This window comes from Armigeres subalbatus, chromosome 1, assembly GCF_024139115.2.
Source record: "Armigeres subalbatus isolate Guangzhou_Male chromosome 1, GZ_Asu_2, whole genome shotgun sequence".
NCBI lineage: Eukaryota > Metazoa > Arthropoda > Insecta > Diptera > Culicidae > Armigeres > Armigeres subalbatus.
In genome coordinates, this window is record NC_085139.1 from 316,542,150 (window position 1) to 316,614,238 (window position 72,089).

A 72,089-nucleotide genomic window follows, 5' to 3' on the forward strand; every position below is an offset into this window, starting at 1 on the left:
AGGGCGGATGACAGTTCAAGACGGGGAGTAGTCTGCTCACGTTTCTTCTTCAGGTCTTCCAGTGGCGCTACTCGTGACAATTCGTTTTGTAACCACCAACGTTATATTCCACTCAGGCATGGTAAAGCGGAAGTTGTCGATTTTGGTGCACCAGACGAGGTTTTGGTGGCCAGAATGCTCGGAACGATGGGTGCAGTCAAATCAGAGACGAAACCACAGACAAGCTGGCGGCCATTACCGCTCGCGGAAAACTGGATAAAAAAATCAAAAGAATTTTATCCCAGAATTTGAATTTTATCCCACTGTATCTTTAACAAATTTTGTTCGGAATAAACCTTTCACGGTTTCTCGCACAGCGACTGTTGTTGTGCTCAATGCGCGGTGTTTCTGATTCTGAAAAAGACTATTATTTTGAGCGAACTGTCAGTTGGTAGTCAGCTGGCGGCGGCATATCAAAACAGTGCTCACCGTCGTGTCGTGAAAACTTTGCAATATCATGGCCTCGCGGATTATCCAATCGTTGTCCGGTGATAACCTTCTCCGAAATTCGCTAACCCTTCAGTGCTTTGTCCGACATGGCCATCGTTTGCGGGGTAAACCACCGGGAGTAGCCCGGACGTTGGAACAACGTCTCGCCGGTAAGTGTTGGGTCAATTTGTTTATGGTTTCGTAATCATTTTATGTTGCTCAATGTTCTTTATCTTACCATCAGAGGAACGTGCCGTTGATCCCGAGCTGGCCAGGAGGGTTAACATAGGCTTTCCATTTTTAAAACCTGCCCGATCCGAACAATTGAAGGAACGATTAGCACATTTAAAGACACAACGGGCCAATCCGGAGCTAGAGAAGGCATCCCGCGCTAAGACGCGTGAGTATTTTTCTCTTTAAAAGCACCTCGTATAATTTCCAAATGAGAATCAAACATTCACGAATTAATTTCAGTCAGCATCGATCCGGAGCTTGTGAAACAAGATTGGCTAAAAACAAGTGGCCCGTTCCACATCCAACGATTGGCCGAACACTACGGTGTGTTTGAGCATCTTTATGGGGCGGCTTACTTCGTACCACGAGTGCAGTTGCAGATCGCTTTCAATAATGGAGACGTCGCCAGTCCCGTGTATTATGGGAATGTGTTGAAACCGAGTGAGGCGTCCACAGAACCTTCTGTTCGGTTCGATGCTAACTTCAACTACAAGGGTGCAGCCAGTGAGACGGGCGCAACGTGGTGGAGCTTGGTGTTGACCAATCCGGATGGGCATTTCAGCGAACACGACAAGGAGTATTGCCATTGGTTTATGTAAGTTTTCTTTTAAAACAATATCTTGGATTTTACTTTCATTTGAAATACATATTTAGAGCAAACATTCCAAATGGCCAGATGGAGAAAGGCGAGAGGATCATTCCATTCATGCAACCGATACCACCCAAAGGAACCGGGTTCCACAGACACGTTTTCGTGCTCTACAAGCAGCAAAAGAAGCTTGATTTTAGCGATTACAAAGTTGATGGTGAATTGGATCTGTCGGCGAGAACATTCAAAACTTTGGACTTCTACCGGAAATATCAGGACGATATTACCCCTGCAGGGCTGGCATTTTTCCAGTCCGATTGGGACAAAACTTTAGTCGACTTCTACCACAATTCACTGAGTAAGTAGCTTAGCTTTAGCTTAACTTTGACTGACTACACATATCTACTCCGTAATTGACCAGGATTGTGGACTAGGATTGTTCAAGCATTCTCAGTGTGCAAGCTTCAGTGACTCAAATGTTCAAATGATCAATAACGGGGTCGGCCACGTCCTTGAAGTCAGTTAGGAAGTGGGAAGGAATATTAGTAGGTGGTTTTTGATATTTGAAGACCGTGTTTAACTCTACGTCTCCACAAAAACCAGCGGAAGGATTATCAGTTGGTCGGTAGGTATCGTTGGATTTGGATTCAGTCTGATAAGCGATACGACCGTGCCATTCTTTTTATACAATGATTTTAACCAATTCCGACTCGACCGCATAAAGCAGAACAAATTAATTACCTGCACACCGAGCAAAAACACGATCAAACTCATATACCGTGCTGTGCCCTTATTCCATTCAGCGCCTAATTCCGTCCACGCAAGACAAAATAATAAAAGAAGTCGACCGAAATCTAACCTGGCAACAGGTTAAAGCGATAGCCGGGCATCGCTCAGGATGGAGATCTTTCAAGTCGGCCCTTTGCACCACCGGAGGTGTACAGGATCCATAAGTAAGTAAGTAAGTAAGACAAAATAATAAATAATGATTATTTTTGTATAAAAATAACGGAAACATATTTTTATACTTTTCTTCGGTTATATATGCATGAAATGAAATGAAAAGCAGTGTCATTTTTAGAAAAATAGTGAAAATTTCAACAAAGTTTGTTGATCGTCACTACAGGCGCTATTTTGACTGTTTTCATTAACCCACTTGCTAAGAACATCTGTCATAATATTCAAGCATTTTTAGGTGAAAATTTGCCCTTAATTTGAAACAAAACTGCATAACAAGATATAAGAAGAATATAATCTATGAGTTTGGAAAGGTACATCGTACGGGATCAGTACAAAAGGCCGAAAATGTTCTAGCATACCACAAAAGGCCGAACCACGAAAGGCCGAATGATACAAAAGGCCGAATCTCAAAAGGCCGAATAACACAAAAGGCCGAATCATTACAAAAGTTTCAATCTTCCAACCAAGATAACTTGGAATACTCAAAAATTAACGTTTACTTTTATTATGCTGCCCCATAAAGGAAAACTTGTCCACGTGTTTTCGTTTGTCCACTAGCAGCGATGTAATTACACTGGATTCTGTTTTTACACGATTTACATTTTTTCAGTTTTACACTCATCCTAAATGTTTAACGTATATTAATTATCATGTGATTTTTCTTTGATTTATTCTGTATTTTTTTAAATATGTTGCGAAGAGTTTGGTGGCAAATTAAAGTCACACGATCAAAAATCGTCAAATTCCCAAATCTATATAATGCAAGAGCCAGAGTTAAAATCCACCGGATTCATGGCTCACAGAACCACATAATCGAATCTCCGATTTGCATAAATGTAGGAGTTGTGCGCTTCATGATGCGCACTACTCACAATCTAATTGCGACATCAGAAGCTAAACAAAATCAACTTTTCCAAATATAACGTTTTTAATTAAAAGCTGTATAACTCACTGTAACGCGGTGTTCTCAATTGTATTTCATTTTTTCCTAATTTAAGAGAAACTGACTTTTGGCAAGAAATCACAGAATAATCCGAATAATCTATATTAAGTAATTAATATTAAGAAATTAGCCGTTCAACATTTGGCAAATTACTCTATTTGAATAAAAAAAGTCCGAATAAACTCGGCAGACCAACAAAGTGGACCGGAGCGAGCGCTTGCTTGCTCCGGTCCACTTTGTTGGTCTGCCGAGTTTATTCGGCCTTTTGTGATTCGGCCTTTTGTGCTTTCGGCCTTTTGTGGTTTCGGCCATTTGTGCATTCGGCCTTTTTTGCTTTCGGCCTTTTGTAATTCGGCCATTCGTGATTCGGCCTTTTGTGATTCGGCCTTTCGTAGTAGACCCCATCGTACATCAATGAAGCCATGAAGAATGAAAAATAGAAATTCTATCCTGCAAGCAGTCAGACCGAAAGGAACTCCGTTCATAACTCTAAGTAATGGGAACGTTTTTCAATTCATGCCCAGGAAACGCAGTTTTTTCAGTTGTTGGCGATTGGCTAATTGTCAAGTGGTTGCGTGGACCATATTAAAAAAGGGCTTTCGAAGAACAAAGAAAATTTCAATTTGAACGAAACAGCTATACGAACAATTCCAAACAGAGACATTGTTCTGGAAGATTCAGGTCAAAATGAAAGGCCTAGTATTCAGGCCAAAGTCAAAATTACGTTGAGGATAAAGTGGGAAACTCCGATAGTGAATCGTATCTGCCTTTATCTGTGGTACCTGCGCTGGTAAGCTAGCATTAATGTTCATGTTGAACTCGTATGATAACTGAAACAAACGAAAAAAACAACCAATTTAGCTAAACTAAGGAAATATCATTCATTGTATTTTAAATTTGGAAGAAAATAACATTTTAATTTTTTTTATTTGCAATTATAATGAATGAAAATAAGCATTTGTGAGAAAAATTATGTCTGATATTAACATCTAAAAGAAATCAAATGTTTTTCGAGTGATTGGAATTAGGAACACGAATGAACGGATTTAGGAACAATGCCATTTCAGATGATTGGAATTAGGACCACACAATTGCTCAAGTTTATTTCAACTATTGGAGCCCAAGTCTATGAATGCATCCCAACATATTTTATTTTTAATTGTATATAGAAAATGACACTATGTAGCGAAATTGCAGCTTCAAAATACTTGTCAAAATACGCATTGTCTTAGGTGAACGGAATAAGGGCACAGCACGGTAATTTACGTTTCGACCGCACAAAGCATAACGGTACCAGATCTTTCGACGTGTCTATGAGGCGAGCATGGACACTAGTTACTATGCATGCCCGGCGGCATATGCAGGGTTGTTACGACTACGCGGATTTCGCGATTTTCGCGGATTTCGCGGTTTTCGCGGATTTGGCGCGGATTTACATAACGATTTTAGGGTTTCGCGCGGATTTGGCGCGGATTTAGTTTTAGGTCGAAATTTCTAAGAAAAAATCTAAGGAAGTTTATTTAAAAATTAGTTTTATGCCTATCTAGATGGGCTTTGTTTTCATTGCCAAATGTTGTTGAGAACAAATTTACGTTTCAAGTTCATTAACATTATTTTTTGTATATGTCCAAGTCCTTATTTAATGGCATATGCATTACACTCTCAAGCATTATTTAAACAAATGTTATGAGGAGAGATACGCCACTTGTTGTCATTTTAATCCATTCTAAAACACGACGCACACAAACCATGTCTATTGAAGGACATGAACACCCATTTTCATCTTGTCAATTTCTTCGTAATTCCAAGATATTTGTCAGTTTCTGATTGGTTGTTTCTTTTACGATGAACCACTCAGCATATCATTTTTCAAAAGTCGTCAGGAATTCTTTCATAATATTGGAACATTTTATATTTCCTTTATAACATTCATCTAGTACGAATAAAGGTTTATACAACAATTGAAAACATAAAAATGTTCTGTGATTTAATGCAGATGCCTCATTTTAATAAGTTCTTCCGTAGAAACTCGATCAAATATTAGAAGATGATAGAACCGGGAGTTTTTCCGCAAGAAGTCACCAATCAATTTCTGCCAGAATTTCTAAGGCGATTTCCGTAGGAATTCATAACGGGATTTCTGCAAGTAAGCTCTGAAGATATTCCGCAGGTTATTTGTGGAAAATTTACTTAAACTCACGACAAAATTCCCAAATGAATTGCAAAATAATTTCCCAGGAGAACTTTTGTAAGAATACCCAGAGGATCATACACAGATGTTCTCGGAAGAATTTCCACAGACAATTTGGTGAAACTTCTGCACTTCAGCAGATCCAAGGGCAGTTGGATTTCTGAAAACATTTCCATGAAAATTCGTCGCTTGAAAGATGAATTTCTACAGGAGTTCTCGGAGTTTTTGAATGAAATTCCAGTAAGAAAGGTCAAAAAATGCGTAAATTTTTAGAAAAGCTTGTTACAAGAATTGAAAGAGAAATAACGGACTAATTTCTGTTGGAGATTACTCTGCCGTATCTCCAAAGAAATTTCTAAAAATATTCCTCTGGAATTTTTGAAGGAATTTACGCTTGATTCTGACTTAAAAATCATCGGAGCTTGAGCAACTATGTTAGATTTTGTATTATTTGTTTCTTGATATGAATTCAAATATTTGTTTCACAGAAGTTTTGTTTAAAAACGGAGCTTCATTGTCTATATTCTCAATATCTAAGCAAGTTTGTCTTGTGATCAACAACTACAACAAAGCTGCCTAATCAATTACTTTAAAAGAAACTGCAATTTGTAGTATTTGCCACGTTTATTTTTGATAAATTATGATCAAATCTGGCCTTAACATTCATTTGTAATCAACGTACCTTGAGCCGAATTTTATAAAGTTCTATCAACAAAAAAAAACCCTGATAATAACGGAACAAAACATGCCAAAGCCAACATCTAATCCAAAAAGCGGTGCTTATGCAAATAGTTTTCGTTTTGACTGTTTAGTCAAATCCCTTAGATTCAGTACCTTTAGTGGCGAATAAGGCCATTCAGGAGGGTTGTAATACTTACTGCCGGTTTATTAGCCCTATTAGCCATTTGATACAAACATATGTTGCAGTTTAAAATCTTGTTTGGAATTAGTAATAATTGTAAAAAAAATAACTTGAAGAGAAAACACTCAATAAATTGTTATACAAAAATTTACATTTAACGTGTATTCGCTTAGAATTTAGATCTGGATCGCGCGGATTTGGCGCGGAATGGATTTCATGTCGCGCGGAAATGGCGCGGATTTGATTTTAGTCGGCGCGGATTTGGCGCGGAAAATATTTCAGGATCTCCGTAACAACCCTGCATATGCAAACTGTGGATGGTCGCGTTTTGGACAACCGAACCAACACGCAGCATTCTGTACTTACTTGCGACCAATAGCACACGCACTGTACTTACTGCTCTCATGCAGCTCTACTGCAAACTACTGAAGATCGCGCTTGTTTCGACCGGAGCAAAGCTCAGTGCATGCGCTTGAACCTCCGAACACAAGATAGATATTTTATTATTTTCCCGACGACTAAAACTGTTATATATGGGACAGTCAGAGATCTGGACAAATAACGTCAACTGAGGTCAACGTGGACTGAGGTGAAAACAAGAATGCTTTTTATTTTTAGTGTCAAAGTAACATAGATTGCTATGATGTAATAGGCTTTAAGTTTGGCCTGCTAACATCTTCCCCTTAGAAAAGATTGTAATCCTTAAAAAATGCTGGAAACCTTCGTGTTCTTGATTCCCTTACAATGGAAACTGGAGTTGGTGTGTCTGGAATGTTTGAATTAATTTGGGCAGTTTCTCGTGGTCCATCCGGAGTATTCGGGGGAACATCAGAGGCTTCTAATGCATCAACATTTTCAAGTCCAGTTGATTGGTTGACTCGTACTTCGGGAGCTGTCAATAATTGTTCCATTGGATATACACTGAGTCCAGAAAGCAGCGGTTCATTTTCTAGATTCTGTTGACTGATTTCGACTTCATTTTCAAACACTCCGAATTCATTCAAAAGCGTTAATATTGGTAACTGTTCTTCCTCCGCCATAATTGTGTTGCTAACATGTCTGTGCCTTAGTTGGTTTGTATGCGATCTGATTAGTCCTCTTCTTCTCACGTCGTCAAGAAATACGTTGTACGTCACACTTCCTTTTTTTCGATTATCTTTCCAGCAGCCCAGTATCGTTTATTGCGTATATGAATTTCTGCGTATACTTCATCACCGGCAGCAAACATCCTTTCTTTGGCTCCATGAGATCTATTAAATTGGTAATTTTGCTGGTGATTAACCTGTAACGACTTGGGTTGTTGTTTTTTTAGATGGTCCAAATTCATTTTGATTTTTCTTCCAAGCATCGCTTCGGCAGGTGATTTTGAATCTTCAATATATTTGTTTGGAGTGTATCTGTACGTGAACAGAAACGTTTGAAGTGCCTCTTCAATTGCATCACATTCCATTTTTGTTAACGCCCTTTTCAATGTATCGACGAACCGCTCGGCTTGTCCGTTCGACTGAGGATGAAATGGTGGAATTTTAATATGTTCTATTCCATTCTTTTCACAAAACTTTGCGAAGGAATTTGAATCAAACTGTGTCCCGTTGTCAGTCACGATAACATCTGGTAATCCAAACCTTGCTATGGTTTCTAAAAGCTTGTTTATAGTGACAGATGATGTCATGGAGTTCGTGCAATATATTTCTGGCCACTTGGTGAGACGTCGACGATAACCAGAAAAAATTTGCCCTTGTATGGGCCGGCATAGTCCACATGGATACGAGACCATGTTTGTGTAGGAATTGGCCAAGATGAAAGTGTTGTCTTTGTGGGAGACTTGGCTACTGCTGCACAACGGGAGCATCGTCGAACGTAATCTTCAATGTCCGCATCGATGTTTGGCCAATATACGTAGCTGCGTGCTATAGCTTTCATTCGCTCCATCCCAGGATGTCCAGCATGTAGCTGCTTTAGAACTGGTGTACGAAGAACATCTGGAATGACCACTCTATCCGATAACATGACACAATCCCCTGAACTGTATAACGATTCTTGTCGTGCACGATACGATTTCACATGAGGTGCCATATTGGTTGTTGACCATCAAGTTTTGATTTGTTGAAGTACATTTAGAAGTGTTTTATCTTCCTTAGTAGCAGCTACAACCATTTCGTGTGTGATTGGAAGCGAAGAAAGTGATTCGGTTTGGATTATTCTAATGCTGGTCTTCATTCGAGTACTTGCGATAACATATTCCTCTTCAGGTTTAGCATGCTGATTTATGAGTCTTGATAAAAAGTCGGTGTATCCAAAGCTTTCCGTTGATTTGAATTCGATTTTGAAATTATGGTGATCTCGGAACGTCATTAGGTTCATCGCTGGAAATGAATCTTGATGGATTTGTACGAGTTATGGCACATACTGCTTGCTCCGTGCTGCTATGCTTCTCTACCATTGCTGTGTCGCGTTTTAGATTGATCAGTCGCTGGCATTCATCTGCTAACCCTAGGATAGGATGTGCCAATTAGTCATTAAAAATCGTACCGATTTTCTGTCAAAATCGTACCGGTTGCTGATTGGGTGAAAATGACAATCGAATACTTCGATCGGCGGTTTCACATTTTTAAAAGGGCAGCTTGTTGTTACCTTGGCCGTGTTGCTGGGTATTTAAATTGAAATTTATGACAAAATTCAAAAGTTTGTTTTTAGATTTTTTGGGCAAAATGAATTAATGCTAGTTTTCAAAATATGTATGCATGATTCTCAAGGGTTATGCTAATTTGAAATACTCGATTTAAAGCATTATTAAGCAAGTTTTTACCCATTTTACTGTAAAATTCATCTAATTCCATGTAAACACTTTTTGCTGATAGTACGTAGCATCTTTGATTACGAAATATGGAAGAAATGTCCGAGAAACCATTAATTTTATACATATATTATTCGGCGGATTTCGCATAAAAAATATTCGGAAGCACTGGACACCACCTCGTCAAAGCAATCGACTGAGGAAACAACAAGGCAGTCGCAATTCAATTGTCACATCCTATCCTAGTGCTAACCTATGTACCGTCATATCATCATCAGGCTTATTGCTTTCAATTCTGGACAGGAGAGTGGTGCGAATGTCTGCATCCCGGTGTGATTTGAGGCCGCACACGTACATAAAGCATTTGAACTGATCTGGCGTCACTTCGTAGAGCTTGAATTCTTCACATTTTTGATTAACGATTCCTGCGTAAGTGTAAAAATCATCACTGGAGTTCTTTGACAGCTGTAGACACTGGTATCTTGCGTTGAACACTGAAATCTGTCGTCCGGAAATGGTCTTCAGAATTGATACGGTTTGATCGAAATTTTGATCTTTGGGCTTCTTCGGAAGGATATAGCTAATGTACTTTTGATGTGCCACCGTACCAATGTTCCGAAGCAAAAGTCTAACTTTTGCGGCTTCATCCAGGTTTTTTGCATCTTCATGAAACAAGTCTTCATACCTTGAGAACCACGCTGCAAATGTTACGCCGTTCTCAGGATCGTACATGAACTCTGTAATTCCACTGGACAGAGACTCGATAAGTTCCTCTGGGTCGAAAACGTGGATTGTTGGCTTGATGAACTTCCATTGTCTTGACCAGCGGAAAATTGATTTTCCATCAGTTTATCGAGAATCCGTTGTTGATTCTGAAGAATATCCAGAAGCGATTTTTGAAACTCTGGATTCATCTTGAAATTAAAAATCTTTGAATTTCCGTAATCCTCGTCGCCAAAACTGTTATATATGGGACAGTCAGAGATCTGGACAAATAACGTCTTGATTGGACTGAGGTGAAAACAAGAATGCTTTTTATTTTTATTGTCAAAGTAACATAGATTGCTATGATGTAATAGGCCTTATGTTTGGCCTGCTAACAAAAACACACACTGCAATTGCTTGTTCGATGGTTACTTTGCTTTGATTTTACTGTTCGTAGTAGAATAAAATTATCTGGTATTTAATACTTGGACGAACAGCACAAATTACGAGTTGCATTGTTTAGTGGACGCTAATGACGGAAAATTGCTGCTGTGTACATTTGTATCATTCAGCTTCTAAACAAATGTCGCGTACGTCATCATTTCCAGCTTTATTTAGAATCTAGAACAGTATTCTCGGGCCATGCCGTGCAGTGTTCATATCTGATATTGTTTATAGGTGACACAAACTTCTACAAAATATAGTGATCAGGGCCAGGGACATTTCTGATCAGATGTGTTGAAGGTGATGTTACTCCAAAACCCATGACTTAAGATGTAAATGAAAGTGAAAATAAATTTGTATCTAAATTGACCGTCTTGCACCAAAGTTATGAACGAATTCTATAGGATATTGAATGACATCAGGAAGAGCTTGAGGAGCGCAGAATAATAAAGCTAGAAAACACTTATATTTATTGGACTTGAGTTATATCAGAACGAAAGACGAACAACTTATGTCGAGGAAATTCTGATAACTTTGTTGAATGGTGTGGGTGCAGTGCGGCCAGTATTGCCCGCATACAGGGCACCGCAGTACTCCCCCTTGCTGGAAAAAATCTTATTGAATTGGAAACGCACATGGTGTCCGCTCTTAGTTATTCGATCTCCTGAGGATGATGGATCTTTTACGAAGTAGGTCGGTTTCACTCTATCAATAGAGACTTTTATTGTAAACGTCTTGGAGTTTCTGGAAATGACCTCATATGGTCCGGAAAATGGAGGTTCCAGGGCAGCTTTGACTTTATCGGTTCGAAGATAAACGTGAGTGCACTTTTCGAGATCTTTAGGAATAAAAATGTGTTATTATCGTTATTAGAAGCTGCACGTGGTATTAGCATGGACATTTTTTCTCTTAGATTGGCTACGTATGTTTCGGATGGTCCATAAACGGATTTCTTCTCGATCATCGCTCCGGGAATGCATGTTCGTACCATACAGCATTTCTGATGCTGACGTACCGTCACGTATTGCAGTCCTTAGGCCCAGTAATACAAGTGGAAGAGCATCGGTCCAACCGAATTTGTATGATTCTAGAGCCGTTTTAAGGGCCGATGCCCACGTAGCGTATTTTCAACGCTTTCGACGAAAGCTTTGGCGACAGTTTCAGCGGTCATATCAGGCATTGCTACTGCTTCAGGCTATCTGCTAAATCGATCCATCTAGTTCGCGTATCTAGTTCGAAACGACTTTTTTTTATTCCTGGCCAGACGTAATGTTGTAATATTTGACCCTGCGTTGATTTTACTCCAGTGTGAGTCATGAGATGTATTTGGTCGAAAATGCTTTTCTGGTAGTAACGAGGAATACAAAGGCGAATTTTCTCTCCTTGCTGCTGACAATATAAATCTGTACCATATCGGCAGCTTTTAAACTTTCTGACGTCTGGATTATTATTACTCATCGGTTTCTTGTTTCCTGGCAACGTCCCTGAAGTCGATCGCAGCAAGCAGGGCGTTTCCTTCTATCCTGGATAAGATGACTGCGGGAATGTTTTCGACTCCAGCCACGTGAACTAAATTCGTCGAAAACTCGCTGATAAAACTTAGTAGGTAACCGTTGCTGCCGTGGAGTTGGTCTGTTAGCATCCTGTTTGAATGCAAATGTCAGAGGCTTATGAACCGTGTTACGACCTTCGATTACATCTTTGAAGTGTTTTACCCCGAGGTAAACTGCGAGTAGCTCACGATCGTATGTTGAGTATCGACGTTCGCGATCATTGAACTTAACGGAAAAATAACCCAAAGGCCTCCAAGTGTTATTCGAAAATTGTTGCAGTACAGCTCCTGCAGCAAAATCGGACGCGTCAACCATTAGCGAAAGTTGAGCGTGCTGGTCGTGACTCGTGGTAATCTAGCGCTGCAGCTTCGATCAGATCCCGCTTACATTTCTGGAAAGCAACTTCAGCATCGTTGCTCCACTCAATTGATGTTTTATCGTTTTTCTTATTTGATGGCACGAGTTTACGCAGAGGAAGATGGGTTTCGGCAGCGTGTGGTAGAAATCGTCGATAGTTGTGTTGTGTCGCACTTCTTGTTTAGGCAAACGCGGCCTCGTTACGTCGGAAAATTCACTGAGCAAGCCACCGTAATCACTACATCTGGAAAAAGCTTTCAGGCCACACACTCTTTCTGTTATAGTACCAACCTGACCGTGTGCTTTGATGTTGGTTGTCTTGTCGATCAAACATTTGCCTCGTAAGTCCACCATAAGGTCGTAATGTTTCAGAAAATCTGCGCCTAGGATTGGAGATGTTACATCAGCTAGGATGAACCGCCAAGGGAAACTCCTACGTAGACCAAACGTCGGCTTACAAATTTCAGTGCCATAATTGACAATGCAGGAACCATTTGCAGCGTACAATCTCATTCCCGAAGTTGTTTCAGGTCCACGGCTCTGTGAACATGGCAGGACCGACAGGTCTGCGCCTGTGTCGATTAGAAACTTATAGTAGGTTGCCAGATCGTGTATTATAAGACGGAATTGACTACGTTCGCCCGTCGTCGATTGCAGTGGCATTAGTTTCTTGGATTGAACTGGCCAGGTTCGCGGCAATTATTCGCAGCGGCGACGAATCGTCTGTGGTAGTAGCAAAACGGATGAGGTTCTCGGGAAGCGCTACGAGTGCCTCGCTGTCTGTTGAAACTTCTATTACGAGATTTTAAATCTTCCGTAATAGTTGATGAGGCCCAGAAAGGATTTTAGTTCACTTACATTTTTAGGAACTGAAGCTTTGCTATTTGTAGTATTTTTTTCCGGGCAAGGAAGCAACCCCTGTTCTGTAATAACATGACCTAGATAAGGCAAACTTGAGACAAAGAACTTACACTTACTCCATTTAACCTTAATGTTAGCATTAGCAAGTCTATTTAGAACCTCGTGTAGTTTTTGACAACAATCATCAAAATCAATGGCTGCAATGAAGACGTCATCTAAATAAACAGATACATATTTAAACCCAATCAGCACCTGTTCCATAACCTGCTGGATGATGCTCCTTGAGGTAGTATATTGTATTCAAACAAACCCTTAATTGTATTGATTACGACAAATTTTCTAGACTTTTCTGACAAAGAAAGTTGAGTGTAAGCTCCCTCTAAGTCCAGAGAACAGAACACTTTGCATCCAGCTTCATAGTCTATTATTGGTGACGAACAATCTTTGCAAAAGAGTTTAGTAAAATGTTGCTGAATATTTGAAATAACAGATTCTTTCCGCCTATTGTCACAAACATTTTTAATGATTAACGAATTTTAAAAGGCATTTCTCCACTGAGGAAACAATTCATCTAGCCAATCTCGTCCCATTAAAGGCAAGAAATCATTGTTACTGTTCAACACTATTAAATCTAAATGTTTTATTGAACCATTCATAACTATACTTCAACACGAACATTTCACTGGCATCGTGTCTTATATATGATAGATAATCGAAATCGAGCGAGAAATATGAAAAATTTGGGAAAATTCAGTCGGTAAATGATGAAAACAGATGTGAACATACAGAGAAAACGACAAATGTTGGGAATGGCATATTTCAAATTAACTATAACTTTATTTAAAAGTCGATGTATAGGTAGCTTATAAGCTCAGGACACTCAATAATAATAATACTAATAAAAGAGCAGCACACGGATACATTATAAGATGTCATTTTATATTTGAAGACTCAATCACCGTAGGAACAAATTTGGTTGAATCATTTAAATTCACCAAGATATCATCAAATAAGCTACCGAAGTCTTAAAAAAAATTATTTTTACTCGCCACATGGAAATCATCCAATTGTATCCCTTATGGTAACAGATCGTGGAGTTAAATCCAAAATTAATTATGAAATTACGATTTTAAGCTATCTTTTCAATATTCAATCAGAAGTACTCTACGGGGTTGAAAAGCTGTTTTTATGTTCGGTACCTTAACATGCACCTTGTACTTTTAGAATTTGACTGTGAATGATTGGATTCAATAATATTACTCTTGATGATAGACCTGAGACAATAATCGAGCTTTAAAACAAATTACTAAATACTAAATTTGAATTATGTCATTCCTAACATTTGTCGTTTTTTCTATATGTTTACATCTGTTTTCATCATTTACCGACTGAATTTTCCCAAATTAATCGTATGTCTTGCTCGATTTCGATTATCTATCATATATAAGATACGATGCCGGTGAAACAAACAAATTAAAGCATCTATTTTGCCCAGCAGCATGGAATTGTTAAAAAGCAATGTTCTTAACTCTCACTTGTTCGCCATTTTGACCAAAACATGGTTTAATTTCAAAACATTGAATGTTTAAGTAGCGGATGTTTATTATTATAAATATAATCATGACAGGGGCCCTCCTTAGCCGTGTGGTAAGACGCGCGGCTACAAAGCAAGACCATGCTGAGGGTGGCTGGGTTCGATTCCGGTGCCGGTCTAGGCAATTTTCGGATTGAAATTGTCTCGACTTCACTGGGCATAAAAGTATCATCGTGGTGTTAGCCTCATGATATACGAATGCAAAATGGTAACCTTGCTTAGAAACCTCGCAGTTAATAACTGTGGAAGTGCTTAATGAACACTAAGCTGCGAGGCGGCTCTGTCCCAGTGTGGGGATGTAATGCCAAGAAGAAGAAGAAGATAATCATGAAAAACAATCTTAAAATACATTAATCGTGTTTATAATAAGAAATTTCATAGAAAAAAATTCGCTGTACGCTCAATTTTGTCACATCTAATAGGCGTATTTTGATACTATTTTCAAATAAATGAACTTTAGATTAAAATTTTCAACCATTTTATGTACGCATATATTGAAGGAAGGGATGAATATTGAAATGCATTAAAACAACCGAAGTCGAAGTCGGACGCCGCGACTTAACATTGGGCGGCTACAAGACGGTAGACTAGCCCAAGAATACGCGCAGCAGCTGGAAGTGGCACTTCCAACGGAAGAGCAGCTAGGCGCAGCGTCTCTTGAAGATGGCTGGAGAGATATTCGATCCGCCATTGGTAGCACCGCAACCGCTGCACTAGGCACGGTGCCCCGGGATCAGAGAAACGACTGGTATGACGGCGAATGTGAGCAGTTAGTGGAAGAGAAGAATGCAGCATGGGCGAGATTGCTGCAACACCGCACGAGGGCGAACGAGGCACGATATAAACAGGCGCGGAACAGACAAAACTCGATTTTCCGGAGGAAAAAGCGCCAGCAGGAAGATCGAGACCGTGAAGAAACGGAGCAACTGTACCGCGCTAATAACACACGGAAGTTCTATGAGAAGTTAAACCGTTCACGTACCTGAGAGAACGCGCGCAGGACACAATTCTACCGGCTCCGGATCTCCAGGAAATCCAGGAGGAGATTGGCCGGCTGAAGAACAACAAAGCCCCTGGGGTTGACCAACTACCAGGAGAGCTATTTAAACACGGTGGTGAGGAACTGGCTAGAGCGCTGCACTGGGTCATTACCAAGATTTGGGAGGAGGAAGTTTTGCCGCAGGAGTGGATGGAAGGTGTCGTGTGTCCCATCTACAAAAAGGGCGATAAGCTGGATTGTAGCAACTACCGCGCAATCACATTGCTGAACGCCGCCTACAAGGTACTCTCCCAAATTTTATGCCGTCGACTAGCACCAACTGCAAGGGAGTTCGTGGGGCAGTACCAGGCGGGTTTTATGGGCGAACGCTCCACCACGGACCAGGTGTTCGCCATTCGCCAAGTACTGCAGAAATGCCGCGAATACAACGTGCCCACACATCATCTATTCATCGAATTCAAAGCCGCATAAGATACAATCGATCGGGACCAGCTATGGCAGCTAATGCACGAACACGGTTTTCCGGATAAACTGACACGATTGATCAAAGCGACGATGGATCGGGTGATGTGCGTAGTTCGAGTTTCAGGGCATTCTCGAGTCCCTTCGAAACCCGCAGAGGGTTACGGCAAGGTGATGGTCTTTCGTGTTTGCTATTCAACATCGCTTTGGGATGGTAATACAAAGAGAAGGGATTAACACGAGTGGTACAATTTTCAATAAGTGCGTCCAGCTATTTGGTTTCGCCGACGACATAGATATTATGGCACGTAACTTTGAGAAGATGGAGGAGGCCTACATCAGACTGAAGAGGGAAGCTAAGCGGATCGGACTATTCATCAACACGTCGAAGACGAAGTACATGATAGGCAGAGGTTCAAGAGAAGACAATGTGAGCCACCCACCGCGAGTTTGCATCGGTGGTGACGAAATCGAGGTGGTAGAAGAATTTGTGTACTTGGGCTCACTGGTGACTGCCGAAAATGACACCAGCAGAGAAATTCGGAGACGCATAGTGGCTGGAAATCGTACATACTTTGGACTCCGCAAGACGCTCCGATCGAATAGAGTTCGCCGCCGTACCAAACTGACAATCTACAAAACGCTAATTAGACCGGTAGTCCTCTACGGACACGAGACCTGGACGATGCTCGTGGAGGACCAACGCGCACTTGGAGTTTTCGAAAGGAAAGTGCTGCGTACCATCTATGGTGGGGTGCAGATGGCGGACGGTACGTGGAGGAGGCGAATGAACCACGAATTGCATCAGCTGTTGGGAGAACCATCCGTCGTTCACACCGCGAAAATCGGACGACTGCGATGGGCCGGGCACGTAGCCAGAATGTCGGACAGTAACCCGGTGAAAATGGTTCTTGACAACGATCCGACGGGCACAAGAAGGCGAGGTGCGCAGCGGGCAAGGTGGATCGATCAGGTGGAAGATGACTTGCGGACCCTCCGTAGACTGCGTGGTTGGCGACGTGTAGCCATGGACCGAGCCGAATGGAGAAGACTCTTATATACCGCACAGGCCACTTCGGCCTTAGTCTGAATAAATAAATAAATAATAATAAAACAACCGAGCCAACCATTTAATTTCCTTTGAAATTTTCAAATGTAATCAACTAATCCATACTGTACGCTCAATTTTGAGAGTGACTGTATGACACCAATCAGCCTTTAGCACCCTGCGTCTCACTATCCTCAAAACTTTAGATGCCTACCTCAATCTGCAGTCTGTTCGATTCCGATCCTAGGTATTTCCTTCGTTTTCCCGCCAGAAACTTCACATTAATCCAAATAAATCTGGTGTATTTACTTGCAATACTTTTATCTCAATTCAATTCGCCAGCTCGTTTTTTTTTTTCAATATATTTATCACCTTTGTGATTTACTAAAATTGCGCGTTTCTTTTATTGTAATCACTACTATACAAAACTTTTGTTACCTTTGTTACACAGTGATTCCAATGGATTCCGTCACCTGTTGCCTTCGCAACTCAATTTTCCTTTTAAAATTCAGTTTCTATTCTTCCACTAGCACCTTTGTATCACAACTTTTGTTGAACACCTTTATTCACTATAAACTTTTTACTCAAGCACACGCGATACTTTTTACGTTTATCTCGTCGCCACTTATTGTCCCTTGATAATTCTTTTTTTAGGTACAAAATAATAGACCAACCTTACGATGTGGACTCAGTTTAACAACTGATCCGACTGACCATAGAACGTGGTATTTATTGCGGGTAGTATATAACGATGAATATTGATTTCATCACACTATCACATCCGATTGTGTTAGTATCTCGAAAATATGTAGATTCAGAATTTACTTGATCATTTCCTATACACCACAGTTTTATTGTGTCAGTCGATTCATTGGCTTATTTAAGGTCAATTTTCCCAAATAACTCATATTTTTTAAGCCTCTAACTATTTTTAAAATCGAAAACAAAAACCGAAAAAGTGCTGCACGTGTGAACCGGCCTGAAAAATTCATTAAACAAAATCGGACAAATTAAAAAAAACAGCACTTTTTCGATTTTTGTTTTAAATTTAAAAAACACTTAGAGGCGTCAAAAAATATGGGTTCTATGGGAAAGCTGCCCTTAAATAAGCCAAAGAATCGAAAGAGCGAATAAATTTTTTTGGACGGGAGAGGTCAATTGATAAAATGAAACTGACTATCCAGATTTTTATGCTAGCTATTATCATGATCACGGTATACAGAAAACAAGGTAGGCTCGTAACAAAAATAACACAAGGGCCTGGATGAAGTAACTGAGGCCGGAGACCTGGTCGACGCACTGAAAGATCAGTGCAATGTCGATATCCAGGAATCCGCTTTTCGGTTACGCAAAAGCAACGCGGGAATGCAGGTTGCCTCATTCCAAGTACTCCTGGCTGAGGCTAAGAAGGTAATGGATAAGGCTAAACTGAAAGTGGGTTGGTCGGTATGCTCGCTGATGATAAGCCAACCAGTTCAGACCTCCTACAGGTATCTTGGCTACGGTCATAAGTCCTATGACTGTAATGGCCCTTTTTTTTTTTTTTTTTTTTTTTTTTAACTGATTTTATTTGCTAATTATCTAATACATGCATTCATCTCTTAGACTAGGTGTTCCGTGTTTTCTTAACACTATCATCCTTATTTGCTATGTTACGCTTTTAGTTATTTAGTTATTAGTTATTAATACATTTCAATTGCCTCTAGCAGTTAGAATTTTTTCCTCTGGTTGAATTGAACCATGTAGGAATTACAATGTTTTCTACTTAAACTAAACTTAACCTATTTTATACTAAGGGTACAAGGAGTTAATCGTTGCAATAGAAGATTGCAACGATTTTTGTCTAAAATTGGAAATTATTTTGTTGGACATTTGTTGCAATGTCTCAATATTAGAAATTCTATGAAGTTCATTGGTACTATACCACGGAGGCAACTTCAGAATCATTTTCAAAATTTTATTTTGAATCCTCTGGAGTACCTTCTTTCTGGTATTGCAGCAACTAGTCCATATTGGCACAGCATACAACATGGCTGGTTTAAACATTTGTTTGTAAATCAAAAATTTGTTCTTAAGACAAAGTTTTGATTTTCCGTTTATAAGTGTCGATTTATTATATTTTGCTTCGATGCCTCTAATGTGACTTTTGAAAGTTAATTTTTGATCTAGCAGAAGTCCTGAATATTTAGCTTTGCTAGACCAATTAATTGGAACCGCATTCATAGTGACAATATGTCTGCTAGAAGGTTTCAAATAAGAAGCTCTCCGCTGAGTTTTGGAAGCATTCTGGGAAATTTTCCATTTTTGCAAGTAAGTAGAGAAAATATCCAAACTTTTTTGCAATCTACCCCAAATGACTTCGCCCTTTGGCTGAGAGGCCCGTGTCATCTGCAAACAAAGATTTTTGACACCTTGGTTGTAAATCAGGTAATCAGAAGTAAAAATGTTATACAATATAAGCCCCGGTATGCTGCCTTGGGGACCACCAGCTCTTACAGGCTATCTATCAAATTTACAATTCTGATAGTTTACTTGCAGTGAGCGATCTGATAAATAATTTTGGATCAGTTTAATAATGTACAGAGGAAAATTAAAATTCATCAATTTTACAATCAAACCTTCATGCCAAACACTGTCAAATGCTTTCTCTATATCAAGAAGAGCAACTCCAGTCGAATATCCTTCAGATTTGTTGAGCCGAATTAAGTTCGTAACTCTTAATAACTGATGAGTGGTTGAATGCCCATGGCGAAAACCAAATTGCTCATCAGCAAAAATAGAATTGTCATTAATATGAACCATCATTCTATTTAAAATAATCTTTTCAAACAGTTTGCTTATTGAAGAAAGCAAACTGATTGGGCGATAACTAGAAGCCTCAGCTGGATTTTTGTCCGGCTTCAAAATTGGAACAACTTTGGCGTTTTTCCATTTATCTGGAAAGTATGCCAATTGAAAACATTTGTTAAATAAATTAACCAAAAAGGATAAAGAGCTCTCAGGAAGTTTTTTGATAAGTATGTAGAAAATACCATCATCACCCGGGGCTTTCATATTTTTAAATTTTCTAGTAATAGATCTCACTTCATCCAAATTGGTTCCCAACGAAGGGTCAAAAACATTCTCTTCTTCTCTTGATTCGAAGCTCCGTGTAACCTGATCCTCAATTGGACTAGTGAGACCTAGACTAAAATTATGGGCACTCTCGAACTGCTGAGCAAGTTTTTGAGCCTTTTCGCCATTTGTTAATAAAATTTTATTTCCCTCTTTAAGCGCTGGAATTGGCTTTTGAGGTTTTTAAGAATTTTGTTAATTTCCAAAAGGGTTTCGAACTGGGATCCAACTTCGAGACATTATTCTCAAAGTTGGTATTTCTCAGAATAGCGAAACGTTTTTAATTTCATTTTGCAAATCTCGCCAAATAACTTTCAACGCGGGATCGCGAGTTCTTTGGTATTGCCTTCTTCTCACATTTTTAAGACGGATCAGTAGCTGAAGATCGTCGTCAATAATAATGGAGTTGAATTTAACTTCACATTTCGGAATTGTAATGCCTCTGGCTTCGACAATTAAATTTGTCAAAGATACGAGAGCATTATCAATATCACTTTTGGTATCGAGAGGAATATCAACATCAAAATTCCTATCGATATACGTTTTGAGAGAATCCCAATCAGCTCTATGATAATTAAAAGTAGAGCTGATTGGATTATAAATGGCTTCTTGTGAGATTTCAAATGTCACAGGAAGGTGATCAGAGTCAAAGTCAGCATGAGTTACCAATTGGCCACACAGCTGACTTGAATCCGTTAAAACTAAATCAATTGTAGAAGGATTTCGACTGGAAGAAAAACAAGTTGGTCCATTGGGATATTGAATAGTATAATATCCCGCAGAACAATCTTCAAATAAAATTTTACCATTGGAATTGCTTTGAGCATTATTCCATGAACGGTGTTTGGCATTGAAGTCACCAATTAGGAAGAATTTTGATTTGTTGCGAGTCAGAATTTGAAGATCAGCTTTCAACAAATTCTTTAGCTGCCCATTGCATTGAAAAGGCAAGTAGGCTGCAATGAAGGAAAATTGACCAAAATTTGTTTCAACAGAAACTCCCAAGGTTTCAAAAACTTTGGTTTCAAACGAAGAAAATAATTTATGTTTGATACGTCTATTAATGACAATGGCGACCCCACCACAGGCGCTGTCAAGACGATCATTTCTGTAGATAAAATAGTTTGGATCTCTTTTAATGGAGAGTCCTGGTTTTAAATACGTTTCAGTTATAATGGCAATATGCACATTATGAACTGTTAGGAAGTTGAATAATTCATCTTCCTTACCCTTTAGAGAGCGGGCATTCCAATTTAGAACTTTCACACAATTATTTGGATCCATTGAAACGGAGTCCGATAACAATTTTTTGTGTGTACTTTATACCAATCTGAACAGCTTCAGGAATGGTATTTGCTTTGAACATTGCATCAATCATGTGATGCAATTGTTCAGTTAAAAAATCAAAATCGGAAGCAATCATGCTACCTGAATCGGCAACATGACCATTATTTTCCGTTGGGACATGGGTATAAACCTCATTTTGAGAAGAGAAATTTGGTCTACCAGCAGCGATGTTTGCATACGTAGGTACATTGGAAAAATTGGAATTTACTGAAGTGCTTGCTACCCGTTGACGAGCGGCAAAATTTGTTTGTGAATTGTGGTGGGTATGAATTGCTCGACCGGTAACCGGTTTCGAAATTTGAGCGTTTGAAAAATTTCTACCCGTCGAATTTGGGATCCGATTGGAATTTCCCGTCATCAATTTTGCACGGGAATTCAAAACTTTTTTGCGTGAAGGGCATTCCCAGAAACTGGCTTTATGCTTGCCACCCCCGTTTGCGCACCTAAATTTATTGGAATCTTCTCTTACAGGACATGCGTCCTTGGCGTGAGAGGTTCCACCACAAATCATGCATTTAGCATCCATGTGACAATGTTTGGTTCCATGACCCCACTTTTGGCACTTACGGCACTGGGTAGGGTTTTGAATTTCCCCAGGCCTGCGGAAATGTTCCCACGTAACACGGACATGAGACATAATACAGGCCTTTTCCAAACTTTTCATATTATTTAGTTCACTTTTGTTAAAATGAACTAAATAAAATTCTTGAGAAATGCCCTCTGGGAAGTACCAGAATGGGATTTATTTTTCATCTTAATTACTTGGACTGGTGAAACTCCAAGTAATTTAGAAATTTCAATTTTAATCTCATCCAGTGATTTGTCATCACTGGGAGACCTTTCAAGACGACTTTGAACAATCGCTCAGTTTTGTCGTCGTATGTGAAGAATTTATGGCGCTTCTCAGTTAAATAGTGAAGAAGACGTTTGCGATCGTCAAAGGATCCCGGCAAAACGCGGCAGTCACCCTTCCTAGCAATCTGAAATGAAACCTTGATCCCTGAAGGTTACTCAAAATCTCATTCCGGAAGCCAGAAAACTCGGCAACAGATACCACAATTGGCGGAATCCTTTGCTTTTTCGCATGAATCGAATCACCTGGGCTAGAGGTAGATTCGATTTGCTCAATTTCATCATTAATCAAATCGAACTGATTGCTCAGTTCGATTGGAGAAGAATTATTTCCGATATTAGAGTTAGAAGGAATATCTGAATTCTCCAGCTTCCTTCTATTTTTTCCGCGCTTGGGCAGGACGGTCTTGAAACCTTGTTTCTTTGAAGGAAGTGGAGAATTCAGAGACTCCCCCTTCCTCTTGTTTTTGTTAATACTCATTGCTGAGCGTGGAGACGTGACCTTCTAAGAGGTTTTTCCCAGAACGGTGTCCCTGCAGGATTACCACCGCTTGTCGGAATTTTACTTCCGCAAACGGGTCCAACGTAAAACGAAGGCACGGGTCCTTGCAAAGATCGTAACAGGATCAGTGGGTACAAATAGCGCTAAGAAGCACCGTTGAAATTAAAATAGCTTCGGATACTACGGATACTAAAACTTCCTTCCGCAAAGAGAGAAAGAACCGCACAGCACGAAAGCACGATGCGGTCTGACTGTAAAGGCCCTGATTGCAGTAAGCTATGCCGTAGGTGTGGAGCTGGCACCTGTCAGGCCGCACCAAGGTGTCTGATCTATCCCCAGGGTACAGGCAACAGACACAGATGTTCAGGCCTGTCCGGCAGAAGAAGAAGAAGAAGAAGCTTGTCCGGCAGGTAACACAGTTAAACTTAAACCACTGCGAGGCGGCTCAACTGCTGCTACAACAGTCGGTTATCGAGTGTAAAGCTGATGTAGCCTTGCTGTCCCACCCACACCGAATCCCTGCTGGAAACGGCAGCTGGATTGCGGACAAGTCCGAGATGGTGCCCATCTGGACTTGCGGGCGATACCCCATCCAAGAGTTAAAAGATCACCTGACGATGAGGGTTCGTCATAGCAAACGTAAACGTTTTTTTTTGTTCGGGATGAACCACTGCGACCATTTCATTGAACTTTTGTAGTATACCCGTATCATTTGTTTAGTGTCTTTCTGCTCCATTTCTATTGAGAAGAAATAAAGTAGTCGTTTTTTATTCAGATATTTCTCAAACTTAATGTGAGGCCGCTTTGGATTGAGGTACCGCTATTTATACCCTGGCTTATTACAACTATCAAAGGCGCGCCTCTCAATCAGTTTTGGCTTCAACGTTATCCTGCACAGTTAACCTCGTGAGGTCATTAAAGTATCTGGGCGTGATGATCGACGATAAGCTCAATCTCACGAGCCATGGAGCCCTTTTAAATGATAAACTATTCTAATAACTCCAACGAAGATGTTCTAGGTTCTCAAAATTGTCCGGAAGTTCAGTTCAACTACGCACGGTGGAGTAGCTAGAACAAATGGCTGGCCAAAAACCCTTTCTCGTTTTTCGAACTTTTGCATAGTATTATATTTTTAGAATATTCTTCAATATTATCTCCATTATGTGTCATTGAAATTTTTACGTTGGTTCCTTATTAGTATTAATGACAACCTACCAAAAATCATGTTAATGTGATGGTTTTCAGCGTGCCGGAAGACAAAGATCAGTCACCACTGCTGACTAATCTGAACAACACATATAATGTTTGGTTTATAGTACACAAAACATCATTTATAAACTGCCCTAGGACCTCCATGAGTTGAAATGAATTATATTTAACATTCAGATATTATTTCATAAACATAAATAACATGGAGTTTTTGTCATTTTTTAACAAACTTCATTATTGAAAAAGTAGAAGTACTCCCTCGTATTCCGCTACGAGATTTAATACACATGAAAATAAAGGCTTTCATCTTTCTGTCAGAGGTTAAAGATCACCCGCACTTGCAAACGAATTTGCAAGTAACATCAAAATAGATTGTTTTCATAATTTCCGCCATTGTCTTTAACTGTATATAGGCTGAAAAATCCGCAGATAACTTTTTCTGATTTTCTAAGACGAATTAAGTACTGTCCATTTAATTCCACCAGTTAATTTTCGTTATCTTTGCAGATACGTATTTCGACCACAACTGTGTGGTCGAAATACGTATCTGCAAAGATAACGAAAATTAACTGGTGGAATTAAATGGACAGTACTTAATTCGTCTTAGACGGTTTAATACATTCCACTAAAAGAGCTTAACATATTTTTCTGAAATTTTTCTGGTTTTCGAGGCATTTGACACATAGACATGATTGATTACAATAGTAACATACTCTGTTTTTTGTTATTCACTCGTTCATTTGGTAGGCTCAAATGCTGTAGAGCGTTACGGAGCCGATTAAAAAAAACTTTTTAATACTATTTTGTAACCTAACCCTCAAATAATAATGTTAGTTTGGGGCATCTGCTGCTCATTTAAATCTTTACAAAACATAGCGCATGCTCCATTATCTTTCATCTCCTTCCCACTAACCAATCTTATGAAAAATCTAAATATTAATTGTATTGAATTTGGCGATTGCATTGCCAACAGATATGTAAATCTCGATATAACTTAAATACATCATAGTTGATATTATGTAGACAAGTTGAAGCAAAGAAATAATATGGGTTAGGGGATAAAACGGACAAGTGCCACTTCAAGCTAAATAGAAACAATTCGAATAAGCAGTCTACTTGAACTTAAGTGAAGTAACCACTTGAGGCAGCCTTGTACATAGGACCAAAATAGGAAATAGAAAAAAAAACATTTCCTCTCCAAAAATAATCGATTCTGTGTTATTGTAAGATGAAGATGATTTAAGCAAAAAGTTTATGAACGACTCATAAGGATGCAAAAACAATAGCCAGATTTTTGTTTAATCAATTTCAAATTTTCCGATGCAACTGATGTTATGCGTGAGTAATCAGTGTTGATTGTACGTTCTGGGTAGCTTTCGTTGCTAAAAATATAATAAACTTGTGGAATGGGAGCTGAAAATCTAATGTTTTGTTTTGAATCGAATAATGTTTACCTTTCTGTAATAGGCCCTTATCAAATGCTACGCGAGATTTTTCATTTTGCTCGTTTCCCACGCGAATTAAGGACAAAAGTGAGTGAAAAAATGAACTGTCATGGAGCTGTCGCTTCTGTATCAGTTTATAATTTCGTTATTGAACATATCAAGAAAGGTCATTACTCACTGGTAGGTGAATTTGTACCTGTAAAAATGTTCGAAAATCGATTGTTACTATGTTTTTGCATAATAAATGCAAAACCTACCAGAAAACGCCGAAATATAATTTTGGCCAGGATTTTGGTCCAGTTACCCCTTAGTGCTACGCCTGGTATCAAACCAACATAAATTTTAGAAAAATGGGTGTGTAAAATAATATTTCAGTAGATGACCTCACTAAAACAAATATTGTAAAAGATTTGCGTGTTCTGTTCATTAAACTATTAAACTATTAAAAATGGTTCGTTTAAATACCTACGATGCAAGATCTGCTCATAATATTTGAGCTAATACTGAGCTAATAATACTCGAAATCGGATATAACACGGCTAAAATATGAACAAAAACTTTTAGCCGGGAGTGTATAACAGTCATCATCATGCTAACACAGTACTTCTTTTCATATTTCATCTTCTCTGTAGAAATGAAACATCCCGTCTACGAGTACGACTTCCCTGCACCGTATATCCGCGACCAAGAATGGTTCCCGCTTCGAAAGCCCTTCAATCTCTACATGGATAAGTACCGCGACCCAAAGCAAATCAACAAAGAATACCTCGCCCGAAAGCTAGCGAAAACGCATCCCTTCGAGGGTCCAGAGGCACCGCTGCGTTTCCCGAACGCCCATCCGGTGCGGGACGTGCCTTCCTGGCTGCGAACGGAAATCAAAAAAGATCGACGCGGCTGGGGTAGGATCAACGATATGTGAACTAGTCGGTAAGTCGTGTTGCTCGCAATGAAATGATCTTGAGTAAAATGTCCAACTGAACTGCGTTTGATTTTCGATTATGTGATAAAACACCACCATGACAAACAATACGATCTTTTCGGGTATTATGCAACTTGAATTATAAAATGCTGTGTACCAAACCACTTTCACTAACCCTCGGGGAAGCCGCGGTGCGGAAGACAGCCGGCATAAAACGTAACGAACGATGAACCGACTGTACGTTTGTCGACCATTCGTCTTGTGTTTCAATTTCGAATTAGTCTCCATCGTCGTCGTCACGCACTAGGCGCTAATGTTGCCAAAATATGCGATCACAAATTTTGCATCCACGCTGTCCATGTGAATTAAAATTCATCACTCATTCCCCCCTTTCCTAATGCGATCAACAATCGCAGTATCAATGCTAACGAGATCGCGCATGCGCCTACTAAATACCTACCGCGCTCAGTGAAGAAACAACCGCCTTCTTGCACGTGCATGAAAAAAAAGCAAATACGCAGCGGCTGAAAGTAGAAACTAGAAAGAACCGATTAGCATAAAAATGCTATCGACGATGAGGTGCATGCATGGTCGGAAGCGGGGATCACAACAATTGCGCGCAGCTCTTGTCTAGGTCTGGGCGAAAGGTGTATCGCAGATTCACTTCCCGAGCTGTCTCTACTCTACTATGCATAAATAGTTGCTGTAGGTGCGATCGATTCATTCAGATATATGGTTTCCAGTTCCCCCCATCCAGTCGGCATGAGGCATGTGCGTGCGACTATGGAAATTAGTGTGTACATTAGCATAATTAATTTGAGGCAATTTTTTCGCGCCGACGCAGTCGTTCCGATCCGCCCCCAGTACCAGAGCGGTTGCATGAATGATGTAAAACTAGCTGTGCTCAGCGATTGGCTGAGGCGGGAGTTAGTAACAGGTAACTACATAGTTACATGCGTTTCAATGTTCGTTCATGCTCATCTTCCCATTTGAGAAGTTTGATCTGGCGGCCTGGCGCCAGCATTGGATGATTGGGAGCGAGGGAGAGATAGAGGGGAAACAACAGGTCTGCTACTGCGTCTGCGCTTACCGTGATCGTTACGGTGTAGGCATTTAAATCTTTACGAATAGGTAGCAAACTGATCAACAGTATTGGGCATGATGAAGATCAATCTTTTAGTTTTCGCGTGAGTATAATTTTTATGAGTAAGTGTTGCATGTGTTTGTAGTGGATTAAATCAAGACTACAAATTATCTGGAATAAGACCAAATTTATTCTCTTTACTAAAATATAGGGTAAAGTGACCAATAGTGGACCCCCAACCAATAGTGGACCCTCCAGCCATTTTTGCATTATTACTGCACAATGTCAACATTTTGCTATGAAATTCTATCGGGAGAACCTACCTTACAGTCCTATGATTTGATTACATGCGTTGGAAATGCTATGGAAAGTCAAATTAGATGATTTTTTACGATTCTATAAAAAATAAACACGAGAGTGTCCATTACAGGAATATTTTGGGGGGTCCATAATAGGGAAGAAGAACGTCCCGAAACGGGACATGAAAATTAAATGAGGTGTCGACTATAGGGAAGCAATTTCCTATTATGGACCCCCAGGGGGTCTACTATAGGACAAATTCAGTTAGACTTTAAAATGTTAATTTCAACGAATAACGGCGTGTATTTGGGTGTTTTATGTATGTATCGTGAAGAGGGGATGCAGAGCTTGTTGTTAGATATCAAGCAGAGTTAATATGTTGAAAATGTCTAAGCCTTATGACAGGAAGAGCTAAATTCCGCTACTAGGGGGTCCACTATTGGGCATTTTACCCTAGTTACTTTACAAACCAATAATAAGAATGATTTTTTTATGACTTTTACGCCACTTGGGCTCAATTTTGTCACATTGGCCATACACAGAAAAAAATAATGAAAACTAATCAGCTCGTAAAAAATGAAGAAGTGATAAATTAATGGCCCTGACGAAAGCGAGAAAACAAAATGGGGGCCACCCCCCCTAAATTGTGGAAAGATTGAACGGGTACTGAAATGAATTCCTTCAAACATGTGCACTTTACGATCCAATCATATACAGAAATAGGTGGTTGAAATTCAAAAGATTCCCAAAACTTAATAGGGCATTCAGGATCCATAAACCAGTATTTTGCGCTCGATAATGGCGGCCAAGTGAGTGCCTTTTTGACATTCAAGAGGTAGAAAATATTTACGTATTTCAATCACAGTAGGCTTTGATTCATTGAAAAACATTGGCACTCATCCGGTATCAACAAACAAACAAATGTCAAATATTTCTCTACGTTATTCAAGGATTTGGTACTTTTCTTGTGGATTTTTTTGCAATAATATAATTTTATTTTCTAGGGATGAAGCCACAAAAAGTCAACGAACCAATGATGATTGTAATCAATATTTTTCTAAGGGAAATGAAATTTACATCCGAGTACCTGGGTTCACTACGCTGGACGCATTCAAATAAACTTCGTTTGCCCTATCCAGATGCCTCCGGCTTCCCAGTCAAGAAATACTTTAAGGGGACTGTTAAGCATTGCGCTCAATGCTCTACCTACGTGCACATCGACACATATTGTACACCCACTTTTCCCACTGACTGCACAATAACGTTCCGGAAGCATCTGTGCCACAATACTCCTCTAGTAAAGCGACGGAAGTATCCTTGCAGCGGCGGACTTAAGGCACCTCATCTTAAGGTTGAGAATGGCAAATTTAGGCCTTTTGTAATTTGTGAAAAAAAAAAACATTTTATGGGTCCCTTAACAAATATCAGCACAACAACTTTATACAGTTTATAATGGAACGTGGCCGGTCAATTGTAACAGGTCTAAGATTCAGTAAGTGGAACATTTAGTTGTCTGCTAGAGGTTTAGGAATATTTGCAGTGATGTGGGGGCCGGAGGCAGCTGGATAGGCCAAACGAAGTTTATTTTAATGCATCCAGCGTAGTGAACCAAGCCTGACACTACCTGGCTATCGTCTCGCACAGGAGCTCGGTTGCAAATTTCCTTTCCATTAGAAAAATACTGATTAATCATCATTGATTTGTTAATTTTTGTGTGGCTTCATTCCTAGAAAATAAAAATATATTATTACAAAAAAAATCGATCAGAAAAGTACCAAATCCTTGAATAACGTAGAAGAAATATTTGACATTTGTTTGTTTGTTGATTCCGGATGAGTGCCAATGTTTTTCAATAAATCAAAGCCTACTGTGATTGAAATATGTAAATATTTTCTACCTCTTGAATGTCTAAAAGGCACTCACGGCCGCCATTATCGAGCGCAAAATACTGGATATATGAATGTTTAAAACAACTCGAAACATTTCGGGCACAAGAATTCTTCTTGTAATCCTTCTAGAAGCTCCCTGGGTACTTCTGAATTCCTCCGGAAAGTTATCCACAAATTCCTCTGAAAATCGTTTGAAAATCCTTCTCATGTAATTGCAATTCCTCCTTATCTAGAAACCCCCACTAATTGTTTTTTAGGAAATGCACGAGGAAATTCCTTGAAGATTTCGTTTCTTCTCTCCAAGATTTACTTCTAGTGTTCTTTGGGCTATTCCTCTTCAGGAAGAATCCGGCATTTCCTTCAGGCATGCATTCGAGAGATCCGTCAAGAATACATACGGAATTTCTTCCCAAAATTCTACCAGAAGTTTCTTCAAAAATATATGACGGAAATCCACCGATTTAGCTCCATAATTTCACTTGTAAATCTATGAGAAATTCCTTCGGAAATTCTTCTAGGAACTTCTCCAGGCATTCCTCTCGGAACTCTTCCTTTAATTCCTCCGGGATAACTTCCAGGAAATTTTTCGAATACCTCCGAACATTCAATAGCGAAATCATCTAGCATTCCAATCTGGAATTTTTTTTTTCAATTGCTTCAGAATATCCTTCAAGAAATCCTCTAGAAATATCTTCATGAATTTCTCCTGGAATTTGTCCAAGTATTTTCCCAGAAATTCTTACAGGTATTTTGTTCGGGAGTTTCTTCAGGTACTTCTCCAGGAATTCCTTCAGGAATTTCTCCGGGAGATTTTCCGTGCAAGTGTACTAGAACTCCTTCCGGACTTCACTCGGAATTTCCACGGATATCTGCCAAGAGTTCTTCCAGATTTTTTTCGGAACAATCCGCAGGGATTTTCTTCAGCAATACATATGGGAATACTTTCAAGCTTTCATCTGGGAATTTCTGCATTAATTCCTCCTGGTATTTTTCTGGGAGTTCCTTCAGATATTTTTTCGGAAATTCCTTTAGGAACTTCTCTAAGAATTATTTCAGGACTTCCTCCGGAAGTGCTTGTGGGAGTTCCTCCGGTAGTTCTTCCAGGAGTTTTTCCAAGAAATTCTACGGAAATACCTCCAGGAACTTCACAGGGAATTCCTGGACGATATTTGGCAGGAATTTCTCGGGAAATGGGATTTCGGAAGTTCCTTCAGAAATATTTTTTCTCTTCCTCTAGGGTATTCCACCGGATGTTCCTCTGAAGTTGCACCAGTAATTCCTTCCGGGATTCAATCAGGCTTTCTTCCAGGAATTCATTTAGCATTCCTTTAGGCATTTATCTACAAATTCCTCCAGAAGTTCCTCGGAGAATTTCTCTGGGAGTTCTTACGGAAATTCCTCCGGGAGGTTCTTTTAAGAATTCGTCCAGGAGTTCCACCTGGAATTCTTACGGAAGTTCCTTAGGGAGTTAATCATACAATTCTTACGAGAGTTCCTCCAGGATTTCCTCCGGAAATTCTTCCTGTAGTTCTTGAATAAATTCCTCCAGCAGTTCCTCCGAGAATTCCTCTGATAATTTCTCCGGAAATTCCTATAGAAAATCCCCCGGGAATTCCTCCGGAAATTACTCTGGGAGTTCCTTTTCAGAGAAACACCCGGAGAAACTGCCGGTGAAACTCCCGGAGGGATTCTCGTAGAAACTGCTGGTGGATCTGCCGGAGGAATTCCCGAAGGAACTGCCGGAGGAGCTCCCGTCAGTTCCTTCGTCTGTAAGAACTTCCGGAGGAATTTCAGGAGGAACTCCTAGAAGAATTCCTAGAGGACCTCCCGGATGAGCTACCAGAGAAACTATCGGAAGAACTTCGGGAGGAATTTCCAGCTTAATTTCTGAAGAAAGCCTAAATGATTTCCTGAAAAAGCCTAAATAATTTCCTTCTGGTGGAACTCCCGGAGGAATTTCCGGACCATCATCATCATCAGAGGACCTCCCGGAGAATTCCCTGGAAAATCTATATAAATTCCTGAAGAAGCCTAAATAAATTCCAATTCTGCCGAAATTCCCGGAAGAATTTTCAGAGGAACTGCCGATAGAACTACCGGAATAATTCTCGAAGGAAATCCTAGAGAAATTCTTGGTGGAAATGCTGGTGGAACTCCTGGAAGAATTCCAGGAGGAATTTTCGGCGAACCTCCCGGAGGATCTCTCAGTGGAAATCTTGCAGTTTCCACCGGAATTCTTTAAGGATTTCATTGCAAATTAATCTAGGAATTCCTCCGAAAATTCCATTGTTGATTTCATTTTCGGTATAATTTCTGTTTAAATTTCCGGCGGAATTCCTGGAAAAATTCTTTGAAATTTTCACAAGAAATCATTCGAAACAATTCACGGAAAATTTTATGAAATTTAGACAAGAAATTCTAAGATTTTTCGTGAAATTCTCAGGAATGTTTACTGACAATTCTGCGGAATTTCCACGAAATATTCTTATTCTTAAAAATTATGGGAAATAGCACGAAATTATTTGAATTATTGCAGGGAATTCTGCAGAGCTTATAAAGAAGTTCGTAAAGATCTTCTTGGAGTAAATAATGGTGGAATTTTCGGATCAATTCCCAGAAAAATTTATGGTGGAATTCCTGAAGACATTGCCGAAGAAGTTGCTGGAGGCATTCCTAAAGAATCCCTGATAGAATTTCGGATAGAATGCCAGGAGCAATTGTCGAAGGAATTCCTGGAGAAAGCTTGCATATTGATTTTTCTGCCTATTTTATAATAAATATTATTTCAGAGAGGATTTGTTTAGAAATTCAGATGTATGGTTCCAGTTTTCTTAAACTTATGGAAGAATACAGGATTTTTATAATAATTGTTATACCCGATTTTATATTCTTTCGGAATACTAAGTTCGTTGATATTTTTTTCACTTTATTTAAAAATATCTGATGAGCAATAAACCACGCATTTTGAAATCCATTATTGTTTCGATTTGGTTTGGATTTGGTTTCATGTGTTAATATTCATGTGTTTTTATAAAACTACTATAAAACTACGATTTAGAAGATCAAAAAAGTTGGTCCCCCTTCTCAAAATCCTGGCTACGCCCATGCTTCTACTTTTGAAGTGTTTCACATAAAATAATGAATAAAAACAACTACTCCTAACAAAGTTCTAAATTGGAATGCCCCCTCTCTAAAGGGTAAGGAAGATGAATTATTCAACTTCCTATTCAACATAATGTGCATATTGCCATTATAACTGAAACTTATGTAAAACCAGGACTCTCCATTAAAAGAGATCCAAATCATTTTATCTACAGAAATGATCGTCTTGACAGCGCCTGTGGTGGGGTCGCCATTGTCATCAATAGACGTATCAAACATAAATTATTTTCTTCGTTCGAAACCAAAGTTTTTGAAACCTTGGGAGTTTCTATTGAAACAAATTTTGGACAATTTTCCTTCATTGCAGCCTACTTGCCTTTTCAATGCAATGGGCAGCACAAGAATTTGTAGAAAGCTGATCTTCAAATTCTGACTCGCAACAAATCAAAATTCTTCGTAATTGGTGACTTCAATGCCAAACACCGTTCATGGAATAATGCTCAAAGCAATTCCAACACTGCAAAAACTCCACACATTTTTATTGGCAAAAATCCATTAATTTAACTCATGATGTTTATTAGGGCACACATAACCACTTTCAACGCGAAGTACAAATAGAATCTATAATCAAATAAAATATATGTGTGGTTTCTAATATGCAGTTATTGAATTTATGTGTGGACACAAATTGCATATATTTGGGTTCCCAAATTGCAAAAATTTATATGTGCGACAAATATATTCAATATGAAGAATTTTCTCAGTGAATGGTAAAATTTTATTTGAAGATTGTTCTGCGGGATATTATACTATTCAATATCCCAATGGACCAACTTGTTTTTCTTCCAGTCGAAATCCTTCTACAATTGATTTAGTTTTAACGGATTCAAGTCAGCTATGTGGCCAATTGGTAACTCATGCTGACTTTGACTCTGATCACCTTCCTGTGACGTTTGAAATCTCACAAGAAGCCATTTATAATCCAATCAGCTCTACTTTTAATTATCATAGAGCTGATTGGGATTTATATAGAACGTATATCTATAGGAATTTAGATGTTGATATTTCTCTCGATATTAAAAGTGATATTGATAATGCTCTCATATCTTTGACAAATTTAATTGTCGAAGCCAGAGGCATTGCAATTCCTAAATGTGAAATTAAATTCAACTCCATGATTATAGACGACGATCTTCAGCTACTGATCCGTCTTAAAAATGTGAGGCGAAGGCAATACCAAAGAACTCGCGATCCCGCTTTGAAAGTTATTTGGCGAGATTTGCAAAATGAAAATTGAATGGAAAAAAAGAAAAAAAAACGTTTCGCTATTCTGAGAAATACCAACTTTGAGAATAATGTCTCGCAACTGGATCCCAGTTCGAAACTCTTTTGGAAATTAACAAAAATTCTTAAAAAACCTCAAAAGCCAATTCCAGCGCTTAAAGAGGGAAATAAAATTTTATTAACAAATGGCGAAAAGGCTCAAAAACTTGCTCAGCAGTTCGAGAGTGCCCATAATTTTAGTCCTCTAGTCACTAGTCTCACTAGTCCAATTGAGGATCAGGTTACACGGAGCTTCGAAGACATTCTCAATCAAGAGAATGTTTTTGACCCTTCGTTGGGAACTAATTTGGATGAAGTGAGATCTATTACTAGAAAATTTAAAAATATGAAAGCCCCGGGTGATGATGGTATTTTCTACATACTTATCAAAAGCTTCCTGAGAGCTCTTTATCCTTTTTGGTTAATTTATTTAACAAATGTTTTCAATTGGAATAATTCCCAAATAAAAGGAAACGCCAAAGTTGTTCCAATTTTGAAAACAAACAAAAATCCAGCTGAGGCCTCTAGTTATCACCCAAGTTTGCTTTCTTCAATGAGTAATCTGTTTGAAAAGAGTGTAAGTAGAATGATGGTTCATATTAATGATAATTCTATTTTTGCTGATAAGCAATTTGGTTTTCGCCATGGGCATTCAACAACCCATCAGTTATCAAGAGTTACAAATTTAATTCGGCTCAACAAATCTGAAGGATATTCGACTGAAGTTGCTCTTCTTGATATAGAGAAAGCATTTGACAGTATTTGGCATGAAGGTTTAATTGTAAAATTGATGAATTTTAATTTTCCTCTGTACATTATTAAACTGATCCAAAATTATCGCTCACTGCAGGTAAACTATCAGAATACTAAATCTGATAGATTACCTGTAAGGGCTGGTGTCCCCCAAGGCAGCATACTGGGGCCCATTTTGTATAACATTTTTACTTCTGACTTACCTGATTTACCACCAGGGTGTCAAAAATCTTTGTTTGCAGATGACACAGGTCTCTCAGCCAAAGGGCGTAGCCTTCGTGTCATTTGTAGTAGATTGCAAAAAAGTTTGGATATTTTCTCCACTTACTTGCAAAAGTGAAAAATTTCCCAGAATGCTTCCAAAAGTCAGCTTATAATTTTCCCACATAAGCCGAGAGCTTCTTATTTGAAACCTTCTAGCAGACATATTGTCACTATGAATGGGGCTCCAATTAATTGGTCTAGCGAAGCTAAATATTTAGGACTTCTGCTAGATCAAAAATTAACTTTTAAAAATCACATTGAAGGCCTTCAAGCCAAATGTAACAAATATATTAAGTGTCTATATCCACTTATAAACAGAAAATCAAAACTTTGTCTTAAGAACAAACTTTCGATTTACAAACAAATTTTTAGACCTGCCATGTTGTATGCTGTGCCAATATGGGCTAGTTGCTGCAATACCAGAAAGAAGGCACTCCAGAGGATTCAAAATAAAATTTTGAAAATGATTCTGAAGTTGCCTCCGTGGTATAGTACCAATGAACTTCATAGAATTTCTAATATTGAGACATTGCAACAAATGTCCAACAAAATAATTTCCAATTTTAGACAAAAATCGTTGCAATCTTCTATTGCAACGATTAACTCCTTGTACCCTTAGTATAAAATAGGTTAAGTTTAGTTTATGTTGAAAACATTGTAATTCCTACATGGTTCAATTCAACCAGAGGAAAAAAAAATTCTAACTGCCAGAGGCAATTGAAATCTGTAAGGATAAGGATGATAGTGTTCAGAAAACACGGAACACCTAGTCTAAGAGATGAATGCATGTATTAGATAATAAGCAAATAAAATTAGTTAAAAAATAAAAAAAACTACTCCTGACTCGAAATCCGTCCACCGTGGACGGATTTCGAATCAAAGGATCAAAATCCGTACAACTATTTTTTAACTATATAGGGGAACTGTCCCGATCTCCATCTCACTGTACATATATTCATCTCATCGCGAAACAAAGAAATACGGCACCAAATTCGTCGCTTCTTTTTGTCAATATGCGTGCTCACTGCTGAAATAAATCACAAAAATAATAAACAAACAAAATTCCTTTCCATTGCTTTGTTTTTGATGGGATGGAAATAGGAGCTATGAGATGAAGTGGCGAACCGTTCCCTATTTAAATTGAAGCAGTCTGATTGACTAAACTTGAAAAACGCATCTTGAGAAACGATTCCTTCGATTTGTGTTCAGCTTATCTAATGTAATGATTCGCTATTAGCAATTGAAACACGGTTACTTTTGGCAATTATGCTCTACCCGCAAAAAAGAGCGGCATAAACTAAGCGTTTGGTGGGTGACGATTTGTTATTGATTTTTGTTGTTTTAATTTCAAAGCCTACTTTTCATTTATATGACCTAAAAGCTTACTGCCAAACATCTGAACAGGATAGGATAAATTATTTCTACATTCATTACCTTTAACCCCCTTGAATTTATTGACATCACGTGAGGTAGACGGATTTCGGTGCTGTACGGATTTCGGTCCCGCACGGTAGGGTTGCTGTCCGGCATTCTTGCAACATGCCCTGTCCAACAAATCCTTCCGGCTTTAGCTACAACAAACAAATTGACTGGATCTGTATAAAATCGTACCCCGGCTGTTACACCCGGCTTTCCACATGAAACCTTCTAGAGCAATGTTAAAAAGCAGGCACGAAAGTCCATCACCTTGTCTTAGTCCCCGGTGCGATTCAAACGAACTGGAGTGTTCGCCCGAAATCTTCACACAGTTTTGCACACCATCCACCGTAGCTTTGATCAGTCTGGTAAGCTTCCCAGGGAAGCTGTTCTAGTCCATAATTTTCCATAGCTCTACGCGGTCTATACTGTCGTATGCCGCCTTGAAATCAACAAACAGATGATACGTTGGGACCTGGTATTCACGGCAGTTTTGAAGGATTTGCCGTACAGTAAAGATCTGGTCCGTTGTCGAGCGGCCGTCAACGATGCGGGCTTGATAACTTCCCACGAACTCATTCACTAATGGTGACAGCCATCGGAAGATGACCTGGGATATCACTTTGTAAGCGGCATTAGGGATGGTGATCGCTCAAAAGTTCTCACACTCCAGCTTGTCGCCTTTCTTGCACATGGGGCATATAACCCCTTCCTTCCGGTAGCTGTCCAGTTTCCCAGATTCCGACTATCAGTTTGTGCAGGCATGTGACTAGCTTTTCCGGGCCCATCTTGATGAGCTCAGCTCTGACGCCATCCTTCTTCTTCTTCTTTTTCTTATTGGCATTACATCCCCACACTGGGACTGAGCCGCCTCACAGCTTAGTGTTCATTAAGCACTTCCACAGTTATTAACTGCGAGGTTTCTAAGCCAAGTTACCATTTTTGCATTCGTATATCATGAGGCTAACACGATGATACTTCTATGCCCAGGGAAGTCGAGACAATTTCCAATCCGAAAATTGTCTAGACCGGCACCGGGAATCGAACCCAGCTACCCTCAGCATGGTCTTGCTTTGTAGCCGCGCGTCTTATCGTTAGGCTAAGGAGGGCCCCCTTACCAGTTACCATCCTTACCAGTTGCTTTATTGGTCTTTAGCTGTTGGATGGCATCTTTAACTTCCCTCAAGGTGAGGGCTGGTTGGCTTCCATCGTCCGCTGAACTGACGTGGTCATCTCCTCCGCTGCCTTGACTTTCACTGCCTGTACTCTCAGCGCCATTTAAATGTTCCTCGTAGTGCTGCTTCAACCTTTCGATCACCACACGTTCATCCGTCAAGATGCTCCCATCCTTATCCCTGCACATTTCGGCTCGCTGCACGAAGCCTTTGCGGGATGCGTTGAGCTTCTGTGTTTCTTGAGAACGGCACAGCTGTTCCATCTCCTCGCACTGCGCTTCTTCCAGGTGGCTTTTCTTCTCCTGAAAAAGGCGGGTCTGCTGTCTCCGCTTCCGTCTATAACGTCCCACGTTCTGCCGGGTACCTTGCTACAGCGCGACGGCCCGGGGAGCAATATGGGGACTGTCCCTACTTTGGTAGGACCAGTTGATTCCTTCCTGGCTTACGCCAAACCGGCTCTGAGCACCGAGGTGTCAACCCCCGCATGGTCTCACTGCATCAGCAAAGATAACCATGGGATCAAGAAGGCGACTATTTCAGCAGGATTCGAGGGCAGCGCTAAGCAAGACCCAACAGTCATGAATAAAGCTAAACCAACAGACAAAGAAACGAAAGTGAACCCCTTCGCAATTAGAGATTGATCTCCACCCAACGCATCGAAGGCGAGAGATATAAAGCAGAAGAAAACGAGTAGCGAAGTAGTCATCGTGAAGAGCAATAACGGTGCGCCAATAGTCGGCAAGCAGCAGCACCAGGGTCGAATGGCGTGGGCAGTGTAGTTCGCCTCCGCGCGGTGCTCACTGGAAACGATAGCGTATCAACGGCAGTTGAAGGGCTAGGCGGCTAAATGGACTACGACGACGGGAGCGCTGGTTAGCGCATTGAGACTTAGACTGCCAATTAAGTAGGGAGGAGAACGGTGTTGAGCCTCTAACCGGTATCCGGTTAGTCGTCAAGCAGCTCGATGTGATCATCGGGTTCGCGAGCGGTCGAAACAATATCAGCAAGGATCTGAAACAGAAACTTCTGTTACTTCGTCAGTCGGTTCAAGCTGTAAAACGCGAACATGGCACGCTCACCAGAAGGGAGGTTGGAAGTGAGAAGGGAGAGGCACGTCTTCCGGCAGAACCTTTCTCCTTCCTTGGTGGGAAGGTTTCGACACAAGAGGTGATTGGCACCACCTCAAGTGTCGTCGAGGGTGGGACTGCGGCGCGCTTCAAACGTGCCCGGCAGCAGTCAGAGGGTCGGTCCGGTAACGCTAAGCAGCGGTACCGTCGAGCTCTATAGGGCGCCCGATCGTCGAGAGAGGGCACCCAATCGGGCGAAACCACGAGGGAAGGGCAACGGTGCGGCCCAGGCTACTAAACCCCAGGGTGATGGTAGCCACTCTGCGACGGCTGCTCAGCGGACCGAAAATCCCTGGCAGCTCGTTAGCAGAGTCAAGAAGAGGGAAGAGGGTCCTCACTCCGCAAGGAAACTTAGGGACAGAGGTGAGGCCTTGTTGGTCAAGACCGACAAAGAGAGGTACGCCGATGTCCTTAAGACCATGCGAAGCGTCAGACGCACCAAGGCAGGTGAACTGATCTTGGTGCTGAAGCGAGCGGTACCGCCTATAAGAGGTTGGCCTAGGAGGTCCTGGGTGAGGGAGTGGAAGTGAGGTCCCTGGGCACCGAAGTGACCCTCCGGTGTAAAAAGCTGGACGTGGTCACCGAGGCAGAGGACCTCATTTCATCGTTACAGGTGCAGTGCGATATAGAAGTCGAGCGGTCTTCTATTCGCCTTAGAGGTGGGCCCTTTGGCACGCGCAGGTAGCTTGGTTCAAGTTACCGGTAGCGGACGCCAAAGAGGTCCTGGCGGTGGGGAAACTGAAGGTTGGATGGTCAATATATCCAGGAAGCATATTCCAGCCACCTTCAGTCGAAAAATGTTTTAGGTGCTTCGAATCTGGTCACTAGTCATGGGAGTGCAAGGTGCCAGACCGAAGTAACCTATGTCGTTGTTGTGGAGAGGAGAGACATTTTTCCAATAGATGGCAATTCACCCGGATGGTCGATAGGCTATAGTCCGACCTCGTAGGTCGGAAGCCGGTTGTCAAAGCGGGTGACTTCAATGCTTGGGCGGTGGAGTGGGGAAGCCGCTGCACCGAGAGGCAAATATAGTATATTAACAATATAGTCCACTTCGTGATTCTCCATATAGAGTAGAGTGGGGCAAGAGTGCGCGTGGGGTAAGAGTACGTTTTCGATTTTTTTAAGTAATAAAAAAAAGATAAACTAGCAGCACTGCATCAGTTTGACAGGTATTCTGGCCAACTATTATCATGCGTAATTGTAAACGATTTGAATAAACAACAAGGGAGATATGGAGTTAGATAACTTTTTGGTCATTTTGCTAAAATTAATATGATTTCCGCAACTAGTATTTCATCACCATATATACGTTCAATCAGGTGAACGTTATACCATTTCTATATCCTATTGTATAGAGTACTTTATGGTACAGAACACCAATCCGATTGGTTTTCCAAGAAGTCAAAACTATTCATTGAATCATTTTTGGGACTGTGGGGTAAAAGTACGCAGGAACCGGTGGGGCAAGAGTACGCATATGAATTTTTAAATTATGATGTCAAACCCGTATCTCCGGTCGAAATAAGACTTCTTCCAAAGCGTAAAGATCCACAACTAAGAAAAAAGGGACAGAATTTGAAATTATCACAAGTTTTTAGGATAAGTTGATGTAATTCGGTGTTAGAAAGGACTTAGTGAACAAAGCACTGAAGCAAAATAATGAAATTGTATTAGGACTTGTTGTACACCTAAACATAGTACGAAAACACAATTTCATCTAAATGATAATTTCATTTAATCAAAACAAAAATTCATAAATTACGCAACGTTTAGCTGGGAGGGGTTGCAAGATGTGTGACGATCCATATATTTTTAGAGGATTCATACAAATAGTGTAAGATAGGGGGGGGGATGAAATAGCCAAATTTACGTTACGTGATTGGTGGACTTTCTTTAAGGAAAATGCCTTTGTATACGCCACGCGAAACCTGATATATATTTTTACCTCTGTAGTTTTTTGTATATATAAAAACAATGGTTTTTCGTATGACAGTGCACTTTTTTAGGACCCCCTCTCCCTTTAAGAGTTACGTAATCTTTAAACATTCCCTAATAAATGCTCATTAAACATCAATTAAATGTTATTAACTCTTATTTGTGTAAATATATACTTAAAACACATGATTGGATAAATGCGTACTCTTACCCCACCCGATGCGCACTTTTACCCCACCGGTGGGGTAAGAGTGCGTTTTTCACTTGTCTTGCAATAAGGGTTCTAGTAAAACGAATCTCAATAATTTCAATATTTTTTTCACTGGGTAACATAAAGGAAGAGTATATGAATCATCGACACAGATTTGATATGCAGCAGCTTGCTTCAGAAGGGCCACATGATCGATTGAAAACTAAGTGCGTACTCTTGCCCCACTATACTCTATTAGGAAAGGAACAGCACATTCACACCATCTTGCGTCAGAAAAGGTAACCAACGCATGAAATCGATAACCAAGGTGTGATAATTGCAAAAATTACACTAATTTTACAATTTTTGAATATTTGAATTACATTTTTCAAAATTCTATTTCAAAACTCAGATTTCAAAATGGGGTCATCGGATGATTTCTAGCATATTATTTCGACATATTATACTGCATACTGATACATTTAAGTACCCCTCGGAATGCCTTTTCACTACATTGCTTGCCTTTTGTGACACCGCGGTGCTACTGCATTGTCTCTTCGAATCAGCCAGAGTGGACTATATTGGTAATAGAGTATATTTGAGAGAGGACAAGCTTTGCTAGAGACTCAAGCAAAGTTGAAGGTCGTGTTAGCCAATGACGGCTCCACCAGCACTTTCCGTAGGAATGGGGTGGAGTCGTTCATTGACGTTACGTTCTGTAGCCCCGGCCTAGCAGGCGGACTGAACTGGAGGGTCGATGAGGGCTACACCCACAGCGATCACCTAGCCATCCGCTACGTGATCAGCCGTGGTGTGCAGCAACCGAGGACCCGTCAGATCCGTGGGTGGAAGGCCCGAAGCTTCGACAGCGGAGTTTTCACCGCGGCTCTGGGACTGGAGGGTACCGACAGTCTTACCGGGGACGTACTGACAACTGTCCTGTCACGTGCATGCGATGCCAGCATGCAGAGGAGGGCACCATCGAGGAACGGTAGACCTCCAACATACTGGTGGAGTGCTGCAATCGCAGACCTTCGGTTAACCTTCCTTAGGGCTAGGCGAAGGATGCAGAGAGCAACTAAGGGATGAACGCCGCTTAACGTTCAAAGCTGCGAAGTTGGCCCTTAACAAGGCCATCAGTAGTAGTAAAAGAAAGTGTTTTGACAACCTATGCCTGAACGCCAATGCTAATGGCGAAGATCAGAGCGGGGGCTGGCGCCTCCCGAACGGTCGCCGGAAAGGTTGCATCGCATTATCGAAGTTCTCTTTCCGTCCCATGCCACAAGTCCTTGGCCACCTCCAGCACCGCAGAATGGGAGTGCGGCTGGAGTGGCAGTGGTGACGAATGAAGAATTGCTTGCGGTGGCCCGAACACTTGACACGAACAAAGCTCCGGGGCCCGACGGAGTGCCACACCTCGCTCTGAAGGCAGCGATCATGGCTAACCCTGACATGTTCAGGACAGCCTTGCAGAGATGCCTCGACGAGCGCAGTTTCTCCGATAAGTGGAAGAAGCTGGTGCTGTTGCCGAAGCCCGGCAAACCACCCGGTGGCCCATCGCATCGGCGTACAGACCAATCTGCCTACTGGACACCACGGGGCAGTTGCTTGAGAGGATCATCCTCAACAGGCTGACCCCGTACACCGAAGGTACGAACGGCCTGTCAAGCAATCAGTTTGGGTTTCGTAAGGGTAGGTCCACGGTGGATGCTATCAACTTGGTTGTGAAAACTGCGGAAGTAGCGATACAACGCAAGCGGAGGGGAACTCGATTATGTGCGATTGTGACGCTGGACGTCAAGAATGCGATCAACAGCGCAAGCTGGGATGCCATTGGGCATTCCGGTGGGCTTGTACAACATTTTGGAAAGCTATTTCCAGAATCGCGTACTCTTATACGAGACCGATGAAGAGGAGGGTAGTGCTTCTATCACCGCAGGAGTCCCTCTGGGATCTATCCTGGAATTTGTTCATACAATGTGTTAAAAAAGCTGCCCGACAAAATCTAGACCATGAAATCCACTATTATGTTTCAATGCGATACCCGAAAAACAAATTTCTCTTCAATTTTTTTTTCGGGTTTTCGACAGTGTTTTAGAATATTGTGTTTTGAGGAATTTTTCTGAAGATACTGTATGTTTCCCTCCTAATTTGAAGGGTTGAATCGTTGTTTTTAGATATTGCAGTCCAAAACTAATATAAAATTCGATTTTCAATATTTCGAAACTAAATATACAACGTTTTGAACCGTTTTGTATCACAAAACATTGAATAGCCATATTATCTTCAGATTAACGTATGTCAGTATCGATTAACGGTAAGGTGCTAGTATCTTTACCAATAAGGTATTATACGGGTACAGTACCGATTTTTGGCCATATCCCCATATTCGAGCATTTATTAAAAATATTTTAGGTTTTGGCGATGTTTTAGCTCTCATAAAGATAAGCTTATCATTTAGCCAAATTTACTATTAAAACCAATCGATTTTGTTTGGAAACAATGTTTTTCAAAAGTTGGCTAAATTGGGCACTAAATAAGCAAAGGGTACGCTCACCCTACTTATAGAAATAATAAATAGATCCGCAATAAGGCAGTATCGAAAAACAACGATTCAACCTTTAAAATTAGTAAGAAAACATACAGTATCTTAAGCAAAATTTCTCAAAATACAATATTCTACAACATTGTCAAAAAATTTCCAAGCGGGAGGTGAAGCTCCTCGGGGTGTTGATCGACGATAGACTGAACTTCGGCAGTCACGTCGATTACGCCTGCAGGAGAGCTTCGACAGCTATTGCGGCATTATCCAGGATGTTGTCCAATAGCTCGGGGGTGCGCTCCAGCAGACGCAGGTTATTAGCTGGGGTTGCCGTATCTATCCTTAGGTGCTTAGCGTCGAACGTAACCTGCAGAAGCTGGAGAGTATACACAGGCTAGCGTGCCTCAGAGTGATAAGTGCCTACCGCACGGTATCACGGGATGCAGCTTGTGTGATCGCGTGTATGTTACCCATTTGGGCTAGTCATACGGGAAGATGAGGAGAGTTTCGAAATGCGCGGAACCAGAGGAGCCCGTAAAGCCATTAGAGTCACCTCGACTATCACGTGGCAACAGGACTGGGATAACTCTTCTAAGGGTAGGTAGACCCATCGGCTGATACCTAGCGTATCACGATGGGTTAATAGGAGGCATGGGGAAGTTCACTTCCATCTGACACAGTTCCTGTCAGGCTATCCTGTAGGTGGTACCTACTCAAGTTTGGGCATACGGACTCTCCCGTCTGCCCAGATTGCCCAGGGGTCGACGAAACTGCCGAACACGTACTATTCGTATGTCCTCGTTTCGTCGAAGTGAGGAGCGGAATGTTTGAGGTTTGCGGGAGGGACACTACTCCGCATAACCTTATCCAGAGGATGTGTCAAGAGGTTGAAACGTGGAACGCAGTCTCGGTCGCTACCACTCAGATTGCCTGCATCTTGCAGCGCAACTGGCGCGTCGAGCAGCAGTCGGATAGCGCCGACTAGTGGGTAGCTGATCAGGAGGGCGAGGTACTAGCGGGTAGCTAGTCACGAGGTCGCGAGGTAGAGGAACTAGCGGGTAGCTAGTGTTGAGACTTGAAGGTAGTGGGTAGCTAGTATGTGAGCGTGCGTAGTCACACGGACCCCTCCCAGAAGTAATGCCGCAAGACTTTTCCGGGGAGACTCAGGGTCTGTGAACAGGGTGGTTTTAGCGGGTCGGCGGCATCCAACCCCGTTCGACGATAGCCCACCGGTGTCTGGATGCAGATTCCCACCCTACTGTAAAAAAGGGTCGAATGGCGTCCTGCCGAGCTTAACACTCAGCGACAGAGCGACAAAAAAGAGGACAGCCAAGCAAGCCAGGGACTCGCCCGGCATTAAGCGCTATCCACAGAATACAAAAAGGTGACAGGAGAGCGGGCCCACGAAAATTGCAAGAGGAAGAAAGGGTGAAACAAGCCAATCGGTCACCGGAGGATGAAAGCCAACCCGACCAAGAAAACCAGCGGTCGGACGGTTCCTGGCAAACGGTAGTCAGGAAATCGAAGAAGAAAGCTGCAGAGACGCGCCCTGAGAGAAAGGTGAAGCACTGCTTATAAGAGCGCTGCACTGATGTGGAGTGCCGAGAAACTGGTGGTCCTCGGTAAAGAGGTTCGCAGCATAAGGAGGACGAGAACGGGCGTGATGTTCCTTGTCTTAAAGAAGGGCTTACAGGCGAGCGGTATCTCATATGGAGCGTTAGCCCAGGAGGCCCTAGGCGAGAGTGTAGAAGTGAGGGCTCTAGAGGAAGAAATGACCCTCCAATGTAAGCAGCTAGATGAGATCACGACATCGGAAGAGATCGCCTCGGCCATAAAGGACCAAGGTGGAGTAGTAGTAGCAAAGGTATCTCATATGGAGCGTTAGCCCAGGAGGCCCTAGGCGAGAGTGTAGAAGTTAGGGCTCTACACGAAGCCCTCACAGCTAGATGAGATCACGACATCGGAAGAGATCGCCTCGGCCATCAAGGACCAAGGTGGAGTAGTAGTAGCAAAAGCGTTCATTCGCCTGCGAAGAAGACCACGGGGGATGCAGATTGCACCATCGTGTGCATAGCAGGAAGCAGGAACACAACCACGCCATGGATGGACCTGCATACCTGCATAGGAGACTTCAATGCGTGGGCGATAGAGTTCCCGAGCAACACAGATGTGGTACAGTAGTTTCTGTTACCTATATGCTTTTTATTATTATGTTTCATAACTATTTTAATATTTAGATTTTTGGAATGCCGAATTTCTATTCATAGTTCTGAAATTTGAGTTAATTTTCGCCACCATCAAAAACATCGGTGTCTTCTTCTTTTTAATTGGATTCGTCTATTTAAAACAGATTTTGTGGGCGCGCAATACGTGTTGCCCAAGCTCCGGGCGGCAGTGGATTCAATATCGGTTCAAATCACCATTTCAAGAGAACAAGCAAGGGGTGGCCAAAACTAGATCACAAAGGTGGCGAAAATTGAAAATGTGTGGCACAAATTGAATCAGAATACTTGCCAATTTAACGGCATATTTATATAAATTATCAATCATTCATCGTCGTTATTAAATCAGATTTGCTAGGTAAGGACCAGTTTTACATAATAATCCCGACACCTACACAATAATTTTTTTTTGCATTTTTCGACAACATGAGAGATAAACGTACGTTTAGGGTGGCAAAATATAGTGCTTCTACCCTATCAGACATAGAAGTGGATTACGGATTTCGTTGCCCCCAGAGAGTTGCATTCTTTGCAAAAACACCTTTGCAAGTCTATCGAGGACGGTGCTATTTTATCAGGAACGTGTGCACGTCGCACATTCAACCTAATCTTATCGAAGCAAATATTCACTCTTCCAACGTCATAAGTAACATAAAAACCACTGTAGTGCGCTAAATCCTGCAGATTCTCCTACCATTAGGTCATTGTCGTAAGGTTTTGATAAGATAAGACGAGTCGAAGCCGCGATGCGTGATAGAATCAATGGCATAAAATTCGTTAGTGGTTCCTTCATATGGCTCAATTTGCATGGGGTCGGATCAATTTGTCAAAGCCGCATTCCCTAGCGTTCACATTCTTCCGTTCCTAGAGCGCTTCAACTGAATTAGTATGCAGCAGACATGTAAACTGAAGCTGCTAAGCCATGTGAGCAACTCAACTCACAATGCGAACAAACACCTTGTTGTGCATAACATTATAATAGCATCTCTTATTTCTCCTCAGGGGGGTTCGGATCAACGAGGGAATTGAAAGAAGCGAATCAAATTCGTCCAAATGTTTGGTTTTGTATGCAGATGCAGTAGTTAATAGTCATGTTACGACTCACCATTCCAAGCGCTCGCCAGACCATGCCGGATGATGCGCACCGATCGTATCCGGTCGCAACGTCCCGTCCTTGTGGCGTCGGTGGCGGTGCCGCGCTAAACTTCCGAGAGGGTCTGTTTACATATAATTTTAATTTTTTGCCTCGATTTCCACCGATGTTAATAATTAGCCGTGAAAGTGTTCTGCTAGCTGCGGGGGGTAATCGCTACCAGATTCAAGATTGTGTTTCCGTCAGGGATAGGCGTCGAGATGATTTGTTAGCTGAACTAATGAAATAAATTCAAATTGCATCGCTTATGACGGAATTGATTAGTAATCAAATTTATACTTTTGTTTACTCTGTGGTAACAGTTGGCGCCCAATTTTTGGTTTGTTTTCCGAAGGCTGTGGTGCAATTGGGGCGGCTCCTGAGCATTAATTCGAACCACTCTTGCCGACTTTCACGTGACTAGTCAAATCCATCGGCGGCACCCGCTTATGGTGCGTTCCGCGGCACTGATGGCGATGATGAGCTGCCCAATCTTGCAGCCTGCTCAGTCGATGGCACACCGTTGCTGTTGATTGATGCACATCGCACACAGCAGGCTTGGCGTTGCATTATTACGGCATCGCGTCAGTCCAGTGTGGTTATAAAGATGGTTGTGTTCGCCGGTGTGGTGTGGCTTCAAATGAAGAGAAAAAAAAGCAGTCGCACAAAAACTGTTCACAAAAGGAAAATCAGACTCAATAATTGAGCGTTTCATAGCGGTAGGGAAATCGATTTGTTCGGAGCGATTGGTGAATGTTCAAAAGCAGTCTGCGAAGCGTGCTTTTGATCAAGATATGCGTTTTAAATTTGATGGCATACATTGTTCGATCGTTTTTGTTTCAGTGCTGCTACTACACAGTACGCTGTGATTAACTGTAATTCATGATGTGATCGTTTCCGTATGTCAGTCAAAGTTTATGAAGTTTATCTCTATTCATTCGAAAGTTTTGTGGATGGCTTTACTATTTCATTACTTTTCTACAGTCAAACAGCTACCAGTACAGTTTTCACTTTTGTAAAATATTTCTTATCGCTTCTTAGATAAAGGTTGTTTGCTATTATTTAACAAAATGCTTAACGATTGTCTGATATGATTAAAATTACATTTCGAAACATTCCATTTGTTCTATTATCTTTATCTTATCAGCTTTGTATGTTGAAATTGGCTTACGCGACCAACAACAGAGGTTGGGTATGACGAAACCACGCAAAACGGTCACATCATCCTATGATTGATAAGTAACAATAAGTTGCAATCTTATCCATAATTATTTTCAAATAATGTCGACTTTTATCAGTAGCGTAATAAGAATAACTTTGAGGCAGACTTTCCGAACTTTTGATAGGAGGCTCGGAGATCCATAGTGTTATACACCAATCGACTCAGCTCGACGAATTGAGGTGATGTCTGTATATGTGTGTACAAAAATGTGAGACACACTTTTTGCTACTTGGCATTATCCAATTTGCTCGCAACAAGGATTGCGGTCTAGTTGTTTCCTATTGAAAATTGGTTCGATCGGCCATTGCGTTCTAGAGTTATTCAAAAAACATTGTTTTTGCCAAGGATCCCCTTGGAAAAAAATTCAAGATCGCATTCAAATGACCGCAAATAGACATAAATTGAAGGAAAAAGTAAAATTTATCTCCCAAAAGTGCAAATTTGACCTCTCTTATATGTATTTCTTATTTTTATAATGCGCGAGGAAGGCACCACCAACGCTAGGTGGATTAATTTGGGGTTTTTCGGTTTAACTAGAAATCGTATTACATTGTTGTGAATGTATAAAGGGAAAAAAATCTAAATACAAAACTATAAATACTGAATATATATTCCAATCAGCCGCTCATTACCACGCAATCTGTCAACGCATTGCGTTGCCTCGGTTCTCATAATTTAAACGCGCGGCGAACTATGTTTCTCCTACCGGTCTTCGTTATTGATCGCCAACAAACACCTAAGATGCCCACCTGTCGTTAATGTTACTTTTTAAGGACAGATCACCCTTTTCGCTCACGAAAATAAAACTATAATAACGATCGATTATTCGAAAGATCAGTTCGCCGACCGCCCTTATAAACCCTAATTTACAACCCATCGAAAGGGGCATGTTTTACTTTGTTTTGAAGTTGTCGTCTCACAATATTCCATCGTTAACTTTCGATCCAGTGCGTATGGATGTTGCGTGTTTTGACGGATTCACTACCTGGTGAGGCGGGGCACCGTCTCCAGCGAACGTATAGAGAGTATCGCTTCAAAAGGAGCGTTACTTCATTCAAGCTTCGGGGCCCATGTCAAACTTGTTGTAAGTTTGACTATTTATGGCCATCCTGTGGACCACCAGCATCATATTGCGTGGAATAAACGATGTGTACTTAACACGGAGGTTAAATAATAATTGTTGCCTGACAGGTTGTGTTATATATAATATGTCACAATGCATTAACAATTTTTGTTTGGTATTGGTATGAAATGAATTGGTTATTGGGATTTTTCCTACAGATTCCTTCGAAGCTGTTTAACATTGGACGACTTTTCTTTTTTTTAACATTTGATAAGTGTGTTCCTACCAAGCATGCTTGAACTTTATCTTGATTGACCGCCTTTAGTTGCTACTTCATGTCAAATTTCGGATCTCCAATCCCTTTAGTTAGTTAGGTCGTGCAGGTTGTCGATTTGAAAACGTCAAGGTTGAAATTCGCCGGGAAGACAACCGTCTTTGGAGGAAGAACATCAGTCTTGTGATGTGCTAACGCCAACCTCCTTGAGTTGACCCATTCTTCGACTCTGCTAATCGCGTACAAAGCTTTTAATTCAATTTCGTCGAGAGTGTCGCCTGTGACCTCTAGCATTACATCATTCGTAAAGCCTTCTATTTTCACACCGGCCGGGAGATTTAAGCTTAATACTCCGTCATACAACTTACCAAATTGGTCTGTATGCCGAATTCGCCTTAAGGCTCTCTCGGGGATTTCCCAGGCTTAGGCAATAGCACCAACTTCTGCCGTTTCCAACGATCTGGGAAGTTTCCTTCGTCCAGGCAACATTGGAGGCAGCTCCTGAACATGTCTGGAGCGGCAAGAATAGCATGCTTAAGGACCAGGTTAGGAATAGAATCTGGACCTGATGCCTTATTTAGCTTAAGTTTTCTTTCAATGGCGATAAGCTCATGGTTAGTAACTAGCCGTACCACGTTCACTGACTCATACTGTGTTGTGGGCACCCCCACGTATCTTTTAAAAGAAAGCAGATACTGTCATTCTGATATCTGTCATTTATTTGCTATCGAAACACGATGTTTTGCGCAGAAAACCAAACTAGATAGACACCTCTTCTTTGAACTATAAACGAATCATTTGTTTTCTACATGAAAATCAACACGAAAGTTTTGTTTGAACTTTTACAAAGTGTCATAAAGTGGTATAATTTTTAAGTGAGTTCTAATACGAATTAATATGGTAAAATTTGTCTATTTTGTGGTTCAATAAAAATTGCTATCAAAATTTCAGTTCGAACATTTTTTTCATCACTTTCCTGCAACGCTGCTAAATTCGGTTGTGGGCACCCTATTTTTATTGACAAATCGTTCAATATCACTGAGGTTATCAACAAACATATCAACAAACTTATTTTAATGCCGTTTTTATGCATTTTCTTCAAATTATTTAGACATAATTTATTGGAATAATAAGTTTTATTATTTTTGTTTGTTTTTTAGGCGTATCTAATCATTAATATGCCAGGCCTGGTAGCGGGTCACTTTTTAGTGACTTGGTCACTTTTTTCGGGCAAGTCACTAAAAAGTCCCTTTTTTCGACCTCAAGTCACTAAAGTCACTTTTTCTCGCAAAAAGTCACTATTTTCAACTATTTTGAAACTGTTGACTAAGATTTTATTTAAATAAAGCTTTATGTACCCATCGGATGATGCTTTGATCATGGCGGAAATACAATTACGGATCTTAAAAAAATGATCGTGCTGAAACTTCGCCAGCCGTTTAACTCGCTGCTTTTACTGGCATTTCACCAGTAGCTAATTGAAGGTGTTTCACGTCACAATTTATAAATTGGTATACAGTCATGGAGACCTGCCAATTCCGATTTTGTTTTAAAGCTCAAACTTTATACAGTAGGAGAAGGTGGGAAGATTTGATTCCTTGGGAGACTTGACCCCTTGGGAGACTTAATTCTCCGCTGTTTTACCGAGAACTATAGCAGTATTGTTAGAGCGTACTTTTATTATAGATCCTCTAGACAAATGATCGTTATGTGGCGAATTATTTTTTGATTGACAACCTTATTTACTCTATTATTTACTTTGGAGGGACAACCTAAAGATGTTTTTTAGTGACTAGCAAAATTTGAACAACTTCCCCTAATATTGACAAAATGCTATCATTTTTTCACAGCACAAGCCGTCAATACGCTAAATGATCTTCACTGATAATTCCACCACAATTTCAGGATAATTGGATGTTGAGTTGTTTGCACAATATGAGGAGACTTGATTCTGAGACTTGAGAAGTTTGGCAAACAAATTCAAGAAAATATAAATTTGTTCTCAAGCGGATTTTTTTTGTAGATTTGACAGATGTGATGAAGGGTTTGCTCTAGAACAAAATTTATTGAGTAGATGTTATAGAGAGAGAATCAAGTCTCCCCAATTTTGAAGATTGCATGCGCTATCGAATTCCATAGCAAAAATCTTTCATGAATACGTATAGCAAATCTGCGTCTTTTGGAAGAAAAATATTTAAATAGTTCAGAGAGCATAGTCCCAGGCTCGTTATACTGGATCTTCATAATTTGTTTACCCGAACGATCCGTACTGTTGTTTTTTTTTTGGACTGAAAATTCCAATAACTTCCGTGGCACCTATGATAAATCGTGCATCTTTCTTAAATAGGTATTCAGCTAATCCAGTGAACTTAATTTTCACTGATTCTCACGTGAAGGTAATGTTCCTTCACCCAGATTTTTGCCTAGAAATAATTTTTCAGAAAAGAAAACAGGTCTTATGAGTAATAATCATATTTCGCTCACTTCCAGTGGCGTAAAAATTTGATTTTCTCGGAAGACTACTCATAGTTTTGAGTACTGTTTTTGACTGATATTTAATAAAATTTCCGTGGGATTAAAAGGAAGGCCAATACAATTTTACTGAGTAGATAAAAGTTAGCGTGTACGATTTTCATTTCTCTTCTGAGTTCGTTCTAAGACAAAAGAATGGTGAGTGAAAGACAGAGGGGCGACAACGGATTTTTTTCATATGGAGTTTGGCAAGTATGACAGTACCCTCTTATTTGGCGCATAAATTTATACTCCAATGTCAAAATGCTCATATACTATCATAAATTGTGGTGGTATTTGTAAAAACTTGTATTGTTTATCGTTTTTACAAGAGAGAGTAGTGTCGAAAGCACATATTAAATTAAAGATCGCACCGAACAAAAATACACCAAATCCGTAAATATGTAGTGTTTTCAATTTATTCCTTACGCGAAATATGCAGATAAATAATTATGTTGGTAGAAGAAACTCTGTGCTAAGCAGAAACAGTTCGGGACTGATTTGCGATTTGGGCGTAACTTATTTTGTAAACAAACATTGCTTCATGAATTCCGGAGAATGCAAGCGTTTTCATCCTAAACTAATTCTCTTATCTGGTAGAGGAAAGCTTAATCTATCGGATCCATACCGTGGTTTCCTCATGAAATGCTTGTTTTAGCAGGAATTCGCCTTCCCATGTTTGTTTACAAAATAAGTTATGCCCAAATCGCAAAGCGGTCCCGAGTTGTTTCTTGCATTATCCAAACTTTGTGCGTTTCAGAACATTCTCACTCACTGCAGTGTTTATTTTTCATAGACTACGGCGTAGTGTAAGTGCCGTCGGCATTCGCTCGATTGGTGGCAACAAATATTTGACAGCTTAGCACCCGCCTGGTGAAAGATGATTCTCATTCGACCCAAAAACGCTTAATTTCGTCTCATAGAACTTGCAACTGAAACTGAAAGTCACTATTTGGTCACTTTTTCTGCAACTGAAAGTCACTATTTGGTCCCTTTTTTCGTCAGTTTTGGTCACTAAAGTCACTTTTTTGAGCTGCATCGGTCGCTACCAGCCCTGATATGCACTTTTTGGAACTGAGCGTTGGCCAATTTACACGCAAACAGTTGCGTTCGACGGGGAATTCAGTCTTATTGTTTGCTATTAAAAATTGGATCTTCTAAACATTGTCTTCCGAAGTTCTTAACAAATTTCATAGTTAATTTTCATAGGGACCCCTCATTGAGAAAAACACACGAAATTGAAAAAAAAATTATAGCCTGCGATGTATATAGATTAATGCAATATATGTAAATTGATGGAAGAAATTAAATCCAACTACCTAAAGTGCTATTTTGGACCTTTCTTAAGTTATTGTGTTCGTTACCTTCTTAAATGCATGCGCATGAGAAAAGCTAAGAAGATTAAATCTAGTTTTTGCCTTTCTCGTACAACAAAGTTGTACCGAAAGGCTATCATTTCACTCTGAAAACGAACTTTTTACAGGAACATCTGATAGTAAAGTTTCTTATACCATTCGACTCAGTTTGACGAGTCGAGGTGATGTCTGTGTGTGTATGTTTGTGTGTCTGTATGGTCACTTTTTCAACCTCAAAAACTCACACGATTTTCATGTACTTAGACTTAACTGATTTTATCGCAACAAGTTGCATTCCGCAGAGCCACTCTTCTAATTACATGCTATTTAATTTCATTAAGATTGATTAATGCGTTCGCAGCTGACAAGGAAAATGGTTTAGGCAGTTTTCCATTTTTTCCCATATAATCGGGACTACGAGCATTGAGCAGCTACCATGCTATAATATAAATTACGTTCGCTCGATGGGTTAGAATCCTTGCTACGGCAATATCGATAACGCTAACGCAACGAGCAAAGCTTTTCAAAGTGGAACGTGTTGAACACGAAAACTAATCGACGAACAAAGTACGCGCTTTTAAGTTTAGAGCCGACTTGATGATGTTTATTGCCATTATACTTTATCGGAGCATTCGCACCAACACAGTTGTAAGTTTCATCGCTGGCAACAGAAATTGCACTCGATAACGACATGATTAAGGTGATTATACAATCAAGCCATGTGGTGAATTTCAAATTCACCACACGGTTTTCTACTCCTATTATCAATAGTTCAAATCTAGCGTAATAATTTTCGTACAATGCTGAAATTAAAGTCGATTGTTCAGCACAAGTAAGCAAACAATCTACGGATGTTTCATCCCCATGGGCATTGTGGTTTTCTCAATTCGTGTTCTTGAAAAATCACAAGAAAAGGCACGTGGTTTCCAAGATGGCCGATTTGTGGCTTTGTTGTATAACGTTCGTGGCCATGGTGGTGTTTGCGTTTATTTTGTGTCATACATTGGAAGGGGAAAAAGAGGGGTTTCATTGATGCTTCAACATGCTGTTTGATTTGGGTGGTGTGGAGTTATGGTGAAGTTTGGGTAATTTCAAGGGCAAATTTGAATATAGTTTTCGTTTTATACATCTCCTTTTTTCCATATTATATTATGTATGCGGTTTTGTTAGTCTTCTATTTATATTTAGGAATCATTCGAAAATGGCATCGGGGCCTTGGCGAAGGGGGTGGGGGTGTCGTTGGTTGAATAATCTTAAATGTATTTGACGTCATATTCTAGTCGGCCTTGAGAATTATTGGCATTATCATGGCATTATTGGAATTATCGAACCTTTTATAGAAGTCTTGGAGACCCATGATGTTATATACCAACCTGACCAGTTAGTCATTACAATTATATCAATATGTGTTACAAATAACAATACTTGAAATACTTTGTCAAAAATGGATGAAAGAAAATTTCACGATCGTCATAACTTGATTATAACATAATGTATTATGCTTATTTTACAGAAAAACAAAATTGCCAACATTTTTGGTAGTTTTGTTTATTTATCATCAGACTAAGGCCGGAGTGGCCTGTGCTGCACATAAAAGACTTCTCCATTCAGCTCGGTTCATGGCTGCACTTCGCCAACCACGCAGTCTGCGGAGGGTCCGCAAGTCGTCCTCCACCTGATCGATCCACCTTGCCCGCTGTGCACCTCGCCTTCTTGTTCCCGTCGGATCGTTGTCGAGAACCATTTTCACCGGATTACTATCCGACATTCTGGCTACGTGCCCGGCCCACCGCAGTCTTCCGATTTTCGCGGTGTGAACGATGGATGGTTCTCCCAACAGCTGATGCAACTCGTGGTTCATTCGCCTCCTCCACGTACCGTCCGCCATCTGCACCCCACCATAGATGGTACGCAACACTTTCCTTTCGAAAACTCCCAGTGCGCGTTGGTCCTCCACGAGCATCGTCCAGGTCTCGTGTCCGTAGAGAACTACCGGTCTTATAAGCGTTTTGTAGATAGCCAGTTTGGTACGGCGGCGAACTCTATTCGATCGAAGCGTCTTGCGGAGTCCAAAGTACGTACGATTTCCAGCCACTATGCGTCTCCGAATTTCTCTGCTGGTATCGTTATCGGCGGTCACCAGTGAGCCCAAGTACACGAATTCTTCAACCACCTCGATTTCATCACCACCGATAGAAACTCGTGGTGGGTGGCTCACATTGACCTCTCTTGAGCCTCTTCCTATCATGTACTTCGTCTTCGACGTGTTGATGACTAGTTCAATCCGTTTAGCTTCACTTTTTAGTCTGATGTAGGCTACCTCCACCTTTTCAAAGTTACGTGCTATGATATCAATGTCGTCGGCGAAACCAAATAACTGGACGGACTTCGTGAAAATCGTACCACTCGTGTCAATCCCTGCCTATCGTATTACTCCTTCCAAAGCGATGTTGAATAGCAGACACGAAAGACCATCACCTTGCCGTAACCCTCTACGGGTTTCGAAGGGACTCGAGAATGCCCCTGAAACTCAAACTACGCACATCACCCGATCCATCGTCGCCTTGATCAACCGTATCAGTTTATCCGGAAATCCGTTTTCGTGCATTAGCTGCCATAGCTGGTCCCGATTGATTGTATCGTATGCGGCTTTGAAGTCGATAAATAGATGATGTGTGGGTACGTTGTATTCGCGGCATTTCTGCGCGCGTGCTCCTAGGTTCATTACCATACCGCCACCGTTGTCTGCCATATCGCCATTCAGGTGCTCTTCGTAGTGCTGCCGCCACCTTTGGATCACCTCACGCTCGTTCGTAAGAAGGTTCCCGTTTATGTCCTTACACATATCGGGCTGTGGCACGTGGCCCTTACGTGAACGGTTCAGCTTCTCATAGAACTTTCGTGCGTTATTAGCGCGGTACAGTTCCTCCGTCTCTTCACGGTCTCGATCTTCCTGCTGGCGCTTTTTCCTCCGGAAAATCGAGTTTTGTCTGTTCCGCGCCCGTTTGTATCGTGCCTCGTTCGCCCTCGTGCGGTGTTGCAGCAATCTCGCCCATGCTGCATTCTTCTCCTCAACTAACTGCTCACATTCGCCGTCATACCAGTCGTTTTTCTGATCCAGAGCCAGCGGTTGCGGTGCTTCCAATGGCGGATCGAATATCTCTCCAGCCATCTTCAAGAGATGCTGCGCCTAGCTGCTCTTCCGTTGGGAGTGCCACTTCCAGCTGCTGCGCGTAGTCTTGGGCTAGTCTACCGGCTTGTAGCCGCCCAATGTTAAGCCGCGGCGGACGACTCCGACGCGTGTTGATCACCGTCGAGAGTTTTGAGCGCAGACATACTGCGACGAGGTAGTGGTCGGATTCAATATTCGCACTGCGGTAAGTGCGTACGTTCGTGATGTCGGAGAAGAATTTACCGTCGATTAGAACGTGGTCGATTTGGTTTTCCGTTACTTGATTAGGTGATTTCCATGTGGCCTTGAGGATATTCTTACGGGGGAAGAAAGTGCTTCGGACTACCATTCCGCGGGAGGCTGCAAAGTTTATGCATCGTTGGCCGTTGTCGTTCGATACGGTATGCAGACTATCCGGTCCGATGACCGGTCTATACATTTCCTCCCTTCCTACCTGAGCGTTCATGTCACCGATGACGATTTTGACGTCCCGCAGATTTTTGGTAGATAGGAATTGGAAAAAACGAAGTTACCACCTTCAGTATATCTTGATTTAATCGAGAAAGGCATCGTCACCGCTAGGTGGATTAATTTGGGTTTTTTTATTGTTTCATGACAATTAAAACTAATAAAATATTCTTTGAAACTGTGTGGATTTCATTCGTTATTCTTCATTATTAGCCGGATTTTCAAGGGTGCCCACAACCGAACCACAAAACTGAAATGTCCCAAAATGCCAAATTTGCGAAATTGTTAAAATGTTAGTTAGTTAGTAGTAAGCTTGTACGTCTAAATAGCTTTCGATTGGTACTAAAATGTAGACATAATACCAATTAAAACCAAAGTTATGGACAAAACTCAAAAGAGTGCCCACAACCGAACCTCCTCCTCTACTAATAATAAGCGGGTATTGCCGATTTTTTAAAAGTATTTTCCTGGTAACAAAGAACCAACCGTTGAAAAAGAGTTTGTTATTCTTAAAAAAAAAGATATGAGAAAAGTCTATATCAACAATACAGCACACATTAGTCACTATGGAAACCATATCTACTAAGATCGCTTTGACTGGTTGAATATACAGTCGCCTCTCCACATCTCGATATTGAAGGGACCATCGTGATAAGGAGAGATCGAGGAATGGAAGGAAAATTGATATGGGTACTAGATCGAAAAAAGCTAGTTGCTATGAAAAACGTCAACAACACAAATGTCATTTCTTGTTTTGGATGTGTTTGTTATTGTCCCAAGGTGGTCTAGTAGCCTAGAAATTTGAATATATCGACATAGGGAGAGAGAATCCTGAACAAAATATGACCAGAACACATCGAGATAGAGAGATATCGAGATTGGGAGGTAATCGAGCTAAAGAAAGCAAAAATGTATGTAGATTGAAGGGAAAAAGCAAACCATCGACATAGGGAGAGATGTCGAAATGTAGAACATCGAGATGTAGAGAGTCGACTGTATGTAAGAATGTTTTCATGATTTATTATCACAAAAATGGCCTAATTTAAACTGACTGCTTTTTAAAACCCATGTTACAAGTAATAGTAGTTTGTGCAACTAGTTGCAAAAAGATGATTTTTTCAGCACGAGTTGTACGTTTATCAAACGAGGCTTGCCGTTGGATAAATACGACGAGTGCTGAAAAAATCGAGTTTTGCAACGAGTTGCACACGCTATTTTTGCAATGACGAAAAATAGGCTTTAATGTGATAAATTTGTACCAAAATAATACAATTGTATTAACTTCTCATGATCAATCTTGTCAAGCTGCTGCAGAAAACAAACATATTCCATGTTATCGTGCCACATTGTATACTCGACAGACCATAAAGCGATAGATAAACCTGCTTTTAGAGAATTTTTTGTCATGTCTATTAAATTATTCCATTAATTACGTGACACAGAGAATACACTGTTTGAACACTCACGCAAGTTATTTGAACTAAATCTGGTCATATAACTATTATTCTAGTGCTGGTTTTTCATTATAGCACCCAAATGAGTGCTATAATGGATGTTATGCAACCCATTTGAGTTGCATAATTTTCATTAAAACACCCATTTCATTGGTATGGAAAAGGAGGCCGTTTTATCACTCAAACGCCAACTGTAAAACAGGTATTATGATCAGGAATTGCAAAAAATATATTAAATACTTTAGCTGCGGATTGAACGGATGTATGTGATGTCAAAAACGTCAAAAATGTTGAAATAATCATTAGACAATTGTAGAATCTCGATACATTAGCAAATATCGTGGTTTTTAGGTTTACTAACAATTTAATAATTTATTTTAATAATTTAATAATTGATAAAGCACGAGAAAAAAATATTTTTTGCAATTCCTGATCATAATATCTGGTTTACAGTTCGTCTTTGAGTGATAAAACGGCCTACTTTTCCATACCAACAAAATGGGTGCTTTAATGAACATTATGCAACTCAAATGGGTTGCATAATATTCATTATAACACTCATTTGGGTGCTATAATGAAAAACCAACATCAGAACAGTAGTTACATGACTACATTTTGCTGAATTAGCTTCGGTAAGTGCTCAAATAGTGTATTCTATGCGCCCCGTAATAAATTAAATAGTTTGGGGACACGACATCAAAAATTTCCAAAGTCAAGTACATCTATCGCTACACGGCTTATCGAACTATGCAATGTGGCACGGTAACATGGAATCTGATTGTTCTCCGCAGCAACATAATTTGTTGGCAAGAATGATCATGTGGAGTTAATTAGACTGTACAATTTTGGTACAGATTTATCAAATTAAAGTCCATTTTTCGTCATTGGAAAAAATAGAGTGTGCATCATCTTTTTACAACTTGTTGCACAAACTACTATTACGAATACTGCGAAAATCATCGAAAAAATGCATTTCTATGATTATTTTAAATGGTTCTAGAGGTCATATTATTGCATAATTTCAAAAAATTACTACCTATATGGAATACTCATTATGGTTCACAGAAAAAATAAAAAAAAAATTTAGCGGCTAATATGTGAAAATATGTGCGAAAACACCTTTTTTTTAATTGCTCTGTCGGAACCTCTAAGCTGCAGCTTTTCGTTAGAATTTTGGGTTGTTCTACAGAAATGCACCAGATGCGAAAATCTTTCATTGAAGGCTTGAGCACCATGACTTTTCGAACAGACGAATCCAAGTAAAAATAAGAAGAAGACACACGACGGTGTTAACTTTGACAGATCCTACAGCACAGCATAGGAAGATCATTTTAAAATGCTTATAATAAACTCTAGACAAAATGTAATTAAAATCTGATTGAAGTATGATACGGAAAAAGTTCCGAACTGTATGATAGATACATTTTTGGAAAATATTCAAAAAATTGAGATAAGCTTCCGAATATGTAATTCAGAACTTTTTCCGTGTCGTACTTCAATCAGATTTTAATTACAATTTGTCTAGAATTTATAATAAGCATTTTAAAATGATCTCCCTATGCTGTACTGTAGGATCTGTCAAAGTTTACACCACACCGTCGTGTCTTCTTCTTATTTTTACTTGGATTCGTCTATAGTGTTTTACTGGGACACCCTAGTGGGGGTCCAAAATCATCAAATTAAACGGTTCGTAATTTGTGAAAGAACCCTTAGATGTAAGCTAAATAAATTAATGCATCTCTATGATGTAGAAGGGTGATGAATGGTGATTCTAGAGCATGATGCTGCGAAAAGAGCTCTACGTATAAAAGTTGACTGAAGAGGTGCTAGGTGATGGAGTTCAGGTCAGAGGCCTAAATTCAGTTGAAGTCATCCAATGTAAGGCTTCGAAAGCGGTGATATAAGCCGGTGATCTGCTCGACGCACTGGAAGATCATCGTGGATTCGAGATCCAGGACACCGCAATTCAGCTACGCAAGAAGTATGAGGGCATGCAACTGGCCTTATTCTAAGTAGGGGAAACTGGGGTAATATGCACCCCCGGGGCAAAACGACCCTTTGGCATTTTTGAATACATTTTCGGCAGTTTCTCGAGAGTATTTACCACAGCGCATGTAGTTCGGATCTCGAACTACCAGTCCAGTAGTAAACATTTTTGAAAATATCCCTGGAACACCGCTAAAAATGCCAAAAGGTCGTTTTGCCCCGGGGGTGCATATTACCCCAGTTTCCCCTACTTAGAATAAGGCCAGTTGCATGCCCTCATACTTCTTGCGTAGCTGAATTGCGGTGTCCTGGATCTCGAATCCACGATGATCTTCCAGTGCGTCGAGCAGATCACCGGCTTATATCACCGCTTTCGAACCCTTACATTGGATGACTTCAACTGAATTTAGGCGAGCATTCACCATATACTGCAGTGCTTCGGATAAGGATTTGAAACATAAACATTTCATCAGAACAGATGAATCGGATGATTATTGATTATATTCCGTTACCCCTCTTGAAACACATCTTTTGAATAAAATCAATGAGTGGAACTAAAAAAATCATCTAATTTGATCAAAAGTCTTTCCCTAATTGGTGCATTTCAACGCCCCCAATAAAAGAAAAATCTTAAACTATTTCGTTTTACAACTAGAAAAACGCACCATACCGTGACCCACAGCGGACCTAACTGGGTCCGGATCATCTTTCACCTCTGCCATGGGGCTTCAGCGAGTCGGTCACAACAGCCAGCCGGCGCAATTCAAGCGTTATACGATACGAATCGACAACATATGAGTGAGCAGTGAGCATATTCCAGCAAACGCCACCAATTGGAACTGGTGCACTGCACTTGATAATAAATGATCAATTAGTCGTGGAGGGATAGCGGACACAAAAGTTATAAAAAAAAGTCCAGTAATAAGGTAGGAAAGTTGATAATCCAGTTGAAAAAAGCCAAAAGTTGTTTCAGTCTTACCGCATCGAACCGCCGAGTAGTTTGTAATCGATTGCGGATGCCGTTGGAAACTGTCACCAACCACACGCAATAATATGGAGCAACTAGTTTGAACGTTTCAGACAGATTGCTCTAATCGTATTATTTCTGGTGCAATGCAATGATTATCAGTGGCGTGTAATTCGATCATTTTGGTACGACAGAAACGAAAAGATATAACAAAATAGCCGCCCAACGATCGTGGTTCTTTTCAGCACTAATTATTACTTTTTCACATCGTTATAACATGTACGAAAAAAATCAATAAAGATGGCTCTACTCCTGGCATTCCACATTTTGGTTGCAGCTTCGCTTATTTCAGATACCTATTTAATGTCGTGAGCGATCACGAGTTTCAATTTCGATGTTTACGAGCTTCAGTTGTCGGAGAAACCACGTTGGACAAAACAATGACAATTATTGATCGATTGATGATAAACTTTTACTTCTGGCATAGTTCAACGGCAAATATCTTCAGTTTCAATGAACTTTCAAATTTTATCACGGCTTGTTTACGGTACGAATATGGTGCCAATTTGAGTACTACCCAGCCAAGTATGATCGGAACGAATCTGTCAATAAATTCGAGCAGAGGCGAGCGCAGGCAGCAAGGACGGGTTCGGACGTTCGTTCGCAAAGCCTTATAAGCGCAAGTCTCATTAAATCGGCCGCTCTTTTTTCGGAATCGGCTGCGTGATGTCAGTTCAGTAACCACTATACGGAGCAGCTGCTGCTACGCAAAGCAGATTCGCACACAAAAGTTATTTAACTGCTACCATCGACGACGACGACGACAGCGGTGGTCATTCGGTGCAAATATGGCAAAATTATCTTCCCCCAGGTCAACGGTTCAGAGTGACTTGAAGCGATTGTGCTGAAAAATGGCTTCATTGAAAACTGGATTTCTCGGTTTACTTTTGCTGCCTTTAATAGATATTTGTTCAAGTTCATACGCGCTGCAAAAGTGATAATATTTGAACATGGTATCGGCTCAGTAATGCAGACCGCAGTTGGATGAAAGTGTTAATGGGGTTGCTTTGCATTAAAACGTCGTTGATCTAATCATTCCCGGCCTAACATGCGTACGACTGCATTATTCAATTGATATTTATGACAGGAAGCAACTTTTCCTGAATTTTGTGGGCTGTATAATACTGCATTGTGGTTCACTTCTGCTTAAAAAATAGCTATTCGTGCTAAATATCGTTCAAGAAAGCTTTTATTTGATTTAAATTAACGAGGTGCAGCACTCATTTCAGTCATAGCGATTTCCATTCGGCATATCACAAAAACCAGTTCCCGGCCTAAGCAAAATTTCACTCAATCTCTCAACATTTCTCTCTCATTCTCTCTCAGGACAGTAGAAAATGCGACGTAAACAAAAATATGCACGTTCCACGACAACAAGATGCCAGATGGTATCATTCATAATCATTTTATTTGGTTGAGAAGATATATTTACTCATCCAATTTTTTCCAAATACTTAAAAACAATATTTTTTCACCTTTTGAAATCGAGAAAATTATAAATAACATGATAGCGTCAACATATTAAACAGTTTTCCTATCAACGATGAAGGATCATTGTCATTCTCCTGGCCTTTTGGCAGCACGGTGCGGCTAGAAGTGTTTGGGCCGAGGTGATTTTTGTTCGGTTTGAGAATACATTTTTAAATGTATTCTAATTATGTTTATATAAGTTCTAGTGATACGTTCTAGTGATTAGATTGAAGTGCGTGTGTGGAGCATTATGGTGTGGTGATTAAAAGCTTGAAGCAATGATTGTAACGAGCACTAGGACGATTTTCAGGTAGGTGTTTATTTGATGATACCGTTTTGTAAAAGTGGAAAGAATCACTCCGGCTCAGTGGTGTGGCATCGGAGAGTGAGATTTTGAAATCTACATTTTATTTTCTACAATTGGATCAATTAGGAGTAAAACAAGTGATTGAAAGATATTGAATATTGTGAAAAATAAATGGGAGACTTTTTAAAAATTATCAATCATAAACCTACGGCTTCGAAACAGTATAAATCATTAGTTTTCTGTGTAGTGAGCCGGGAACCGGGTCCATAGGCCCAAGTAGTGATTTACCCTATGTCACATCGCACAGTGGTCGAGAACCGAGAAAATGTAAACCTCGGAATAGTCCGATACGGTTGCATACTTAGGAAAATAGTATTAGTGCCAACACATTTGTCGTCCGATTTTCTACGCTTCCGTGCCTTCAGACACTGCTGTTGCATATGTGCCATCGGTAAAAAAAAGTATTCATTGTGTGACCTGAAGTAATAAACGGGATTAACCCTTTAAAGACTGGGACGACACTTTGACCATACTTGTGGTCATAGCTCATGACGCCGTGGGCCGATTTTCGAAATTTATATAGTTTTACAAAGGGGAATAGCAGCACTTTCAAATGCCGTTACGAAATTCCGGTTAATAGATTCCCGTCCGGAGGAATAACCGGAAATGTAGGGGACACCTCGCATATTTCCATTAATCGAAGGTAAAATTTTAATTGTAGTCAATAGTATTCTAATAAAAATAGCTCAAATCGACAATTATAATAATATATGATTGCAAGGATTCGATATCTGTGAATCAATAGACTTATATTGACAACTACGTCCACTATTCCGGGACCGCAATCACTGGTATGTGGTTCCAGAGGACCGAATCAAAATTTCAGAGAACCACACACATCAAATTACACTGCCGCGAAAAGATATGACCAATGAAATTGTAATCGGATCGTTTTGGACACATGTGACCACTCTGGCACAGGTTCCGGTACGTCACTATTCGGTTCCGGAGGACCAAATCAAAATTTCAGAGAACCATACCATGCGATACATCAAGTTACACTGCCGCGACGAGATATGGCCAGCGAAAGTGTAATCGGACTGTTTTGGACACATGTGACCACTCTGGCACAGGTTCCGGTACGTCACTATCCGGTTCCGGAGGACCAAATCAAAATTTCTGAGAATCATACCATGCGACACATCAAATTACACTGCCGCGACGAGATACGGCCAACGAAAGTATAATCGGACCGTTTTAGACACATGTGACCACTCTGGCACAGGTTCCGGTACGTCACTATCCGGTTCGTGAGACCAAATCAAAATTTCAGAGAACCATACCATGCGACACATCAAAAAATACTGCCGCGACGAGATATGGCCAACAAAAGTGTAATCGGACCATTTTGAGCACATGTGACCACTCTGGCATAGGTTGTTTTTAAACTTCATTCCATCACTATAGTCAAAGATTTTTTTTATTCCTTTATTTATTTAGTAGGCACTTTGTGTTCAACGACCGCTACTGTGCCGAGATCTACTGTGGTTTTCTCGCCTCGTAGAATCCACACAGAATTTATTTTTAGCTTACCTATTGTCCATATCATCGTCCGTTCGTTCGTCCATATCGTGAGTCCATGTTGATGCTTTGATCCGTTTGCCATGTATCGAGTCCGTTGGAGGTATGCCGTCAGTCGCCGTCAGGTAGCTGTGTTGGTCAGACGGGTTCCCCAATACGCCGTACTACTTTACTGCACTTCTGGCGATTGACGAGAGGCTGATGAAGCGGACGTGTAACCGACTAGGCCACGGGACCCCCCTACATATAGTCACACATGTACCCAGGAACTAATACATTGCCTTTTTTTTTTCTTCCTAAGCAATGGAGGGGGACCAAGAAGTGCGGGGTTAGGGATCACCGAGGGAGGCAGGACTACATCCCCGACCCGCTAAACCGTTTTCATTGCCGCCAAGCCCATAGTCCCTTCGGTACAACCAGAAAGTAATGCTTCAAAGGGGGGCCAGTGCACAACGCACCCTCGAGGTTAGCTGCGTGTCCTTGCAGCACCGAACATCGTAACTCGCTTTTTTAGAAGAACACCATGGTATCGTGCCAGCGCGTTGCCGGCTTTCCAGGTGGCCTTACCACGCCCTATGTTTTCGGAAGGTGGGAAGGGTCGACTTCGCGCCTGCTTTCCTCTGCACGACTGGTATCAAGAATGATGATGCCGCGTGCATCCCAAATTGACCTTTCTGCGATAGGGCCTATTCGCCAGCACTTGCCGACGCGGTGCCTACGCCTGCTCCAGCCTTGACGAGGACCCCTTTCCGTCCTCGGGCTCGGAACCCGCCCGGTTGACCGACGCCGCGAAAGCGACGATACCATGTTGTTCTTCGCGCGGCCACTTGTTCGATAAAAGGATCGAGTTCGACCACAGAGCATGACCACCGGTATGACCCATGAAGCCGACTTCGATCCCTTGGACCACCTCTTATTTGCGCCTGAACTAGCCATCCTTGAGTCCACGCGCCACCTTCTGTGTAGCTCCGAGACGATTTGGGCGATAGCCGATAAAACGGCGTTCCAGCCAACTTCATCTTTACACATCCTCCGAACTAGGTTGTCCGGGGTAGTGTCCAGACCACATGTGGCAAGCATGTGGTCACGCATTGCGCGAAAACGTGAGCACACGAACAACACGTGTTCCGCCGTTTCCTCTAAACCTGATTTTGCAGCACGCTTAAACGCCGGGCAAATCTAACCCCCCATGGGGTGCTTGCTGTTCACAGCTTTGCTGGAACAAATCAAACAATTGGGAGCGTTCGTGCAGCATTGTGCCTTATGTCACTCCAATTCGCAGCGTCGGCAGAGATTGCTTCTGTCAGGGCCTTTGCAGTCCCATTGCTTGTGCCCCGGTTCCAGGCACTTGAAGCAAACTTCGGGTTGCTCGTATATGCCCACAGGGCATACCGACCATCCCACCTTGACGCTCCCTAACTTGACTACCTTGGAGGCGTCCGCTGCAGATAGCCGAACCAATGCTACCTGCGTCCCTGCCGGACCTTTCCGTAGCCGAACGGCTGCGGTGGGCGTCTGCACTTCACACTGTCGCCGCAATGCCGTGACGAGCTTTTCGACTTCGGTGATCTCGTTCAGGTCTTTAACCCTTAGATTCACCTCCGTAGTGAGTGCCCTCACCTTGACCGTCTCGCCTAGAACTTCATCCGCCTAGAACTTCCTCCTTCCTCCTAATACATTGTCTCCAAATGTGGCTTTGTACACATTTGTGACGTTCAACAGTCCGCGTAAAGTATCGAGGATCGGAACATAGTAGTAGAAACAGTCATTGTGTTCTCCATCTTTTTGAAGGTTAATTTGTTCAGGAGCCACATATGAGAAATTTTCACTAAAATATTTTCTGCGCATGTATGCTGAACGAAAAATTCCTCCGCAGCCAAACACTTTATTTAGCAAAAGACCATCCTTTAGTTCACCAATAATACTAGCTTTAGAAACGTCGGACAGATTCAGTTTTTCTGCCTGTTCTTCTCCTTTTTTACTCAAGTAATTTGATTGTATCCGACCTACTTTCCCAAGAACTTCTACCAATTCTCGCTTAACTTTTCAAAAGGTCCTAAGTAACATTTTTTTCATGAATTAATTTGAGTAGCGCAATCAACAGACCAATATGAAAGCTTTTGATTGCACTACTCAAATTAATTCATGAAAAAAATGTTACTTAGGTCCTTTTGAAGAGTTAAGCGAGAATTCCTGTATCGCACTGTTCGTAACATGATGCTTCGATAACAATTTAAGGAAGAGGCTTCCCAATAACTTTTCCACTACAGTCAGAGGATGTAAATCTTCTGCTCTGTATTCCGTTTCACTTGTTTCTTCTTCGTCAATCAAATTGTCATTACAAACCCATTCCGCGACCCCCTCATCGCCTTCTTCTTCCGCACAATTCGTAATTTCTTCCGGTGTCACAATTTCTATGCACTTTTTAAAGACACCTCTATGCGCGTACATTTTATGGATTCTCAAGCTATTACTTGTCGCAAATGGCTTTCTCGTTGGACACTGAAGAGGACAATATACAGGTGTTACTGAATCTAAATAACAACTGGCTTAATCAACGAGAATTTCCCAACCGACCCTCTATTCGCATCAAATTCTTTGACCCCACACCATTGAGTGATTGAGCTTTATATGTTTACAAGTTCTTGCCCGGCTATGGCGCTCTTTCAGATTTTAAAATACTCGCTCAGCCAATAGGTGGCTCAAAAGAAGTGAATGACAAAATGAATTCGATTCAACATCTTATATTTTGATTCGCACATTGGTCTTAATAGCTACCGTACCTTTCTTGCCACTAACGGCCTTTGTTGCAAATAATCGCCTCCGCTGATTCGTCGCCGGCAATTGCTACCGGCTTGCTGCTGCGGCTGATGCGGATGGGGGGCCCCGCACCGATGAATGTTCTTCTTCTCCTCACACCTTTCAGAACTTTTGTTGTTCGATCGCACACTTTCGAGCATGCATTTACTACACTGCCAACACGCACATTATCACTGGTCTAATCCACTGGCGACCGAAATCGTCCCATTAATCGCTGCGCTCTAACGACGCCCTACACGGACATCTTCAAGTACCCATTAATGGGTATTTTCGTACCCATTTCAAAGAAAAGCGGCATAACTCATTTAATGAGTAAACTCGATTTACCCATTAATGAGTACGCTAACGAAACTTCAGAAAAAGGGTAATTTTCACTCCTAGTTTTTATTGATAAAATGGGTAAAAGTCCCAATAAATTGTTGTTTGTTTGTTTGAGGTTATGTATCAAATGCAATAAAACTAATGAATATATTTACAAAACAAACCAAACATACTATTTATTTCTCATAATGAATTAAACATACATAATGCTTCTGCATCTTCTGCATACTTTTGCGCATACAAACTATTGCGTTTTCGCTAATATCCGGTGTTTTCCGTACCGGTAAAATCCATTCCCGAGTCCATTCCTCTGGCGATGCAGCGAGTAGAGAACCATCAGGGAGCAGCTATCACACGGTGTCTCACCACTTCTCACCCTGCAGCCGGCATTAAGACATGATGAAGGGAGCGGCTCAAAAGTCGGGCTGAATAAGGCCATCATCATTTGGAATCTCATCTTACTGTGGCGTCTTACTGTGGTTTCCGGAACAAAAAAACGATTGAAAAGTCAGTGGAGATGCACATTTCGGAACAATTGAAATTCAAACACGCGTAATATTATTCAAATAAACTTACCTTGTATTGTTTTTCTAAGAATGCAAGTGAAAATAAATATTATTTTCTTTTCAAAATACAGCGCGTCGAAATGGAACGAAAATGGTGTTGTCATTTGATTCTGAAATGCAGCGTATAATTTACCCATTATTGTCGGCAATCAAGAAACTTCAAGATGAGGTTTAAATACCCATTATTTGTATTTGAAAAAATACCCATTATTTGACATTTCAGTACTGAAATGAATAATGGGTACATAAGACCCAATTAATGGGTATTCTCTAGCTTCCGTGTAGTCGTCTTCGTTTAAAGGGCCACTTGTTGACGAGTGCCGTGTCCGATCCTCACTCCAGCAACTAGTTTACCACGCAGGCGATGGCACACTACCTACACACACACACGAGTACACCACTGGCTGCATTGCGGTTCACTTTTATTGCTCGTCTACACCGTTTACGCACGCACACACATTGATATGAGGCCGAATGGAGCAGGCGTCGCTTGCTCTCCGATCCGCGTCGCGTGCTCTCGACGTGAAGCCTTCAGCCTGCTGCGGTTTCGAGATCGTCCCTTCAAGTTCGAATATGTGTTAGCTCCCGTGCGATGGTGTGGTCCTCCTATTTACTACGTTGCTTGATGGACGGGCACAATGGGTGCGCGCGGACACGAATAGGTCGACGATGTCTTGAGGATGCCAAATAAAAGGCCCTGTGAACAAAGCGGCGTTAGAGCTCGTCGCACAATGGGAGCTTCTATATGTAATTACCTCCTTAGAGAGCCTTGTTCCTTTGTTCACTACAATGGCGATCCGTGATCGAAGCCCTTTGTCCGGCGGCACGTGTTTCGTGATATCCGACACTGCTGGCTAAATGGGTCACTGTTAGATAATGTGAGACGGATTTTTAGAAATATTACCTCTTCGTAGACGTGTGTACCGAGTATTTAGATGCGATGATTATTCAGGAGTAAACCGAGCACGTGTGCTGCCTTGATGCACACCAGGTCTGTGGACGTTAAGATTGATGTAATGTGCCCATTCACCACAAAAGGATTAATTTTACCTTGTGAAATGCGGGTATTCCTTTTACTCCCACCAATTTCCTTGAAGTTTGTGCTTAAGCACAAAGGATTTTGCGGTTCACTTGATATTTTTAACTAGTTTCACTAGTTTTCAGGTTCCGATAGCACCTAGTCACACGCGTCTACTTTCGATGCCAGCAGTGGTCGAATGATGTCTGTCCTCCGGTTTCTTTTTCTCTGGGTTAGTTTTTGATCGCTCTGTGTGAGCGATAGTGGAATCGAGAGAGATTTTCGTGCGGATACTGTGCAAGGTACTTTATGTTCGTATGCAGTGTTGCTTGCAATGCTTATTCGATATCTCGGTTGAGATTTTTGTTGGTAGATAAACGAAATCCTTCTTCTTGACTTATGCATAGTAACACAGGTTGTCCGGATGCAATATGGTCGGAATTGTTATTGAATTCCATTTTAAACCAATCTTTTCTTGATTTTTCAATACGTCGACCGCGAACAAACAAGCGTTCTAAAAATGGCGACTGATCTGTTTCAAATCAAAAGTTGTTTCAAACAGACAGAATCGAGTAAACATAATTGACATAGCTGAACTTTAGTGTCAAGTGATGTAAATTTCAGATTAATTGTTTACAATTAAACGTTGTTCGCTGTTCCATTTATGTGCATGACAATTCGCTCAAATTTAGACGCGATTTATGATTACATGATATAGTTTTGCATGATATTTTTAAATACGTTTTTGCCAATGTTCATATTTTTTTCCTTGTACACTAAATGTTAATTCGATTGATGGGATATACTGCAATTTTGCACGTTGTGAAATTTTCAAAACTATATATTTGCTGTGAAGGTATCGAGAAAGTTTCCAACCCGAAAACATGCTACGCCTTTGCCCGCAAGGCTACTGGAGACCCCGATTTTATTAGCTAAAGGAATCATATTTTCTCTTGCGTTCTGAAAAATATTTTTTGAAAAGGAATCTCATTTGCTCTTGCATGAATACATTACTTCTATTTGTCGATCTTATTCACCATCGGCACCATATGCTTATCATCAGCCGGGCAAATGCCTCTGCTTGCATTAAAAGAAGGAATCATATCTTCTCTTGCCATCTGCCGGGCAAATGCATCCCTCAAGAAGAGATCATATCTCCCCCAAAGCAAACGCCTAAATTTGAAGAAGGAGTCATATTCTCTTTTGTCTTTTGCCGGGAAAATACATCCTATTAAAAAAGGGATCATATCTTCCCTTGCCTTAAATCGAGTAAATGCCTGAATTGAAAGAAGGAATCATATTCTCTCTTACCATCTGCCGGGCAAATGCATTGCTTGAAAGAAGGATCGTATCTCCCTTGCCTTAAAGTGAGCAAATGTATGAATTGACAGAATGAATCATAACCTATCTTGCCTTTTGCGGGGTAAATACATCTCTCAAAGAAGGGATCATATCTCCCCTTGCTTAAAACCGGGCAAATGGCTAAATCAGAAGAAGAGTCTTTTCCTCTTTTGCCTTTTACTGGGCAAATGCATCCTACGAAAAAAAGAATCACATTTTCCCTTGCCTAAAATCGAGTAAATCTCGGGTACTTATTCAAAAGGACGTATGTGATTTTGTAAACAAAGATTCAAACCTCGATTTGACGAATCTGATAGCACTCCCACGCAAACCATCACCACAGACAGGTAGGCGAAGCCTTCGGCTACCTGTTGGTAGTGTTGGTTTGTAAGGGAATGCCATCAGATTGGACAAATCGACGTTTGAATCTTTGTTTACAAAATCACATACGTCCTTTTGAATAAGTACCCGAGAAATGTCTGAATTGAAAGAAGGAGTCATATCCTCTTTTTGCTTTCTATCAAAAAACGCATCCCACTCTCTTGCGCCATTGATGCTCCCCCGTGGAAGGCGAAGGCATTGTGTCGCGTGCCTTTTTGATTGACGCGTTTGGCGACTTGAACGGATTGTCGGAGCTTTAGTAAGCTCTGTTTGAGCACTTTTCTAATATTGCTCCTACAGCTCATGCATTCTACCCAAGTAACATTTTGAGTTTTATCATACTCTATTAGCAGTTTTGGAGAGCAAATTTTCAAGACTATTAATAAAACTCAAATCTACATGACAACCTCTTGATGACCGCTACAAGATTATGTTATGACTAAGTGGACCACTCTTGAGATCGTCTTCAAAGCAAGTTTAAGGTTATTCATAAGAGTTCCATAAAACCGCTGTCAAAAAAGGGAATTTCTTTTCCGTGGAGCTTTTTGTTATTGTTTTGAAGAAAAAGGATAATCATAGAAATGGAAGAATGAAATTAAAAACAACATCACGGACATGGATGAAAATAAAATTATTGGAAATTGGATGCCCAGAATTCGTTCGCGTGCGTGCAAATTTTTCTGCGCGTTCGAATTTCTGGTGAAAACAGGTAAGAAAATCAGTTTTTTCAAGTGCGCCGTCGTAATACAGTGATTTACGGCCAATTAATTAGTGTAGATAATAAATCGATATGCTGCCTTTTCCTCTGGTGGCATTCCGATTTGCAAGGAAACATTTCT

The 72,089-nt window shown here is 40.8% G+C and overlaps 1 protein-coding gene across 1 annotated transcript; it reads left to right on the forward strand.

Moving 5' to 3' along the window:
* Positions 1-419: 419 nt before the first annotated feature.
* Positions 420-26,516, forward strand: LOC134218009 (large ribosomal subunit protein mL38). Its single transcript, XM_062696887.1, has 5 exons — positions 420-638; positions 713-868; positions 943-1,297; positions 1,357-1,649; positions 26,170-26,516. The coding sequence occupies exons 1-5, from the start codon at positions 497-499 to the stop codon at positions 26,454-26,456; spliced, it is 1,233 nt and encodes a 410-aa protein (XP_062552871.1). The 5' UTR covers positions 420-496; the 3' UTR covers positions 26,457-26,516.
* The last annotated feature ends 45,573 nt before the right edge of the window (positions 26,517-72,089 follow it).

Bases quoted from the DNA above. Each gene is read 5' to 3' on its own strand.
- LOC134218009 (XM_062696887.1), top strand. From the start codon at position 497: ATGGCCTCGCGGATTATCCAATCGTTGTCCGGTGATAACCTTCTCCGA. The intron at 869-942 runs GTGAGTATTTTT...AATTAATTTCAG, and splicing joins GGCATCCCGCGCTAAGACGC to TCAGCATCGATCCGGAGCTT. The intron at 1,650-26,169 runs GTAAGTAGCTTA...TCTTCTCTGTAG, and splicing joins CTTCTACCACAATTCACTGA to AAATGAAACATCCCGTCTAC.